Source organism: Cibotium barometz, chromosome 39, assembly GCF_041138505.1.
Source record: "Cibotium barometz isolate CiBa-2024 chromosome 39, ASM4113850v1, whole genome shotgun sequence".
NCBI lineage: Eukaryota > Viridiplantae > Streptophyta > Polypodiopsida > Cyatheales > Cibotiaceae > Cibotium > Cibotium barometz.
Genome location: NC_141084.1, coordinates 15807947 through 15880035, shown reverse-complemented (window position 1 = coordinate 15880035; position 72089 = coordinate 15807947). Strand labels below are relative to the sequence as shown.

Below are 72089 nucleotides of genomic sequence, written 5' to 3'. Positions count from 1 at the left end.
TGGCAATGCCACTGCAACCTTAACAATGCAATTTTGCATCGTGATCACCTTCACATGTGATTGCGAGGAACTTGTTTCCAGACACTTGACCTAGTTAGTGATTGACAGAGTCGAGTTCCTATTCGTGATGATCGTCCTCCATCTATCACGCAGCAGAGAGGATGTATCACATCTTGGTGGAGTGCTTACATATTTAATATCAAGACACCAGTTGATTGCCTATGATGATACCGAGCATATTGTAGCCATTTATTGGACGTAGGCTAGGGCAATTTTTCTCTCTTTAGGAGATTTTTTCCCCTGAGCATATGCACGCACTCTTACGAGTGTATGTAAGTGACCTTATCATGTCACTTCACTTGTACTTCACTCATTCTCATCCATCTACTTTGAGTGTTGTGCTTCCATCTCTCCCCTTGCTTGATGCATCTATGTGTGCGTTGCTACATTGATCTCCACTCCAACCATTGTTATCAAAGCAGGTTCTCTTAGCTCTCACCCCCTTTGTCATCTTCTCCTTGAGTTGCTCATTTGATTGTATCCTCTTAGATGGAGAAGGTATACAGGTGCAGCATGTACAGGTCAGGCATCACATGCAGACCAAGCAGATTGCACCTTGGCAACTGGCGCACAACTATAAGCAGAGGGCAACGCATAGGAAGACCTAGGGCAACAACACATGGGTTGTTTGGGGCAGAATTGCCTACAAGGCCGCAAGAAGGTTAGGCAATAGGGCTAGACTGTGCGCAAGATCTGTGCGATCGGCTGGGCATAGCAGTAACTAAACGGCCACAGGGCGGCAAGTGTGGCCGCACAAGGTAGACAGTGTAGACTGTGTGCAAGGCTGAGCAGTAGTGGTGGCCTGGGCAGATAATGCTGTGGGATAGATTAATCAGGGTTATGTTGCAAGAAAGCAAGGAAGTTGTGTGTGTGTGTGTGTGTGTGTGTGTGGAGAGAGAGAGAGAGAGAGAGGGAACTCCTTGTGCTACTTAGGGGGGCCGGGGGTAGTGGGGTGTGTGTGTGTGAGAGAGAGAGGGAGAGAGAGAGAGAGAGAGAGAGAAAGAAAGTTGTATTAACGTCTTCAAAAGGCCAAAATGACCTATGAGACCAAAAGGTTACATCATATCCATGAGGTACATAATCCTGGGTACAAAATATTAATAAAGAAAGATAACAAAAATCTAGAACTTTAAAATCTGATCTAGGTACATGAGCAGAGAGCTCTCAAGTCTTCAAAAGACCCAAAGGGTATATGAGACCAAAATGACGTGTACATAGTGTCCATGAAATCTCATCATGGATGAAATAAGAAAAAACAACATTAAACTAAAACTGAAAACTGAAAGCTAAGATCTCTGACTCTGAGATTATACAAGATGAAAAATCTAGATCCTACTATGCCAGGTATAGGGTACAATAAGTGATGCATGGAGTGGGGTGTGTGTGTGTGTGTGTGTGTGTGTGTGTGAGAGAGAGAGAGAGAGAGAGCGAGAGAGAGAGAGAGGGAGAGAGAGGAAGTTCTCTGACAAAGATAGATGGAAATCCTTGTGCTACTCTGGGGGGAGAAGACAGGGGGATGTCGCATGGAGTCTAGACAAGTGTGCTTGTAACTATACATGATAGATTTGCAAGGACTGCATATACGCTTATCAATAGGGGGAAGCTCTACAACTGAAGTCTCTTCAGTCTCCCAAATTTAAGGGTAACAATGAGGAAAGAACCCAGGCACAATAACTACAAGACAGACTTATTTCCCATTTTTCACTTATAAAATAAAAGTCCCCTTATACTCTGTCCTATCTATTATCTCAACCCTATCCTTAACTAGAGGCCCTTTTCTAGCACCTTTACCATTTGCAGCACTTCTCCTTGCATAAACTGCTGCAGAATTTTCTTGTTCCATATTGCATCCTACCACTGCTATCACAATTGTGACTTAATCTCTCTTGATTACCCTTAATTACTCTTAAACATTGAAAGGACACCAATGAAGGTTCATGGGTCATCACCAAAGGACACGTCTATTCAAAGAGACACATCTATTAGTTAAAGAACACATCTCTACGTCCAAAGGACATAACTATTCATTCAAGAGTCGCACCCTTTCATCAGGGATGTGCCTCTTCATTTGTACCTCTTCAAGACCTATTTAACAAGGCCTTGTGTCTCAATGCAACAACACACAGCTTTCCACTCTAAGTATCTTACTTTTCACTGTTAAGTCTTTTAATTAAATACTGAGAAGTCCTCACAGTGGTATCAAAGCAAACAAGGTCCAACCTGTAGGATGCTTACATCCAAAAACCCTAACCCTAAAAATCAAAAAATAAACCCTAAATCAACCATAGCAAGGTTTGTATGGAAGAGAGGGAGAGAATGCTCCATTCAATTTTGCCCAATTCTGCTAATTTTGTCCAATTCTAGCTTTTCCCAAAATTCTTTTTTTTTTTAATAAAAACGATGGCTAGTTGTGAGCCTCACTGGGTGTTCTTGCCTTGCCCAACAAGTGCCAAACCCCTTCTGTACTCCCAAGTGTGAGCCTTTGGGCTCTTCTAGGCTGAAACGATCGCTTGAATAGTCACTACTCTTCCTTGATGAGATACGTTGTTTGACGTTTTAATTAAAAGAAAAAATTTAAAACGTTTTTACACTACAGCATAAAGGCTTTAAGGCCTTATAACTTAAGGCTTTCAAAAAGCCTTCCCAGCCAACCGACGGCGGCCAGGACACGACCAGTAAAACAAAAAAAAGAAAGGAAAAACGAAAGCATAAATGGGAGCCCACGCTAGTGGCCAGCATTAAAAATAAAAATAAAAACGAAAACAGCCAGCCGACTAGCCCAACCAGCAATCCCCACAAACAAACAAAAAAACAACCTCGGCCAGCTTTTGCCTACAACCTGTGCACACACAACACAGCAAGAGAGAAAAAATGAATCAAATGTTGTCGCGTCCTCGACACCAGCCAGCCCCAGGGATGATCAGGTGTTTCTCTACAACACCAAATTGAAGAAAAATTATTCCCTTCCTCTGCAGCACATTTGCCGGGCATGTGAATAGTGGTTTTTCTCATTCTACACAACAACAAAAAAACAAAAAAGACCATACATCAGGTGTGCTCCTTCCAATTTCTCATTTTGCGCCTGTAAAAATACACACAAAAAAAAAGTGGTATTTCCGTATTCAAGAAACCTGGCATTTTATCCTTCTCCAGGCACAACACTCTTTCAGAGCCAACATTACCTTCTACAGGTTGAAGACACCTACTCACATTTACTGGATGCATCTTATCATTTTCTAGTGAATCCCATTTAAATGCAGTAGCTTATGGACGAAGGGAGTTACGACTCACGAGTTTAGTTACATTCAAGACTCTCCTCCTTGGGCACAATCTCAAGCAACACCTCCAGTGCCTTCTCTTGTACCTGACCCTCCACCTCGCGAGTAGAGGTAGCCACACCTACCTCGAACCTCACCAGTACGACGTATGGATCTTTGCAGTCACAACTTCCGAGGAATATCTGCACCATTATACCTTTCTTCTACGGCCGTTTCGATACGTGGGCCTCTCCATTCCAGTGTGCCAGATTCTCTTCCACGAGCTTGGTCTCTATCTAGAGGGACCACCTTCCTTGTTTACTGTACGCGCTGTCTCACTTGACTATTCTCCTCGGACACCCACACCAATACTCCAGAGTCCTAGCCCGACCACGGTACTTGCTGGACTCCCCACCTCCCCCACCTCCCTCCCCCCGTGGGCGCGCTACACCAGGTGGTCTATTCCGATTCCCCCCTTGACAACCTTCCTCCATGGCGTCGACTCGCCCTCGAGGCGATGGTTCTCACTAGGACACAATAGTGCCAACAGGAGCTGCAACAGTGCAATCTAGTTCCATTTCCTACCATGGCGGATGAACCTATCATTGAGGACGAACCTGTTCTCACTTGATGACAGTAGGAGATGCAGACCCAGATGGTAGCTATGTAAGTCAATTCAAAAAGACTTTGGAAACTCTCACGTCGCAGATATAGCGGATGCAATCCTGACATTCTCAACCTGCAAGTTCAACGGCTTCAATCGGCATACCAGTTCCATACACCAACGTGATATCGACGTGGTTCCCCCAGAGGTAGAAGCTGATGACTTAAAAGTTCTTTATCACTTGTTACAAGCATCAAAAACTAAAAAATTGGACATTAAACCTCACAAATCCTTTTCCAGCCAATGCAATAAGCGTACACTTGATCAATGGCTGTACAATTCCATGGACCTCACCGATGCAAGAAAGATTACCTTTGTCGTGCCTTCGCTAAAAGATAATGCATTCTTATGGTGGCAACGACAACTGTCTAATAGGAAAACTGTCAATACGTGGGAAAAATTTGAGTATGTCATTCGTAAGCAGTTCATAACTGCCAATGCGGATTTTCAAGCACGATTTCAACATTGTCTCCAAAAGACAAGCTACATGCTTTTATTGAGGGACTTATCCCCACATTGCTCACAGATCTTCACAAATATGACCCAGTCGACTTTGTAGTTGTTATTCCCAGTCACACAATGAGGATCTTTGTCACAAGGTCGCCCAAGCTCTTCTACTTTCAGCAACGGTAATAAATTCGTTCGTGATGGTTCCAAATATTTTGAAGGTTCTCAATCTCGACCCAATTCTCAGAAGCAGTCATTCCAGCAACCTTGCCACCAGTACAGGTTGTCTTTTAATCATTCTAAGCATTAGCAATTCCTTCAACCACATGCATTTAATCATGAACGAGACTCTGGACGTAACCAATCTCGCACTCCTCATCTTGTTGTAGCTTCACCTTCAACAAAAGACAGGATTATGCACAATTTGTAATGGCAACCATAGATGGTTTGAATGCCCTAAACGACCCAATGCTCCTCAAAACCGTAATGTGGAATCTTGAACTTTAGAAGACGGCTTCGATAAAGGAAAACATGCAGTAGCTCATGCACGTCATATTAATCTTAACCTTGACACATCCGTGGCAAACTTTATTGAGTCAATTGATGACAACATCGAGAATTCTTCCAGCATGACTTCAGAAGAACAACAAGATGATATTGAAAAGTCCTTGGATTCTTTATCTCAAGATGATGAGTCACCAACGATGGACTTCTTTGAAGATACAGAGATTACAAAAGCGCATATCACACTTGTTTCAACCTTACCCACATGGGATGACACAATTGACATCAAGCAAGAGGATAAAGTTTTCAACATTGCAAAGAATTTCACACATTCTTCTAACAACTTGGATGAGTACTTCACTACTATGAAGCGAAACACTTCAACAGTAGATACAATTTAAGTATCATCGAGAGAATTCATGGTTGAACCTTTAGATTCTTCTACACCACAACATAGCCAAGTCAACTTCAAGCCTAACATTTGGAAGCAGACAAAGAAGAAGATATTAAAGAATGATGCTACAACTTGGGATATAGCATTTAAAGCACGATAGCAAGACAATAGAGGAAACTTGCTCAATATTTCTCAGTGCAAGCTTCACTACAAGCATAAATGGCCTGATGACAAAGATCTTCAACATCAAAAGTCACTTATATAACCCTGGATCTTATTTTAAGTGGGAGAGAATGTCACGATTGTAACTTAATCTCTCTTAATTACCCTTAATTACTCTTAATCATTGAAACGACACTAGTGAAGGGTCACACCCTGTCACATGGGTCATCACCAAAGTACTCGTCTATTCAAAGGGACACATCTATTGGCTAAAGGATACATCTCTACGTCCAAAGGACATAACTATTTATTACAAATACGGAAGCGTGTACATAGAAAACCTTATCCCATGGCATCATACATAGCATCTAATAGCATCATCATCATCATACTTTGGTACCACTAAAACAAAAATATAAAAACCTGCACAAAGACACAGCACTAGGGGCTGAAGTTCACTCCACCCCCCCGAGGAATCTTTATTACCAACAGAGTGTTCCAGTACAAGAGAACGGGTGCCAAAGAGTAAACACTCTTCAAACTGACACCAGATACACTCTAGAACGTGATCAATCACTAGCAGTGATGCTGTCCCGAATAACCATGAAAACCTTGGCTCTGGCCACCCGAAGGTTCCACCCTTAGAGCCACGGGCCTCATGCAGGTTCAGAGACTGTTTACCTTCAATTTCGAAGAACCTTGCTGAATTGGATTGCACAGCCTTGTTTTCAGCCCACAAACATGCTGTAAAGTCACCCCAAGAGATGAAATGAGTGCTCTGTGGTTTGCCTTGGATCCCGAGCCTTTAGAGCGTCAATAACCAGCCAAAAGAGCTGTTGTACACCAGTTGACCAGCCCTGTAAAGAGGCCAGCCATGGTCGCTTGCTTCAAGAGAGACAGAGAGAGAGAGAGAAGAATCGCTTTTTGCTATCCCAACTATGGAGACAGTCCCCCAACTATAAAACAGCCATGCTCATGGTCGACCAACTCTCTCTCTAGTTCCCTTGCATGTCTTCTTCACAACTGGCCAAGCCCTGCATGCTCTACAGCCAAAAACAGTTGGAAAAGGAGGCACCTAGCTGATTTTGGCCCTCCTCCCCCAAAATAGTAACTCGTGAAGCTTTTCTTGGCTTGAGAGCTGCCCACTTTGAGTATTGGCCAAGCTTTGTTAAAAGTTGGTCCCTTTTGATGTGAACACCTTAAAAATTGTCCACCCGAACATAAGTGTGAGTGAACACTTTATAATTTGTCCACCCAAATTTAAGTGTATGTGAACACTGCAAAACACATAAGACCACTGCCTTAGTCCCAAACAGGTGTGCACACACGCGTCAACAGAGTTTCCAGGTGTCCCCGGAGCCCATGGACAATCACAGGCAGAAATATCAGGCATTGTCCAAGGAGTCAAGACAAGTCATTCATGCATGTCAGCACACACACAAATGCTTTATGCATAAATTCTGGATTCCATCTCCCAACTTATTTCATCTTGTACCGAACCCTTCTCGAGCACCGCCCATACAGGTATAAAGAATGCTCACCAGGATGTCCACCCTTCCATGAGACTTAATCAACATGCCAAGAACTCTCACCAGGGTATCCACCCTTCCATGAAGCCCTTCCACATGTACTGAGTCATGCCAAGAACTCACACCAGGATATCAATCCTTCCATGGAGCCCTTCCACATGTAACCAATTCATGCCAGGAGCTCACACCAGGATCTCAATCCAGAGTTGTATAGCTATTGCTCGCAAACCGGGCTTCCATGCCCGGACCAAGCATATAGAGATACAGTATCACTTTGTACGTGAGAAGATCTTGGCTGGTGACATCTTGCTCCTTTATTGTTGGACGGAGGACAATGCGGCGGACCTCTTCACGAAGTCTCTACCCTCAGGCTACGCTTAGGGCGGCACTCCAGCTTCCCTTGGGTTGATTTCATAGCCAGGAGCTGAGGGGGGGTGTTAGAAGTCATCTCCTGTCTTAATCAGACACCAGGGCCTTTGTTGTGGGTGTGCCCGCCATGTATAGGTGTTTTATCATTTTTCCTCACTCCTCGTATTTTTCCCCATTTTTCCTTGGTGTGGGTGGATGCCACATGCTGGCAGGAGCCTCTAATGCTGGCCGACTGCACTCATGTGTTCCTGAAGACTGGCCGACTTGATCAGAGGAGGTCGTGGTATTTTTCTGCTTGCCGATTGGCTTTGCCCAATCGTGGGTGGACTGGTGGCACTTCATGCGCTGGCCGACTGCATCCATTGGCCATATAAATAGGCCCCATGATCCCCACTTTGTATTCATTCAGTTTTTCTCGGGATCTTGTGTATAGAGAAGAGTTTACACGCCCATCTCTCTGTCTTTCTTGTGCTGTCTATTTTCTGCACTCTAGTTGCTCTTGTGGTCTCAAGTTTAGTTATCATTTCCGTTGCGTATTTTGACAGGAGCAACATGAGGGAGGTCCCGTAGATGCTGCCTATCACTGTAGAAGCTGAAAAGATGGATAATAATGAGGCTAAGCCTAGCCACCTTTATATAGGTGGGAGAGGAGCTAGTCGGCCAGTAGAAAATCAAAGGACTAGCCGACAATGCAAAAAATGCTGAAATGATGCCTAAAAATAGGCAAAAAATAGCAAAAAATATGCAGTGCCTAGATGCATATGTAGGGCTTCAAATGGAGCCAGATACAAGCATGAATGTGCATGGGAAAGTTCATCTAGGGATGAAATAATTGCCTCCTCTTCAACGCCAGTTGGGTGGACCAACTCCAGCATGCTGCAAAAAATCCTCCAAAGAGTCTCAACCTCCTCATAAAAGGCACAAAGCTCGCGAAGATATGGTACAGCTGAATACTGAGAAGGTCTCCGGAAGAAGCCACGAGAAGATCGAGAAGATATTGAAGACGAAACACCAGGATCAATCTGGAGAGAGAAGCCGTCAGGAGATGGAACCATAGATGGCTCCAAAAAATGTGGTACCTCCTCTACATATACAACAAGTATTGGGACCGAAGTAGAATCCTCCTCTGAAGAAGAAGAAAATGAAACAACCACTAGAACAAACAAATCATTAGTGATAGCTAAATTTGCCAGGGTCGAAGTAGGAACAGGCTCCAAGATAGTGGAAGATGCCTCCTGAATATGTGAGGATATCTCATCCACCTGCTTTGTAGAAGAACCACTATCCTCCTCTAAAAGAGATGAGAGAAAATCTGCAATAATAGCATCAGCATGTAACAACACAAGAGAAGGAAGATACTCATCCAAAGGGATGAGAGGAACTGATAAGGTCTATGTCAGAAACTCCTGTAAATAATTTTTTGCAGATAGGGTATTGACTTCTGAATCAGAAGCCTCCTGTGTGACAACCAAGATGAACTCATCCTGCTCCTGTGAAGACGAAAGAACAGGGGAATCATAGACAGCAAGAAAAGCCATCTTAGCATGAGACTTTGTACTTTCCTCTGTCGCTAGTGAAGTATCTGAGCCATCTGTTGTGGGTGTCATTGAAAGAGACTATTCTTCACCGACATACGCTCAAGGGAAGTTTTTAAACGACTTTGCATCAGAGATCATTTCTACTATTTATGTCCCTCCAAACGATGACATCAGGACAAACTACACGCACTGCTTTGATATTGAAGTACATCATCTAGTTGCACTACTTAAGATTACCTGGTATGTTGAGGCTCAAGGTGGCCCAGAAACCAATGTTGGCAGTAAGAGCCGGAAAGAAAACCTGCAATAACTGCCCCTCTTTGGATCCTCCTGCTCCGAATTGGGACGAGGCCGCCAACATGGCCCCAAACCCACCAGCTGTCACGTAAGCCCAAATCAAAAGAGCAACAGACAGGACAAATAATATAGGGGCACAGTACTTCTCAAGTTGTCTGATGCTGTCAACACCATTCCAGATGATGCCAACTTGAAGAAGCCAAAAGGAAAAGAAGCAAGCCCATTCAGGAAGGGGGGTGCCCATCCACTGGATAGATGAACTGGCTAGCTTTCCCTGCAGGAGAGCATTCAAGAGCACATAGATGCCCTGGCCACCAATCCATGTCTCAATGCCGAACCAGCCACATGCCACAAGGCCACGGAGGATAGTAGGGATATGAGCGCCGTGGATGCCGAATGATGCCCTAGCCATGACAGGGAATGGGATGCCGTACTTGACGCCAGCATGGCCTGTCAAAACGAGAGGAAAGAAGAGGAGGAAGTTGCCGGCCATGACTGTGAGGATGCCCTGCCACCATGCCATACCTAGCTCCACCAAGCTTCCTGCCAGGTAGTAAGATGGCACGCCAACCACGAGGCCCACCCACAGGCTGATGATATCCCAGGCTGAGAAAATCCTTTGGTCAAGAGTGGTGGGAATGAGGTCCTCGTTGGCCAAGCTAGGGTCCGGATGGCTCACCACCACTGGCGGAGAAGCCGGTTGAAACAGGGCGCCAAGAAATGATCGTGGCCCATTGTTTCTACTTGCGCTGGCGGCGCCTCCTCCCTCCGCTCGGAAGGTTTGAGAAAATTTTCTGAAGGTCTGCAATCTGCCGGGCAGACGAGGCCACAGTTTGCCATTGAAGCTGTTGTTTTTGTGTAGCGGAGGGGCGGAAGTTATTGAGAGGCAATTCACTGCGCTGATAACAATGGCCATCCTCCGTCGTGCTGCTGCATGAAGAAAGCCCTGGCAGAGACCGAGTGTGGAAGCCCCGGCCTCTCTCAGAATTTGTGGAATCTGCTGAATTCAATAATGCAAAGTATTTTTAAAAAATTGGTAGTAGTAGATACAATAATAATACAGTGAATTCAATAATGCAAAGTATTTTTTAAAAATTGGTAGTAGTATATTCACATGGATACAATAATAATACAGTGTATTATTTTTTTCGTGGGTGCATATTCCCTCTTTGATATTAATTAAATTTTTTTCGTGGGTGCATCTTTTAATTTTAAAAAAAATTTAAAGATGAACTAAAGTTGGCAACTTTTTTAAAAAAAGGTATAACCCTAATGTCAAACAAATTTAAAAAAAACCTAATGCTAAGGACCAAAAAAATTCAAAATCAACTTTTAAAAAAAAAGGTATAACCCTAATGTAAAACAAATTTTTAAAAAAACTAATGCTAACTACTAAAAAAATGAAAATTTTTGGTGTTTTGAAACTGCTATGTATTTATTTATTGCGATTAAAAAATCAAATCACATGTTTTAAAAATCGATTTATCCATTGTAAAATCGAGATGTATTATTTATTATGAAAGGTTACATACACGGGTGGAGTAATTACATTTGCAGAGAAGCAAAACTTGATACTTAACAAAACACGCTTCTTCTTCTGTAAGACCAACAAACTTGCAGATTTCAAGGGAGAGCGGGACAAATTCATCACTGGCTTTCTCCCATACAGATAGATAAGATGCTCTCTCCCATACAGATAGACCAACAAACTTGCCGATTTCAAGGGAGAGCAGGACAAATTCATCACCATCCACAATGGCTTTCTCCCATACAGATAGATAAGATGAACTGTAATCATGCGATGATTATTGATCATCATCAATTACTATTGGATTTGATCGACTTCCTAGTGCAGTATTGTTGTTGTTGGAGTCCATCAGCATCGTCATTCTCCACTTCTTCATAATCTCTGCTTCCTCTTGCATTGAAGGGGTCAAAGCACCTGGTAGGAGGAGTATCTGCTGCAAAGAAAATATCTCCTATATCTATGCATTGAGTGAGATGCAGGAGTTTCATTACTTTCCACACTGCCGTTGACCTTTTTTTCCTTATATCGGAGCCAGTTTTTGGAATAATCCATGAGGCTACTGGGGTAGTACTTTCCAGTACGAATCATTTTCAAAATAGTGTTTTGTAAAGATGCGCCAAGTTTATTGGCTATATAATTATCCATATAGACGTATGCTCTTTCAAAGAGATTTATAAGAGACAAACACACTTTATTCTTTAAGTCACCCTGGCCATATAAGGCATATTTGACGACCTCTAGTAATTTCCTTCACATATATGTTATGCGAGAAAAATTTAAAGTGTGGTTTGTGCAAATCTTTCATGCAATAACCCACCATGCCTTCTAGGGTATGCATCTTAACCTATCCAAGACCTCTACACATAACCAATGCACCCTCAGGCTTAAACAAATCCCATCCCAAATATCTCTTTATGGTTTTTTCTATGCTTATTAGGGATGGTGCCATCAAACTAGCAACCATTTGAAAGTGCAAGTGATTTAAGGTTCCTCCTTTCTCAAGTGCAAAGAGACCTTTTAAACACTCCATCCTCACAAATTCCTCTAAGTGTTCCCAACATGATAAGTGAATATCTCTATTCTCGATTGTAATTGTTATAGATACTTCAAAAAGCCTAGTTTTCTTTTCGGGTGGAAAAGAAGGGATTATGTGTACAGAAGGTTCAGAATCTGCTTTTTTTTCGCTTTGCATTGGTTTTTTTCCTTTTGTGTCCGGTTTGCTTGAACCTTTAAGAAAACATGGAAAATGAAAGCACATTAAAAACTTTAAAATTTAAAGGCACATGCACCCTCAAAACACTAATTAACTTTTAAAATTTGTAGAAAGTAGCTTGAACATTAATTTTACTTTAAAAAACACTAAAAATATAAATTCAACATTTTTTATCAAATTAATAAATGTAAAAACACATGCACCCATATGCCATTTAGAATTTTATTAATTATTTTAGAATTATATTGCACTTGTAAAATTTGTAGAAAAGGAGCAATCAATCAACCATAAAAGATAGTGAAAATACAAATTCAACGTTTATTATCAAATAATTAGAAAATAAATGTATCCATATGCCATGTATAATTTTTAAAATTATTTTAAAATTTTAAAAATTATATTTCCTTCTACAGTGTATATTATATTCATATTATTACAAAATTTTCCTTCTTATTTACTTGAATTTTGAAAAATTAAGAAGTAAAAAGTTTAAAAATTAAACCACTAACAAACTAGAAAAATAGGACATACACACGAGGGGGATGATTGCACCCAATCTTGGAGCCGAATCTTTGTGAGCTAAGTATTTTTAATTGTTTTTGAATATTTTGATCATGGTTATGTTTGATGAATTGTTTGAATTTAAATCAATTCTTGCAATTTATTTGATTTCTATCTCCCTAGAAATTTAGATCCGTGACAGTAGGGGAGAAGAAGAAGAAGCTAATGTTGGAGGGAAACCTACAAATAAACCTATACAGCATGCATTCATCAAGCAAGAATGATTCCATAGCATACATACAAGCAAGAATAGTGAAGAGAAGAGCTCACAAGTATTATATTATAAGAGGATGAATGTGTATTGCTTAGTGTCAAAAATGACTTATGTACAAGTGACTAGTTTTCACATTGGGTCAACCAAACTTAAAAAGGGTGTGGCCTCTATTCACTCTTAAGCAATTAGACTTTCCCTATTTGACATTGAGCTCAAGGTAAGACCGCTTTATTAGTTCAAACTTCATTTTACAAAAGATAAGTATCCATTCAAGAGAGAGAGAGAGAGAGAGCCCGCTCCAAAGTCCGCTCCAACCCCCATTCAACCAACTCCTCCCCTCCAACCCACCGCAACTGACTCCTCTCTCTTTCCCTCTCTCTCATGCCCTCTCTCTCTCTCTCTATCATCTCTCTCTCTCTCTCTCTCTCTCTCTCTCTCTCGTGCCCCCTCCACACCTCTCTCTTTCTCTCCAACCCCCATTCAACCAACTCCTCCCCTCCAACCCACCGCAACTGACTCCTCTCTCTTTCCCTCTCTCTCATGCCCTCTCTCTCTCTCTCTCTCTCTCTCTATCATCTCTCTCTCTCTCTCTCTCTCTCTCTCTCTCTCTCTCGTGCCCCCTCCACACCTCTCTCTCTCTCTCTCTCTCTCTCTCTCTCTCTCTCTCGTTGCCCCTTCACTTTGTCAAAATCTTTTCCTCTCCCTCCCTCCCTCTCTATGTATATAAATGTCTCTCTCTCTCTCTCTCTCTCTCTCTCTCTCTCTCTCTCTCTCTCTCGTCCCCCCTTCACTTTGTCAAAATCTTTTCCTCTCCCTCCCTCTCTATGTATATAAATGTCTCTTTCTCCCTCTCCCTCCCTCCCTCCCTCTCTCCATCCCTCTCTCTCTCTCTCTCTCTCTCTCTCTCTCTCTTATGTTCTCTCTCTCTCTATCTTTCTCTTTCTACATCTCTCCCTCTCACCTTCTCTCACTCTCTAACCATGCATTTTCTTCTTCTTCTTCTTCTTCTCTCTCTCTCTCTCTCTCTCTCTCTCTCTCTCTCTCTCTCTCTCTCTCTCTCTCTCTCTTAAACACCTATTTATTTTGCACGCAAATGCTCAACATCTTAACTTTAAGGAGAGGAGAACTATTGAGGGAAAAAATAAACAATACCGTACTTACAGAAATAGCTTCATGTACACAAAATTAAGTATCCTATGATGGCAAAAGTCTAAGTTTATTTAAAAAAACCCACATTTATTAGAAACGAAAAGTCCATACAAACGATATATCTCCAACCAAAATGCAAGAATATTTACATCTAGCTACCATGATTATCCTCTTTTATTCAATTCATGGCAACACTATATGGTCTATTACCACTTCTAAACTAGGTGTCTTTTTCTTTCTTTCCAAGCTCTTCTTGAAGAACAGATTCTTCATTGTGTCGCTTATGTAGCCTCATGCAAGCCAACTCCCTATTTTGTAGTACTCAATTTCATATTCCATTAATATACGTTTCCATCTTCAAATAGGCCATCTTTATTGAGTTTGTTTCATAGCTTTTATACTTTTAAACTTGCGCTCCAACACTTCACGTTCATTCTAGCTCTTATTTCATATTCCATTAATATACGTTTCCATCTTCAAATAGGCCATCTTTATTGAGTTTGTTTCATAGCTTTTATACTTCTAAACTTTGCTACATGTGCTCCAACACTTCACGTTCATTCTAGCTCTTTTGTCTTTCATCTGCACCCTTTGCTTAGAAAAGACTATGGAGATGGCTTCTTTGATGTTTGGCACAATGCTGCCTGAGCTAGACATGTTGGAAGGATGAGAGGGTGAGAGATAGAGGGTATGTAGTTCATGTGTGTGTGTGTGTGTGTGTGTGTGTGAGAGAGAGAGAGAGAGAGAGAGAGAGAGAGAGAGAGGAACAACTTGTTGAGGCACTATGTGTTCAAAGAGAGGAATCATGGTAGATCTAATGAGCTCCAAGTCATACTTTTATATAGTTTTAAGTTGGCCTAATTATAGCCTCCACATGTCACTTTCAATAGAGACCTCTCCTTTTTTTGTCTCTTTCAATAGGGACCTTTTCTTTTTTTGTTGTATGCAAAAGTAGTGATTAAAGGTACACCTCTCTTTTTTTTTTGTGCATGCGAAAAAAAAGAGTGATTAAAGGAACACCTCTTCTTTTTGGTGCTGTCAAATTGGGGGAGAGAGAGAGAGAGAGAGAGAGAGAGAGAGAGAGAGAGAGAGAGAGAGAGAGAGAGAGAGAGAGAGAGAGAGGGAGAGAGAGAGAGAGAGAGCATGATCCCACTCTATTTATGATGTAAACATTCGTTATTTTAATAAAAAAGTGAATTCTGTTTTTATGGTTAATTTAATAAAAGTTAATTATCAGTACACTATTTACAAGGTCATTTGAAAGATACACATCCCCCAATTGTTAGCTATAGGGTAAAATCTTTCAAAACAATTATAAAAAACAAACAAACATAGGTGTGTAAAGAGAGGAGGAGGAGGGAATGCAAAGAGCAGGGGAATAGATATTCATCATACAATGTGGGCAATTCGTTGTATGAAAATAAACAACATAGTCACTTGTCAAAAGCATGGCTAGGTGGCCAAGCAGGGAAATGTAGAAAACAAATCAAACAGTCAGGAAAAGGAGTCCCGGCATCGAGCTTTTACGAAATGCATAAGTGGACAGGTCAGCAGTGTAGATAGTTCATGTGGTTACAAAACATGGACCACACATGGTCCATATGCTCAACAATCACAAACGCACTTGTGTAACCTTCAAGTGTTTGGCCAGTTTAGAAGGGCACAAACCTTATGAGTGACAAGGTGCAAGCTCTAGAAGGGGCTCAATTTGTTCTACAAAAGGAGAGTTTACAAGAAGAGAACATAACAAAGAGCATAATCTCGAGGTACAGGACACAAGTGTCGCAGATAGCAGCCAAGAGGATAGACAATGCTCTCACTTTGTCAGCTTCAATAATTGCATAAAGAGTCGTGGTGACAAAATTGGAGCTTGAGGTGTTTATAGTAGAGACTGGTTCTTCAAGGATGCAAGGTGAAGAGGTATGATGTCACAATTACAAAGCTACCGTGCTCCACATGTCTAGATTTTGAGATGAGAGCAGGTGGCAGAAGTCCATTTGTTGCACGTAAGCACATGTAATTTTTATACTTGGGCTTGATGCAAACAATAACATGTTTATAGACCAACCACATGTAATTTTTATACTTGGGCTTGATGCAAACAATAACATGTTTATAGACCAACCACATGTAATTTTTATACTTGGGCTTGATGCAAACAATAACATGTTTATAGACCAACCACATCTCAAAAAGGAAGACTTGGCCAGGATTTTGAGTGCAAAAAGTTCTATGCTAATGTAAGCATGGTGTGCCAAGGAAGTACATGTAAAATCTTAGTAGAGCATGGACATTATATAAGTTCTATCGCAAAGTATACCTGGGGTCATAAACATGTGCTGCCATTATGTTCTGTCATGCAACCCTACGTACATGGTGAAAGCATACCATGGCCTACCTCAAATCTACATTCCCATAACGATTCACCCAACTCATAAGGTCGACACTTGATGATGGTCTAGTTGACATCTTAAATACATAGCACTGCTCGTGGTCTTTTGTCCCTTGTCTTCAGAATCTACTCTCATGAAAGAATTCTTATACACATTGTTTTTTCAGCCCTAGTATGCTTGACTCTGCACCACTCGAGCGACCACCATGCCTTGAAGCCTTACCCATTCTCTTGAACCTAAGTTGGATGAAAGAACTAATAACATCAAATGGGAAAAAGTTCACTTCAAAGAGTTGGAAGTATATAGATTCTGGAAGTATATAGATTCTGGAAGCCTTTACCTATGTGCTTGCATGAATGGTTGCATTTCTTCTAAAAGACTTCCAAACTCTATTTATCTGATTTGATTTTCCATTGTACTTGGTGTTCTCACCACTACATCCATGATAAGGCGCTTTGCGATATTCATATGAATTTTGCATGGTTCAGAGGATATTAAATCAGCTATTACCTCATTAACTAGCTACTTAGTCCTATTAATGGTACCTCTTGAAGTTCCTTTTTGGACTGCATGTTGATGCACACCTTGGTGTATCATCAGTCTCGTTGAATGTGCATGGGCAGGCATGCAATAGTATACTGAAGCCCCAGGTTTTGCAATGAAAATAGGCATGCTTCTGTAGAAAAAACATTGCAAGGATCCAAAGCCATGGATAGAAATCCCCACTCGGGGTACATTCTTTGTTAATTTACCTGCAATTCAAGACATTAGTTGCATCCTATAACGTGGGAAATATCTGCAAACATTCACCACTCCATGACAATTTGTTTGCCTTGCCATTGATTCTAAAGCTCACATAGCCTATTTGTGCATTCAAAAACCCCTCCATATAATAGCTCTTCCTCACAATGCTCATGAACTTTATGTGTGTCGGCGGATGAATGATGTTGGACCCACTGTATATAAAAATATACAACCATTGGTTTTATTTCATAGGGAAGAAGAATGAGAAGCCCTTAGGAAAAGCAAACTGGTACACATGACAATGAGGATTCCTTGCTCCGTTTCAACGAATCATGCGGGCCTCCTTCTTCTCAACCTAGAGCTAACACACATGACCCTGGTTCGGTGAGTGTTTAAGCAAACCTCCAACATATGAGTAGCGGTAAGTAAAAGTAATGGAGTGTTATGTGTGGTTTAAAAGACTGCACGTGTGCGCACATGGATGAAGAACGACAACATGCAATATGCAATAAAAAACCTATGGTACGCTTTGTTGATGAAATTTGATTCACAATTCTAGAACAATGTGATATAATGTGAAACATTATGATAAGCTGAGTGTGCCTACTCCAGTAGTAGAGGAGCATAGTGAGAACGATGACGAGCCTACTCCAATAGTAGAGGAGCATAGTGAAAGCGATGACGATGACGAGCTTCCTTTTCCCAAGGAAAGGAGGCTTGTCATCGTGAGGGTGATGACAAGCTTCCTTTTCCCAAGGAAAGGAGGCTTGTCATCGTGAGGGTGATGACAAGCTTAGTGAGAGCGATGACGATGATGAGCCTCCTTTTCCCAAGGAAAAAGTAAGTGCAAATGTAACATTGATCGTTTACGAGTTTATGTTCGACAGAGTAGGAGAGCAGTCGTTGCTGGTCCTAGTGGTTGGGTAACTCAAATTGATAGTGAAACTAAAATCAAAGGTATTGTATAATGGTAATTTTGCCTTCTACAACATATGAGGTACACGAGAAACATGTTGTATGAATCATGAAATAATTAATGGAACCATGATGTGAATAGAGTTGACAGCCATCTTGCTTGTGGGGTGGTGGGTGATTCGATAGACATAGCCACAAAATTAATGGACGATAATGGAACCGTGAAGTTTCAGTGTATTATAGGAGCATTGGGGTCACTCCACCAATCAGAAACAGGGTATCTCGCGGGAGGAGAAAGGCAGCATGATATTGTGTGACTTGATTATGGCAAGACTCTCCACTCGAGGTGATGTGTATGGAATGAGGGCTGGGATCAAAGATCGGAATAAATATACATACTCCAAGGGATGAGGAGTACTTGTTTGACATTGTTAGCAAAATCTTGTGTGACATTGGGACACTAGTTAGTATAGGCACTATGTATAGTGAAATTCATTAGTTCAACATTGCTATGGAAAGGGATTGGCAGCTGTAATTCATGCAGACCATAAGGTGCAAGATCGAGGTTGGAATGGTATGTGATGCACATATAAGTTTAATTGTCTTTGTGGTTTGGCGGCATCTAACAATACGTGCAATGTATGGTCAGCATGTGTAGTGATTTTCATTTGTTTTGAGGTTGTTTATAGACATAGAGCAAGCACTGCACCGCAGTATGACGCTCCATAAGTTGACCATATTTTCAATGACTGTGAAGAAAGTGAATGTATACAAGACAACAACAGGAAGCCATGGAGAGGTAAGAGAATGGACCCCATTCATAAGTCCCAACATACAAATGTTTGAGGCATATTTTTAATTGTTTATTTGTGTAGGAGGCTTGCAACGTGCTTAACAGAGATGGGAACATATATTGGATTCCATGACAAGACCAGGGGATGTTATCCTTGACTTGTTTGTTGGAGGAGGCGCCAGGGCATGTAGACATGTTGGGAGAAATGTTGTTTGTGTTGAGCCCGATGTTAAAGTGGCCGCACATTACTTGTTGCCACTTGCTCAGTTGTGTAAAAATCGATGGAGAAATATACAACATTTTTGTGAACTATTTTATAGTTAATTGAGTGTTTGTGAGAGAGGTAGAGAGAGTGAGCCATCTAATTGTATGAATTTTCAGCACGATGTAGGTTTGCTCACTTGCTCACTTGCTCAGTTGTGTAAAAATCTTATTCGATGGAGAAATATACAACATTTTTGTGAACTATTTTATAGTTAATTGAGTGTTTGTGAGAGAGGTAGAGAGAGTGAGCCATCTAATTGTATGAATTTTTAGCACGATGTAGGTTTGTGAAAGGTTGTAAAGCAAGGAACAAGAATGTAATATCTATGTAACAAGAGATATAGAGAGAGATGAAGTACGTAGGGGTGGAAAGGAATGGTGAGTGGTGAGATAACATTGGGGATAGAGAGAGGGAGAGAGGAAGGGAGAAGGAGAGATTGAGAGAGAGGAAAGGAGAAGGAGAGATTGGTCTTGCTTCAGGATTATACATTAATATGAAGAAATCTTCTTTGATAAGCTATATCGAGAGCGATTTGCTTGGTTTCGAATGGAATAAAATAGGTCATACAAAGGGGATGCATCACATGCCACTTGGGTTATCCGATTGGGGTTAATGTTGATTCATAGGCTTTGTTGGCATGGATTTCTACAAGGATAAATGATAAGTTTGTGTATTGGAAATCTTAGGGTTGGCCTATGCATGTTCGGCTCAAAGTGGCACAATCCATTATGATTAGCATGATATCTTTTTTCTTGTCTTTATTGCCATGAACGGGCAAAGCTCTGCATCAGATACAACGACCAATTAGATTTGTGCTATGGAAAAGAGTAAGAAATAAGCCAGGGCATATGTGGATTTCTTGGGAACATGTTACGACTCCGAAGAGGAGTGGAGGGGGAGCCCTATTAGATGTTAGATTACATATGGTCACTAGGAGATTGCTTATATTGGAAGATATGTGTGTATCTCAAAGAGCCATGGGTGGTAATGGCTAAGGCCCTCATAGAGGAGGTCACACTTGTGCATGGTAATACCAGAATTGATGGTACATGGTGGGATGTAGTGAATGGAGGTTCAAGTGGTGACTTCATCTCTCCTTTCTCATTTGATGATATCATGGAAAGAGGTGTTAGCCTCATCACACCAAAGGTCATCATCATCATTATAGCTGACAAAGGTAAATCCATCCACCAAAAGTGACCTCACCATGAACAAATTCTTTGATGAAAATCCCAGCCTCATCATCAATGCTGCCCAAACCAAAAGATGGCATGATTGTACATTATAAGCTAATGTTAAGAAATATACAAAACCTTCAAGTAAACATAAGAAGGTATATCCACCACACAAGTCAATGTGAAGGAATCTTCATAGTATCAGAAGGTGGGTAGAAAGGCTTCTATGAGGGTAAAAATCCAATTTGGCTACCTCACCAACCCAGGTAACACTCATAGCAACACTCATAATGTAAATCTCAAGCCAAAAAAGTTTATTACTGGTTAACCTCTTTTGCATCAAAAACCCCAAAGATCATGATGACAAGATCTTCTTCAAACTTATCAATCATGGGCTCTCAAGAAATCATTACAAGCACAAGGATTCTATGAAGCTAATAAAAATGTGTGGATTCCAAAGAAATCCACACGATCCCTTCAGCTTGCATAAAGCCACCACCCCCCACGTTGCAAAGTCCATATAAAAAAGGGTGTCTACATGCTAAATGGAAGCCTTTAGATTAGCAACAGTTGCAGTTGAATTCTCTGGCAGGTGAGGTGTTGGCTACTTCACGACTTCTGGAGTGGCCTAATAAACTTGTTGATCGACCAAAATTAAATAGAATGGCTTGATTGGGACTAGTGAGAATTATGTATGGGAGAAGGTGAGGGTAGGACTTATACCATTTGGGGATATTCCTCAGTTGGAGAATCAACAATCTTGGTTAGATTGGGCATTTCGAAAGCCTCAGGACATTGTCTAACATACAACAAATCAAGTGTACTATATGATGGTGGAAGATAAGCATAGATGACTGCGAAGGCTAATAGGGTATAGAACAGCAGGAAAAGTAGGGCCGGGTGGAAGGAAGTAATCTTACAGAGCCTAGTGGTCTAATTCCATATCAAGAGAAGGTGTTCCTATGGCCCATGCTACTTGGAGACCTACCATTGGGGGGACCAGTTTGAAAGCGGCGGATTGCTTCTGGTAATTATGTTTTGTACTACATGCTTGGAAACATGCCCGCATCTTTTCATTTCATATCCGGTGGCAAAGAAGGTGTGGGATTTCCTTTCTCGCGTATGGATTCTGTTGACAGATAGGCTTGCAAAGGTTAAAGACTGGATTTTTGGCAAGATTTTGAATGGGCCGGATAACCAAGAACATTCAGTTTTCTTTTATTTTTTCAGGTGGACATGTTTGTGGCATATCTCGTTAACTAAGAATGCCTTCATATTTGATGTAAAAGTTGGTATTACAACTCACATAAGTCGTATAAAAGGGCTACTATTGTGGCAAGTCTCTTCGTTACGATTAGCTCATTTGGTGGAGAATGACACGGCTATATATTGGATGAGGGTACTTCAAGCTACACATGTGGTTCGGAGTAATTAGTGAGGGAAAGCTAGTACATCACCTGGAAGCCATATGCGACCATTTATAAGGTAAATTTTGGTAATATATCTCTATTATTATGAAAAAGAAAAAGAGATTGAGAGAGAGCAATAGAGAGAGAGAGAGAGAGAGAGAGAGAGAGAGAGAGAGAATGGAGTTGTGGAAAGGAATGCTGAGTGGTGAGCGAAAATGTGAGAGTCTTTGTTGTTCTAAACCCCCTTAACCTAGTTGGATGACTCGTCGGGCTTAGGACTAGACTGTACTTGCTTGGGCTTATGATATTGGCATGTTAAGGGGTCTATGTGAAGTTGAGACCAATGCTGCCACCAAGTAACAGCTTTCCCAGTGAGTTGAGGTGCTAGCACATGGACTTTGTCTTGTGGAACTAAAATTTAATCTAAAAGAAATGTGCTTCAACCTAGTAAATAAATAAAGTAACATGTGAGATTGAAAAATTAACAAGACGAGAAATTACAACCTATGTAGTATATACTAGCATGCAAAGGGGGTAGCAATCAGGGTTCTAGAAAAGAAAGGTCGGTTTACTTTTGAAAAATCTGAGAGGAGGAGGAGAAACGCGACCTCCAACAAATAGCAATAATTGGATGACTTATAACGAAAATGCTTGTCCTTTTCTTCTTCAACCCGTGGACCATGCCAGGTCACTAAAAAATGGCAATAAGAAAGCTATTTTTGACTTGGGTTTGCCGACAACAAAATGCTGCTCCCACAGTATCACTTTATTTGGGGCCATTCTAGCCTTAGCGTTCTTCAGCCAACCTAGCTAATAAGATCTACCGATGTCCATTAAAGCTTCACCGAATTCGATCCCTTGCCCTCTCGCCCTCTCTCTCTCTCTCTCTCTCTCACACACACACAACACACACAGTCCTCTCTCTGTCTCTCTCTCTCACACACAGTGCTTACACATACACACTCCCACACCCATTGTGCTTACACATACACAACCCCACCCATGCGCACAGTGGCGCACAGAAATCTCGCCATGATATTGAGCAAAAACACTGAGCTCCCCCTGCTCGCCTTGGTTTTCCTCCTTCAGCTTATGATTTTTGCCGTCCGTGTGGATTGTAAGTCGTGCCCTTGCCTGCTTCGCCATGATTGTAGCTTTTTTTCGAGGGCTTCTTGACTGACTTTGCTCGCACTTTTGCAACACATGGCAGGTCGGGATGTAATGTTGGTGGAGAGGCCTTCGCATCCTGTAAGAGCTTTCTTATGCAATTTGAGTTTGGTTTAGAGGTTTTTAACCAGGGACTCACAACATGGGAACTGGTGGAATGCCATGTCCAAACATCACGGTTGTGAGCCCTCAGAATGATAACACCCATCGTATATTCTGCAAGGCAATCACCCATCTCCTGGATCGACCCCAAAATTTGGCCCAGAAAACTAGTAACATTCTGCAGAATTTTGAGCTGGCATGCACACCTTGATCCTTGTGTCACTGTCATTTCCAAAATCCAAGCTGGCTCCTTGTTTTCTTTGTCTTGTCAAAGGTCCTTCGTTTGTGTATTGTGCACTAGCTTGTATAACATGCATTGGATATGTTGTCCAAATATGGTATAGTTGGTTGTAAGCCCATTTTTATGCATTGGATATCTTGTCCAAATATGGTATAGTTGGTTGTAAGCCCATTTTTGTACTGTTACATTAGAATGATTTCCCTTTGTACGGTTGGATTAGAATTGTTTCCCTTATCGACCATTCCCATTAGAAAATGGGTCATCTCTAACGGGACCTCTAGGGGAATGGTCTCCCTACTTCCATTCCCTTCCTCTTTAACTTGACAAGAAAGACCAATCGATGAAGTCAACGGATGATATGGTGCAGCACAATCAAGCTCAAAATGCAATCATCATTTGCCTCTAGGCAAAAATCACTTTCCCTAAGTAAAAGGGCAAGTTGGGACCATGAGGTGAATATGAGGTTGTCACTTGCTTCTTAACAGGACATCGTATGGAGTGTGAGAAGGTGGTCCTTGCTCCTTGCTTCACTTCCCACATCAAGCTTCCATTAGACGTCTAGAGTGGCTTCGAATGCGCATCAATGTTTTCAACATCATCATTAAGTACAATAATGAAGTGTTTTATAGGCAATTGCTTTCCATTTTCCAATGCCCACAACATGTGAATGACTACCATTGGGAACTTAGACAAGTTACGATGTGTTGATTTGCGTAAAGCTCTTCTTGCAAAGTCACTTTGTTAGGGCTACAGCTTTGTAAATGAGATGTGGATTCTTGCATGGTTTGGATGATGTTTTTTGTGAGTTAGGTAGTGTCCATCTCCCATCACTCTTTGGGAGGCATTTGAATAAGCTCAGCATTTCAAGCTGCAAATTATCTGGGTAAGTTTTGTTAGCTATCACACCATCACAAAAATTCTAGTTCAAAACGGCAAGGAGATGGCATCAAAGCTACAATAAAACAAAGATCAAGTTCGATTTGTGTAAACTCTATAAAGTCACTTAATTAGAGTTGTAGCTTGGTTAATTAAAGAGAAGATTAGATGGTTTTATTCTTGCATGGTTTGGATGGCCTTGTGCAAGATCATTGAAGAGCAATGTGTTGGCAAGTGTGTCCTAGTTTAAGGCTAGGTTGAGGAACTAGTATCATCGGGTAGGGATTATTGAGAGGGATATCTAGAGATTTCATTTGTAGAATAAGAGAGAGCTTTAATGCATCTACTTGGGTTGAACGTTGAGCTGCGGGCTCCTTCCTTCTCAAAGAGTCCACCAGACTCCTTTCATACTGGGAAATGTCCAAGCTGGTGACATCTATCGAGAGGACTCTCCTGGAGTCACTCAAGAGAAGCAAGACCCCGCTGAATGCTCCTCTCCTACTCACGAAATCCCGCCAATTTGCTCTGTGCTGCCTCCTGTAAAAAGCTGTTGATCTTGTTAAGGCCTACATCCAGGGTGTGTGCAGCAGAACTCGAGATAAAATCCAATCCCTCCCATATCTGCTCTATCCTACTAGAGATCTTAGAGTACTGTATGAGGCTGTCTAGAATCCTAGGGCTCAAGTGCCTGTCTTGCCTCCAGGGGTGTCTTCCAAGGACAAAATGACCGGAGCATGATCAGATAAAGTAGTGTCCACCAAGATACCAATCATGCTCCGGCGACCACAAGCTCACTCATCCACATAAACTCTATCAAGTCGAGAGAGATTGGGACTGGTGCTCCTCCTGTTAGACCGCGAAAAGCACAAACTCCTGAGGCTGTTCCCAAACTCTGGCAAGTGCCAAGAGTCATGTCCCTTAAATGTCAAAATCAACTCCTCCCAAGCAGAGCACTCTAAGCCTGAGACTATAGCCGTGCCTCCTCCAAGCTTGTCCTCTGCTGACTCGATCATGTTAAAGTCTCCACCCATGCACCAGAAGTTAGCCTAAGGGAGGGCCTGACAAACTGTATTCCAAAAGGTGGCTCGATCTGCTGCGACATTTGGGGCATAAACATTGAGAAAACCCACACAATCCTCTCCAATCCTAATGGTAACCCACAAAGCTCGCCTAGGGACTATGACACTTGAACAAGCAGCCACTACCGGCAAGAGTTGCTCATTGACAGAAATACAAACTCCCCCCTGCGTCCTAGAGGGACCAAAAGAGGGAGACCAAAAAGTGACTCTTGCTTGATAAAATCTTTCCGCAGCGACGTGTACGCTCCTCAGAAAGATGGTGCTCCTCGAGATAAAGAATGTCAATGGTTCGACAGGAAGACTCCAGAAGAAACTGTAATTCATTGGTAGCCCCAAGATTGGCGCGGGGGGGGGGGGGGGACTCTAGCGGGAGAGCCCTCGTTGGGGAGGCGGCGATGGTCATCTCTACTCGCTCCAAGAAGGGATGAATCACTCGACGGACGGAAATCGTCGGTGTCTCCGCTCCAAATCAAGTGTTGCGTGGGGAGGGGGGGGGGGGGGAGCTCTGGATAGGCGAAGGGAGGAGGGAGTGCATGCCTAGAAGAAGAGGACGAGACCGGGGGAGCTATTGCGGGGAGAGACGGAGGCGAGGGGTAACGGTGAGAAGAGGGGGGGGGGAGGAGGCGGAGGGAGTACAAGCTTTGGGAATGGGGGATTATCCTAGAATACAAAGGACCATACTCCTAAAATTTAGGAGAGTTGCTATTTTTGGCCCGACTCCGATGGAAATTCTGTTCGCGTCATTACATCTGGAATTGAGCAGATACCAAGAGTTGGCAAAGTGCCTATGACAGAACGTCTACCAGTTGGGATATTTTTAGAGATAAAGTTTATGGAAGGACCCATCTCTTAGATTGGGACATGTGGCAAGAAAGTGGACCAAAGTGAGACAAGTGGCCTACTCAGAGGTGTCCCATTATCCTCACATCTAAAGGATGCGTGAGAGAGGGTTTGGCGGCACACGAGGTGTGGTTTCCCCCGCTCTCCGGACCTTCTTATTGACTCCCTTCACAACAGAGGAGGTGGCGGAGGCCTTGGCGGCTTTTCCTAGGAACAAATGCCCAAGAGCGGACGGGCTTCCAGTTTCCTTCTTTCTTCGCCACTGGGATCTCATGGAAGGCGGTCTTCGAGCAACCTTCAATGAGATTATGGCTATAGGCGCCAAGCCAAAGAGACTCTCAGAGGGTCTGATACACTTGATTCCTAAGGAGCATGGTGATAGATTGGAGATTTGGTAGTGGAGACCCATCACCCTCCTTGGGACCGCTTATAAGATTTTGGCCAAGGCCATTAACTGGAGGCTTCAGCCTTTCCTCCCTGACTTGATCCATGACACTCATATTGGATTTGTGCAGGATCGGAGTATTTTGGACATCTTCACTTTTTTGGAGGCGACAACTTTGGCCAGGTTGCGGTAGCAGAACCTCATTGTGCTCCTTTTGGATTGTGAGAAAGCTCATGATAGAGTTGATTGGGGCTTTCTTGAAGGCACAATGTACTAGATGGGGTTCTCAGCTGAGTGGATCCGCGGTGTTTCAGGTCTCTACTTTGTCTCTCACAGTCAGGTTCTCATTCAAGAAGTCCAAGGGGATAGATTTCCTCTTTCTCTCTCGGTTCGATAGGGCTATCCATAGGCACCATACCTCTTCCTTTTTGTTGCTGAGGCCATGAGCAGTTTTCTCTTAGCTCAGGAGACGGGTTCTTGGGATTGCGTCTCCTCGTCCGTACTTGGGAGGAGCTGTTGGACTCAGAGTTTGCAAATGACACAGCAGCATACTTATCCGAAGATGTGGGGAATCTCTAGAGGTTCGTAGAGGCGATAGAGATTTTTTGTCGCGCGTCAGGAGCACAGATCAACTGACACAAGTCGTGTGGTTTTTGGGTAGGCTCTACACCCACCCCGACTTGGCATCCTTATGAGGCTTTCCAGTGGATCCCTAGGGGCACTCTAGTGCGCTACCTTGGATGCCAGGTGGGCATTAATATCTCCCTAGAGCAGCAGCTAGCCCCTCTTCTTTTGAGCATTCGGAAGAAGCTTTTGTACTACTGGAGTTCTGTGCAGCTACCCTTAGCCGGCCGAGTGGTGGTAACGAACCAGGTCCTCCTTGCCACCATGTGGTAGATTACTTCGTGTTGCGCCTTTTTCCGAGCTTGCATTGGTGAAGTACAACGGTTGATCCGTAACTTTTTGTGGGCCGGTCGTGATGGGAGGCTTGCTCGAGCCAAGGTGACATGGAGAGTGATCATTTAGCCACGACACAGACGGGGCCTAGGCATCATTGACCCCGCTATTCAGAGTCGTGCCTTGTTGGGCAAGCTGATTGTTTGAGGACTTCTCCCAGGTGGTGAGCCTTGGAAGGACTTCTTTTGGCTAGGATTTCAATCCGTACTCCGAGCCTGGGGGGCCCTTGGCCACAGAGCACTAGATGGATCTTCACAGAGATGCGAGCACGCACCTTTAGCCCAGCTTTTGAGGACAAATTTGCTGCCAGCTTACTTTGTGCTTGGGATACCTCCTCAGGCCAGCCCTCTAGCATTTAGTTCCAATTGCCTCGGAGGAGCTTCTTCGACAACCCTTGATCTGGAACCCCTTGAACCATTTACTTGGTGATCACATGCTGGCGGCCAGTCTCATGTATCCTGGGGAGCGTTGAGCATAGGACCTACTAGATCCCTTGGAGATTGGCTTACATTCAGACAGTTTCCACCTAAGGCTCATGAGAGAGGTCTGGTTGGGATCCAAAAGAGACAGACTTAGTTTGACATCGACTTTGCTATTCCTTAGGAGAGGCTTGCAGTGGCTAGGCGTGTTTACTCAGCATTATATTCTCTTGCCAGTTTATGGTGCGGATGAGAGATGTGCTTTGCTCACTTTTTCGATTGGACCCCATGGCAGATTAGAGAGATTAGAGACCCCTTTGGATGACTTCAGTGGATGCACCTTACAAAGGTGAGAGTGATTAGATTTAGGCACACGAATGGCACATTGACCTCCTCCGGCCAAGGTGGCCAGGGAGAGACTCTGGTGTCTATGGATTTGGGAGAGCCAACCCCTCACATGTCTCCAGTTGGATTCGAGGGATTGGACTTGGCGCGATCCAATTGACGGGGAGGAGATGATGGGCACCCCATTCTTCGCATACATTGCAGCTAGGCCGTAGGATCCAGATGCCAAGGTCGAGGGCACCCCGGTAGTAGCAGCACACTGGCAATCACAGGGCTCTCTTAGAGCATTTTCTCTCTGATCTCTGGAAGAGGCTCTGAGACAGTTTTCAGCCTTGAAAGATCATCCTCTTTCTTTGGCTGCTGGCTCACAGGAGTTTGGTGGTTGGCACATGGTTGGCCATAGGCAGTTGACCAACAGCTTTCCAAGGTGCGACCACCCTCAGCAGTCCTAGAGACATTGTCTTTGAGATTGCTCAAAGGCCCAACAGGTTTGGCAGCGGATTCTCCGCGTTTTCACGATGGATAGGACCTCGACCCGTATCATTTCATGGGGCACTGTCACTTGGGCCACTGAGGCTTAGTTTGTCATGGCTTATGAGGAGAAAGGTGAGGGGCTAGCCCTTTAGGTCTCTCACCTTCGCATTTTAGCAGTACCTGTGCCAACCCCATCTACTGATCATTGGACTCTGGGTTTGTGCCAGAGATGGGAGATTTGTAGTAGTATTGCTGCCTAGCACATTTGGAGAGCTAGATGCAACGCAGCCATCCTTCAGCCACCATCGAAGGCATCCACACTCCGCTTGCGGAGTCCATCAGAAGCATTTGGCTTGACATCATTCATGCCCTCCGCAGCCAATGGGGGAAGTTGCAAGGTGGCTCTGACTGCATATGGAAGCGACGGGAAGCATTCTTGAGGCTCTAGCGGCCCGACCCTTTTCTCACAGATAGAGGTGGTGAGCCCACTTGGCACTACAGACTACCTGTGTGGTTATTCCCTCCCCCTCCACTTGTATGAGATAGCCTTCTCCTCGTAGAGCGGCCAGTGGGAGGAGAAGCTTTCTCCACCCCTTGATTCTTGGATCCTCGCCCCATACATGGAGGCGAGTTGTATCTAGCCCTTTGCGGTTGTACTTAGCTCTTCGTGGCGGGTTTTTTGTTATAACTGATAGAAGGATCTTTTTCTTGGGAAAAAAAAAAGAGAGGGCTCACATGTTTTTAGCTATCCTAACTAATTTATCAATTTTTAAGAAGAGTGTCAAATAGTTGGAGACACCAGCTTTCCATGACCGGTGTAGTGTAGCATGCATTTTAAGGTCAAAGCAAGCCTACTCGTAGTAATAGTTCTCACGCTATCCTTTTGTTGTGTTGCAAAGTGCAATACACCTTTTAATGCCAAAGAGCTCTTGGGGGTCATCCAATGCTTTAAAACAGTTCAAGGTCAAAGTTTCCATGATCGGTGTAGCTTAGCTGAGCATACGTTTCATGGTCAAAGCACACCTAGCCCTTTGTGGTTGTACTTAGCACTTCGTGGCTGGTTTTTTGTTAACTAATAGAAGGATCTTTTTCCGGGGAAAAAAAAGACAATAAGAGAGGGCTCACATGTTTTTAGCTATCCTAACTAATTTATTGGTTTTTTAGAAGTGTCAAATAGTTGGAGACACCAGCTTTCCATGACTGGTGTAGCTTAGCATGCATTTTAAGTTCAAAGCAAGCCTACCCGTAGGAATAGTTCTTAAGCTAGCCTTTCATTGTGTTGCAAAGTGCAATACACCTTTTAATGCCAAAGAGCTCTTTGGGAGGTCATCCAATGCTTTAAAACAGTTCAAGGTCAAAGTTTCCATGATCGGTGTAGCTTAGTTGAGCATGCATTTCATGGTCAAAGCACGCTTAGCCTTAGCAATTGTTCTTAAGATCCTTCTCAAATGATTCATTCCTTGTCACTTCATGTAACATGCAGAAGAACGGCCTGTCTTAAGAGTTGTGCAAAATGCTAAGATGAACAGAGAGAAGAGAGAGATATGTTGTTGAAACAATATTTTCTGTATATATGTATCAAGATGTACATAGTTCCTAGCCAATCATAGCCTCCAAAAGGAAACACCTAAGCCTATGACCTGTCCCAACTATGAGGGATCAGATGACTATACAATGAACTGCTCTTGCTTATTTATAGGCCCATGGAATTGCTTATTTATAGGCTCTTGCTTATTTATAGGCCCATGGAATTGCTCCCACCTGTACCTTGACTACTTTTGGCCAAGTCCTTGGACATCAAAATACCCAAAACACCATAAATAGACTGGTTAATGCCTAAAAAAGGCTCCTATTTTATAGCCAAAATAGAGGGTAAAGTATGTCCACATCTGTGCATGTGACATCCCCTCTTGCTAAGCTTGATGATGGGGAATCCAACTGATCTCGGAGGACTGACATCATCGCTTTACTCCATGTGGACTCCATCCTTGGCATCTTGCTTCCGAAACTCTTGATCACTTGGATCTTGTCTTGAAATCCTTATGTTGCAACCTTGGATTTCTCTAATGCTTTGTTCTGTGTTGAGAACTTTGCACCTGTTCTTCTTGTCCCCTCCTTGGGCTGAACACTTGTACCTTTCTTGGGTTGAGAGCTAGATCCCTTCTTGGAAAAGCTTGCAACCCCTTGTTCCTTCCTTCAGCCTTGTACCATGGCTGTCGGGCTGACCATCCGGGCAAACCCACATACCCACTTGGGGGCTTTATACCCCATGGCTTCCCTCATTCTCGCACCACCAAAATACCTGATGTTAAAGAACCACCCGGCTGCGTTTTCTTGTTTGGACCAAAAACAACCACCTTTTATTGTGCATTTTCCATATTTGTACCAATTCAGCAACTCTAGGGCTTCCACTAGGCTCTGATACCAATGTAACATGCAGTAGACCTGCATGTCTTAAGAACTGTGCAAAACGCAAAGATGATCAGAGAGATGTGTTGCTGAAACAATGTATTTCGTAAGTGTGTATTGAGATGTACATAGATCCTAGCCAATCATTGTTGGAATAGTCGGAGTCTCAGTGGTGTGAAAGGTTATTTAGGTCTTTTGGTGTGAACACATTAGGTTTGAACCACCTCTTCTTAAGGGACGAAAGATAGGGCCCTAGTGCCTAGAAAAGCATTGTACATGGTGGGAGTATTATCATCATAATACAATCATTCTTGTGTGGTGCAAACTTGCTCTCTTGGCTTGAGTTTCTCTCTCTCTCTCTCCTAGCTTCATCTCTCTACACCCTCCACTATGATGATGATATTTCATTTTCCATAGCTCCATGTGTGATCTGTTTCTCTAAGCCTAGCTGTGTCGCGTGCCACCCCGACCAACAACATCATCATACCCTATGAGCACAAACAAGTCGTCGGGCTGATGTAGAAGGAAGACCACGAGAGGAGGCAGGTGTGGCTAAAGGTTGACTGAATGCTGCTAGCAAAGTGTACTCCTGTTGGTCGGGCTGACATAATGTTGTTTTGTGTCTCTAAGCCTAGCTGCGTTGTGTGGAATTGGTCTTACCTGCACCGATTGCTGTGTCGGCTAGGTCCTTGGACATCTAAATACCCAAAATTCCATAAATAGACTGGTTAATGCCTAAAAAAGGCTCCTAATTCACAGCCAAAATAGAGGGTAAAGTATGTCCACCTCTGTGCATGTGACACTTTTGATGCAAAGAACCATGCCATACATGCTGTGTTGCAAAGTGCAGTACTCCTTTTAATGCCAAAAAGCTCTTGGTAGTTATCCAATGCTTTAAAATCTTGAAACATGGAGCAGATCTTGTGGTTTGGAAACAAATATTTGATAATCCAGGGGTATGATCGAGTATATTTCAGGCTAAGAAAATGCAATTGTAGTAGGAAGGGTATACCACTTGCAACCATTTTGGCTCTTTCTTGGGTAGAGATTGAGGAACAAGCTACAGAGCACATGTTAGGGGGATGCGACATCCATCTCTTCCTAGCATGGATGCAGGTGTGATACCTACCAAACACATGAATGATAAGGTGGGTGTCGACGGTCTGTGAGCAATAGTTGCATATAGCACTTGCACTTAACCTCCTTGTTCCGTATAGTTTGTACTGCATTACTATTTTCGTACTTACTGTTCCATCCCATTGCAAAATTTTTCGACTTTGAGATCATTGAATTGGGATTTCAAGCTTCATTATCATAGTCAATGGTCATATAAGATAGAATGTGTCTCCATGAACTTAAGGTATACTTTCCATTTTTACTCATGGGAGCCCAAAATCTATAAATTGGAGCCCTCTTGCTTCAGTTGAGCAAAGCTCTCTTGCTTGCAAATTAGCCTCTACCATGTTGGTTGCCCATAATCTCGTCAACTACTACTTGTGGAGAGTTCCTACACTCCTGCACTCCCCTCTATAGAAGGTTTCTCTACTACTTTAGCCTCTTGATGGCTGTACCAGATTTTGTACTAGCTATACAGCTAATGTACTTGCTGTTTTGATGGCTGTGCCTACTGTACCAGATTCTGTACTTGCTACACAGCCACTGTACTTGCTGTTTTGAGAGCTGTACTTGCTGTACCGTAACAGTACCAGCAACTGTACATACTGTTCTAGCCACTGTACATGCCGTTCCAACCATTGGACTTGCTGGTTATGTTTCTGTATCACCTATACCTGTTGGTTATGCTACTGTACTGTCTTTACTAAGACTTCTGTACCTATTGTACCACCTAGAAGTGAAGATGTACTGGCTAATTTGAAGGTTACTCGTTGTTTTCTTGCATATGTACTGATTGGGAGTATGCATGGATTTGCGGGTATTCAGGTATCTATATATGTATATTGGATTTTTCATGGATTACTTGAGCTTCTATATTGATGGCCCTATTGTAATTATGACGTGTATTTGTTGGAGGTGGCAATTCTCGTAGCTCTCAGGTTATCGCATGACTAGAAGTTGTGGTGGATTATCCCATATGCAAGAGCATGGGAAGTTAAAGAGACATATATAGGGTGTGGTGCCACCATAGTTACCAGGAGTTTCAGAAACACCTGATTTGAAACGGGTTTCAAAAAGGTTGCAGAAGTTTCATATTTTTTTGAAATGTCCAAAAAAAGTTTCATACAAAAAATGCAAAAATATATAAAAAGGAAATGTCAAAAAAAGGTTTCATACAAAAAATGCAAAAAATATAAGTTTAGAATATACATGAAAATATGTATTTAGGCCATGGCCAAAGCTGAAGGGTTCTTCTCAAGATGGTCGACCAGTCATTGGCAGGCAGGAAAGGACGTGCGCGTGCAAGTCGAGTAGCAAGCAACAAGAAAAAATGCGCTTCAGAAATGCGTATGTATGAAACTGGCATGTAAGGTTTTTGGGAATTAAAAATTTTAGGTGAATAAAAAACGAGTTTCATATTTTGAAATGTTTCGTAAAAGTTTCAATCGGTTTCATATGATTTGAAACGGGTTTCGTTGCTACTATGGGTGCCACCTTGTCATAGATATCTCCTCCGGCCGGTTTTTTGGGGGGGAGCAACGGCTAGGAGATGGGAGCCCAGCCACCGATGTTGCTCAGTGCCCTAGGGTGGTGTGCGTGCTACTGCTACGTGACTTTGACATGGTATCAGAGCTTAGCCTGTGTGGTCTTGGGCGGTCCTAACCTCTATTTGATCGAGGTGCTCGAATTGAAGAAGGGTGTTGGAGGTGGCAATTCTCGTAGCTACTCTCGGGTTATCGCACGACTAGAAGTTGTGGTGGATTATTCCATATGCAAGAGCATGGGAAGTCAAAGAGCCATATAAAGGGTGTGGTGGCACCTTGTCATAGATATCTCCTCCGGCTGGGTTTTGGGGGGGGAGCAATAGCTAGGAGATGGGAGCCCAACCACTGACGTTGCTCAGTGCCCTAGGGTGGTGTGCGTGCTACTGCTGCGTGACTCTAACAGTATTGTGATAATCTGGCAAGAGTCCCAATGATTGGGTGAGTCCCCAAAGCCCCCATTCTAGCCCCCGTGTCATGCCTATTGTGCAAAGTTTATATTTTTCAGCATCAACTGAATAAGGATGAATGGCTATGGCCATGTTTAAATGTTATGTAAGCATTTTATGATATCCAAAAGTGTGTCAAAGTCCTTAGTCCCCTAGGCAAGCGAGTTACAACTTGTATGGTTTGCATACTGTAGGTAGTGTACTAACATTTTCAAGCCCTATGTTACATAGTCACTTGAGCACTGGCGATTACTACCCAGGAGGTTACAAGAACTTGTGTATGAACTTGGAAGTCTCCTATTTGCCATTAAAGATGTTAACCTACTTCCACGTTTGAACGTGGTACGGATCATCAATCTCATCAATTCGTAGTTCAATATGCATATTACCCCCTCCCCTCCCCTTTTAAAAAAAAAGAAAAAAACTAGATAGGAAAATTTGTACACAATACTCAAAATTATCACCATACAAATATCCTAAAAATTGTTCCTCTTATAAAATTACACAAAATTGCTAGTTACTATAAATCTTTTTTCACTCTTCCAAATCATCGAGATAATTACCAACCCCACGGGCCACCATTCATCGATTCTGAGACCTTTGAGTTTGAACAAATTGGGGGTAGATGCTTTTGGTGTCATTGTGATTGTCAGAACGTGCAGGTTATAGGATTAGCAGCAATAGGATACAGTAGAGCTCAAAGAGTATTAGAGAGTGAGAAGCACAAAACTCAATGGTGATTACCAAGTAGAATGAGTGGTACGAGGTACTTGTAAGTAGAAGCAATGAGAGCATGATCCACAAAATGCCCAAATGTATGGCGAGAACTAGCATGTGTTTGCCCTACCAAAGGAGCCACTACATTGTTGTCTGGCAAGGTTTGCAACAGTCGGCGAGGCACCGATTTAGCTTGCTGATTTTTTGTCCTCTCTTCTTCTACTGCATCATGGATGTCTACCTGATCAATGGGTGCAACATGTGGCATAGCTGGTTGCTGATTTACAATCTTTGAGGGCTGAATGTCCATATGCCCAACACTTAGTATGTGTGTCCCGTACAAGGGGAGAAGAGTATCAAAGAGATCCTGTGAGCCAACAAATGGTTGTTTTCTACTTTCAAGCAAGGGCTGATATGAATTTTCCACAAAGACCATGCCTTGACTAACCATAATCCGCTGGGAAGCAGGATGGTAGAGACGGTACCCTTTACTCTCTGCACTATAGCTTACAAAAATACATTTCAATGCCTTATCATCAAGCTTGGTATAGTGTTTCTCAGGCACAAGAGCATAAGCCAATGAACCAAAGACACGCATATGAACCACATATGGCTTTCTATCATACCAAGCTTCGTAAGGAGTAATAGTCTTTAAGGATTTTGTTGGACACTTGTTAAGTGCATATGTTGCACACACAACAACTTCTATCCAGAATGTCACATGCACTCTGCACTCAGTGCATGGTGACAAACTGGCTCATCATCAGCAGTGCAACAGTTGTACAATATTAGAACCCAGCAGGATGATATTTGTCGTACGCCGTGACCCCGTTGTACATCCTCAGTCCAGGATAAGTCAGGCACGAGCTACGTAGGTCATTCCTCAGCCTTAGCGGGTCAGTCAGTCAGTCAAGTCCCTTAACCCACTTGGAGAGAATCATTCATGCATGTAGAGTCAGTAGAAGCCTTACTCTGCATTCTGCATAATATGCATTCATATGCCTGTGCATCATTTAGAACATCCCAGAAGCCTTAGGGAATTTACTAGGATTTATCTGGTATTTTTTCCATATTTTATAGTATTTATTTAGCATTTATTGTCATTTATAAATATAAACTTTATTAAATGACCAGCCAACTTATAAATATAAACTTTATTAAATGACCAGCCAACTTGGCCAACCTCTAGTTAGTATAAATAGGCTTGCATAGGGCTTAGTTTCTCATTCAGTCTTCAGTGTGCTAAGAGCTTTCCTCCTCAGCCCTAGGAGTTCCCTTGCCTTCAGCACTAGACTAGTCTCATCCAGCCCTTGGAGTGCTTGAGTTTGCTTCAGCCAACCTTGGTTCTCCAACGCATGCAATTCAGCAGTCCCTACAGCCATAAGCGCATCAGATCAGCCCCCAAGTCAGCATAAACACCTGCGTTTTCTGCATGTGAATCAGCCGCCTACAGTCCAGTCCCTGGCAGCCTGCGTTTACAGATCTGCAGCACCTCCAGTTCAGCGTTTCTGTCCGCGTTTCAGTCCAGCCTCAGTTCTACGCCAGAAAACAGCCATTCAGCCTTGCGTTTGCAGATTTCCAGCAGCCCCTTTCATGCGTTTTCAGTCCCACAGCAGTTTACATCAGTATTCAGCATCATCCAGTCATACATCAGCCCTCTGGTGAAGGTAACACAGCATTCATAAGCATTTACAGCATTCTAACATAGCTTAGAACAGTCCACGATCTCCTTTTCTCAGCCTCAGGTGTGCAGCCCTTCCTCATGCCCTTGGGAAGAGTGCATAGGCTCAAGTAGCCGACGAGCAGCATATGAACATATAAATATAGGCATTGCTGTCCCCATCAGATATTCAGGTATTCAGCAAAGTGGAGAGGTAGTCAGTCATCCAAATTAATTCCAGGTTATTCAGGAAGATCCTCTTCAACATTCAGCCGGCATATGTGCAATCCTACAGCTATCTAGACTTGCATCAATGGCCCGAAGAGTCTTCAGCAGAGCCTTAGATTGGTGGATACTCAGCCAATGTACGGTCTTCCTCGTCCTTGCATTGGGCATTCATATCGCTTGTTTACTCAAGCATGGTACATCATTCTTCAAAGAATAATATAAGAAAATACTCCTGCTTGTAGGGGGGGGCCCTTTAGTGGGTATCTGGGACCCAATAATACCATGTCTTCTTCTTCATTCTCATTCTTTCTCTCTCTCTACTCTCTGAATTGGATGCTAAAGATTCTCACCACATAAAGGTGTAAAGAAGGCCCTGTTGTGCGTTATCATGATCAAGCTCAGTGCATGTAATATTGCGAGAAGAGGTGGCTGATCCATCTTTTGGCTTATAGCCATTGGCTTCGGATGCTTTGCCTTTGTCTTTGCCATAGGCAACAAAAGCGTGATCCCTAGTCTTCATGCCAGACGTGTTTACTCTAGATTGCTCCTTTTGCAGGAGTAAGTACACCAACTCATCAAAAGAGAACGTGTTGGGATTGCCCTCATAAGCAACCTGAGTGTCGTAGAAAAACTCTGATATGATTCAGGTAATGCATTGAGGATAGAAATGACAAGAGAAGGATTTGGTATGATCTCATCAATGTTTGTAAGCTTCTCTCGAAGGTCTTTCACCTTCATTAGGTACTCATCCATAGAGTCATTCTCATTCATATATAACATGTCTAATTGCTTCTTCAAATAGGTAGCATGTGCCCTTAATAAAGTAGTTCTTTAAAGGAGGTGCATATTTCACATGCACTATAGCTTTAATTTCCCGATTTTGTTCAAAAATCGAAAAAGCCCCAATTTGTGTTGAAACCCTAATCTTTGTGCTACAGAAACGCTTCAGCAAGTACAAGTGGATATTTGCAAGTACAAGCAAGTACACATGTGTATGAGCAAGAATAGTTGGGTGCATGTACGGTTGTAAGTACAAATAGTATGGGCGACAAGTACGGCGATTGTACGGGCGTCACACATGGATGTACGAGCATGTATGGACATCACGCATGTGTATGAAGAGGCACGAGCGTTGCACATGTACGGACTGTACGGTGGCAGAGTATGTAAAGACGGGAAAAAAATCGATCTAGTCTCGGAAAAAATTCAGGCAGAATCAACCTAGAGCTTTGATACCAAATGTTGAAACCTGCAGGTTAGGGTTAGTAGCAACAAGACATTCACAGTGAGTGAGAGAGTGGGAGGTACACAACTCGATGAGATTACCAAGTAGAATGAGTAATACAAGGTATAAAGGATAAGTACACCCCAAATGGTAAGTGCTAAGAGGGTGTTCACAAGCACGAGGAAAAAAACAAGAGGGAAAAAGTGGCCCGACTAGTCCTAGAGTGTCCACACACCATTGCCCATGACATAGATGTCTACAGTGACTGTTGCGGCAGACAAATTGGCCTTCTCCTTACTCTTCTCTTTGCACTTATCATTTTTCTTCTTTGTATTCTTTGGATAGTCCTTCCCAATAAGTCACAATAAAAGCATTGTGTGGTGCCATCCTAGCATGATGCTCTTTAGGGGTGGGGTGATGCATTGAGGCTTGCCAACTTACCTTGTCCTTACCATTCTTGGCCTTGGACTAGATACCCTTGTCTTGGCCTTGGACTAGATACCCTTGTCTTTGCCTTTCTATCGCCCTTTTTGTTGATGCCCAGACTTGGAACTCTCTCGTGTCCTAAGGGTTGTAACAAGACTAACTGCATCCAAAAGATCACAGGGCCAATGTGCACGAATTTCTACGTGCAAGGATGGTTTCAAACCATCCTTTAAATGCTTAACCTTGAAACCATCCTTAAAATGCTTAACCTGCTCCGACCACTAGTCCTTGGGAGCGTGAGCAAAAGCTTCTAGAAACGGGTGAGGTAGTCCGTTGTTGATTCACCATGTTTATGCATAAAATGCTTCCGTTGTTTCTTCAAATCACATCGATAATACATGGGAACAAATTTCTTCAAGGCTGCCTTGCAGCAGTCTTCTCAACAAGTGACAGAGTGGTGTGTGAGGTGGCCCTTCCTACCACAATAGAGTGACCCTTGTTAAAGCCATGCACACCAAATGGAGCTGAAATATTGGAACCACCTACCTGCCACCGCCAACGTGCTAGCCATCTCATGGGCCAGTTGGTGAAGACTTCTCCGTCCATCTTCCCATTGAACTTGGGAGGCTTTCATAATCTTTGCAGAAAATGGAGCTGCTCTAACAGTCCCCTCTCCCACCCCCACAAGCCTCTCTGGTTGGAAGCACATGGGGGAAACCATCTGTATAACTAGAGAAGAACACCATCTTGGTCGCCCTGGGAGTCCTAGATGAGTCACTAGAAGTATCTGTATCACTGTTCGGTGTCGTTTCTTTGCCCTTCTTCTGAGATGAAGACTTGCCCTGGTTCTTGTCTTTCTTCTTGAACAAGCTGTCCTTAGACAAATGTCCTCTCTTTCACGAGAAGCAACGACTCCAACCTTTTTTCTATACTGAAGCAAGTGCTTGATTTGGACTATTAAGAGACACCTTGATCTTACCCTGAGAAATGAGGACGGACTCTTCTTCCAAGAGAAGAGGTCATCAAAATCAAGTTGGTTGGTTGTGACCTGGCACCTCAAAGCCTTAGAAACCACATCATACCCCGGGAGAAGCTTAGTGAGGATAAGTGCAGCTAATTGAGCAGAGGACAAGGCAGCACCCATTGCCAATAACTGGCCGTGAATAACCTTGGCCTTCATTAGGAACGACTGCATAGAACTACCAGTAGGAAATACCAGACTGTAGAGTTGCCCTTGCAAAGTAACTCCCCGCATCGATGAATCTCAAGCCTCCAACTTGGACCAAACTTGATGTGCACTGGCAAGAGTTTGCACGGCCGGTGAGACCTCCTTCGTAATGGACCGCACAAATATGGAGTGCACCTTCAAATCACGATCCTCCTAGTCTTGTACTTCTGCAAGGAATTCATCCTCCTGAACCTGGGTCCAACGCCTAGAGTTCTAAGGACGCTCGGGCTTCTTCTCACTGCCTTGAACAATCTCCCACAAACCCTTATGGATGAACTAGATCCGCATATTCAGCTTCCAATGAGCATAGTTGGTTCCATCCAACTTGTCCTCCTTGTTCGTAAGGGGGGAGCCATATCCACAGCAACAAAGTACGCCGCAAAAACACAAATCTCAGCACTCCAAGACTTCTCTCGAGCACTTTTCAATGGAGCGAAACACCAATCAGCCCCGCTCTCAAATGTGAGAGAGGAGGAGGCTGGTGTGACTTGGTTGAACACAATGCTAATCAATACACTTAAATACACTAAGATTTGAAGGACACTTGCTCATATACAAGAAGTAAAAAGAGACACAATGAGCCGGAACGGCCGATCCCTCCCTTGAGTAAATTGTATTACTATTGGAGAAATTCAATACATAGCTTCACAGGCATCCATTGCCAAATCCTCCATGCCAATGCATATGAAATTCAGCATTTAGAAAACAATGGTATGTCGATGTAGATCACCAAGGAGCTGCCTTGATGCCCGGCCCGACTTCAGTGCCCATATTCTCTACCATTGGCTCTATGTTCTACCAAGCAAGGTAGCAACATCTTCAAGAGCACATAGGACAAGAGAAATACTACACAGGGCGGCTAAACAAGGAGTCCTGCCCTTCTACTGAGTAAGTAATGACAACACATTGTCCAATTAGCTTACCAGTCTTCATAGAAGTTGTAGCAAGCGGAAGCCTTCGCGTTGGAAGCTTTAGAAGTGTTGATATCTTCGATTTGCCGCAATCCTTCGCGACAAAAGTCTTCAAGAGGATGAAGGGAACCCTGGGAAAGCTTCCCCTATGGTTCAACTTGAGAAAGGAAGGCTGAAATTAGGGTTTTCAGCAAAAAGACCAGAAATTACAGCAAAAATGAGAGCTGTTTTGGTGAATTTCAGTCATTGGGAGTGAGTAGGAGAGTGATTAGCACTTGGAAACACTCTTGGAAGCTTGGAAAACACCCTAGCAAGTTGGGTATGGCTATGGAGAGCTTGGAAATGGAGAGAAATGGTGGAAAAACAGAGTTTTCAGCCTCCAAAAATCCTCATGAAGAGAAAACACGAATTTCTCTTAATAAGTAAGTGAATTGGGGTCCAATCAGGTGAAGGGACATGGAGAGATGCCAATTTATGAGTAAAAGGGGAGGATCAGGTCCTGGACATTGAGTCTTGTCCGCCTCGGGACTTCAGTGAGTGTGAACTTGGAAGCGGTCATAATTTATAAGTGACTTTTGGGCGCCCAAACTTTAATGAAATGGGAACGTACTCACTTATAAATATTGGCTAAGTCCTAAGGGCTATTTGAGCCTAGATTGGGAAATACTTACCACCTGTTCACATGCCACACAACCATGTCGGCAGACAGTTTCACACGCACGGTTCACGGGCGGGCGTCCCCTTACCCGGAACTACACATAGGTCATGCACGCATGAAAACAGCATGCAATTTCATTTGCAGGCAGGCACATAAAGATGCTATGCAATGCAGCATTGGCATGAGCAATTTCCGTTCATGAAACCATATAAGGCCAGGCGTTTCCAGGCAAGTATATGCGATACCAGACCCAATGGAAAGCCAATCCTCCAGGTGTTTCCGGGCATGTACACAAAGGCACAAGTCCCAGCGGAAAGCCAAGTCCTCCAGGCGTTTCCGGGCATGTACACAAAGGCACAAGTCCCAGCGGAAAGCCAAGTCCTCCAGATATTTCGGGCATGATAACATCAAGTCCCAGCGGAATATCATATCCAACTATACAGCATGACACGTGTCAATCACATGCATAGGCACCTTCCATAAGCTATGGACACCAATCCAATATGTACATAGTGTGAAAGCAAGAGTGAACCATTCGGGTGGCCAAATGGTGACATTCCCCCCCGCTTCTAAACAGTTGTCCGCAACTGAAATGCATCCAAATATGTCTAAATCACATGCGGGCAATCTTTGAAGAACTCTTCATCTACCCATTTAACATCAATGGGAAGATAGTTCTTAAACTTCACAAGATAACGCCTCACAACTTTGCCTGCAGAGCAGCAAGCTTGCGTTCCTTGTGATACACAATCTGCTCTGGCTGCAAGATCTCCTCAAGCTCATCCACTTCTGGTGGATCCTCAATGACCATTTCACTGGGCTCCGGCCCTACATACTTTCGAAGGAGACTCACATGAAAAGCATTGTGTATGTGCCAATGACTAGGTAATGTCAATCTGAAAGCCACTTCATTGATCTTCTCGATCACTCGAAAAGGCCCATAGTACCTGGTTGCAAGCTTAGGATATACACCCTCTTTGCGAGGCCTCTTTGCAAGTCTTGCTTTCTCAAATTTCAGCAATACCCAATCATTCTCTTTAACATCCAATTGCCTTCTATGCTTGTCGGCAGCCTTTTTATGCTTGTCTTGTGACCTTGCAATGGCTGTCCGCACCTGAGCAAAAGCAATATCCAAGTCTCTTACATACTCATCAGCTGCAAATATCTCATCCTTTGTGCGAAGGATGGGTGGCAAAACCACCTTACCATAAACAATCTCAAACGGGGCCTTTCCCGTAGATGCATGCACCGTGTTGTTGTATGCAAATTCCACAAGCGGTAAGTACTTCTCCCAAGAAGACTTCTGATTCGCCACATAACATTTCAAGAGATCCAACACAGCTGAATTTGCAGCTTCACTTTGCCCATCCGTTTGAGGGTGACAAGCTGATGAGAAGTCCAATTTGGTGCCCATATTATCAAATAAGGCCCGCCAAAAGAGACTTGTAGTCCTGGGATCTCTATCCCCCACAATGGACTTCGGCATTCCATGATGTTTGAACACTTGTGGAAGATATATTTTAACCATATGCTCAGCTTTGATGGTCTTTTTGACCGGCAAGAAATGAGCTTGCTTGCTAAACCTGTCCACAATTGTCCAAATTGCATCATTACCCTGTTGGGTACGTGGCAAGTCCATAATGAAATCTATTGTAATACTTTCCCATGGCTGCGTGGGAATAGGCAATGGCTGAAGCAAACCTGGTGCCTTTTGCCTATCAAATTTGACCTTTTGACAGGTGATACATGCACGTATATGTGCCTCTATGTCCTTCCGCATACCTGGCCAAAAGAAATACCGCTCAATCATGTGCGTAGTAGGCATTATGCCTCTATGACCAGCATATGGAGGAGCATGGCACTCATCCAAAACCTTTTGCCTCATGTCAGACACCACACATAGGCAATTATCTTTCATGAGATAACCCTTTTTGATCACATATGAGGCATGTGCATGACCAGCCATCAAATCAGTCCAAATAGTGGCAAAATCAGCATCCGTATGATACAAATCACGCATGGTAGACAAGTCCCCATGAGAGGCAACCGAGATAGCTGCTACATACGGCTTTCGTGACAATGCATCGGCCACTACATTCTTCTTTCCCGGGGTGTGCAAGATCTGAAAATGAAACATAGAGAGGAAATTGGCCATCCTCATATGCTTCTCTGACAACTTAGTTTGAGTAAGAAAATACCTCAAACTCTGGTGATCTGTCTTCACAGTGAAATCAGCCCCAAGAAGGTAATGTTTCCATATAGTAAGTGCATGAATTACAGCCAAGAGCTCTTTCTCATAAATGCCAAGAGATAGCTTTGCATCATGCAATCTACGACTCTCATAAGCCACGGCATTTCTCTCTTGATTAAGGACAGCTCCTATGCAATTTCCAGATGCATCACATTCCACACAAAAAGGCTTTTGTAAATCCGGAACGATCAACACTGGACCATGAGTAGTTGCATCTTTCAATTTGAGGAATGCATCTCTCTCCACATTAGTCCATTTGAACACGGCCTTCTTCTTTGTCAAATCATGCAAAGGAGAAGCAATCCATGCAAAGTGCCGAATGAACCTGCGGTAGGAAGAGCATAATCCAAGAAAACTACGGATCTCATGCACCGAACTCAATTTGGGCCAATTCCGAATTGCATCAATCTTTGCAGGATCCATCCGCACTCCATCTTTGGACACAATATGCCCAAGATAATGTATCTCTGACAAGAAGAACTCACTCTTCTTTGCATTTATGAAAAGTTTATGCTTATGGAGCTCTTCAAAAACAATAGCCAAATGAGCTTTATGCTCTTCTTCGGTCTTCGAGAAGACTAGGATGTCATCAAAGAAGACACCTGTAAATTTCCTGTACCCACGGAATATGCGATCCATCATTCTATTGAATGTAGCCGGGGCATTTGTAAGACCAAAAGGCATAACAAGATACTCATAAAGCCCAAATGCTGTCTTGAAAGCAGTTTTGTGTACATCCTGAGGCACTACACGGACTTGATGATATCCACTCTTGAGATCATTTCGGCTAAAGCATGCCGATCCATCCAACTTGTCAAGGATGTCGTCTATGCGTGGAATCGGAAACCGATGCTTGATGGTAAGCTTATTCAAAGCTCTATAATCCACACACATACGAAAGGATCCATCCTTCTTTTGAACCAAGAGGACGGGTGAACAATATGGAGAAGAGCTTGGCTGAACCAAACCCTTCTCAAGAAGCTCATTCACTTGCTTCATGATCTCCTCTTTTTGGGATGCACTTACACGATAGGCTGGCCTATTAGGTGGTGAGCTACCCGGCACAAGATCAATGCGATGATCTTCCGGTCGTATAGGTGGTAACTCATTTGGTAACTCATCAGCAAAACAATGATTGTGCTCTTGCAAAAATTTCAGCCTATCATTACAAAGAGTGTTTACATGTACATTATTTTTCTCACAAAAATCAAGTACGCAAAAATACTCTTTTTCATTACTTTCTTAATTTGTACATGAGATACAAGGGGAATGGTATCACCCTCTTCACCAGCATCAATTACATGTTCTCGGCCTTTATGCATGAAGGTGATCCTGTTAGTTTTGTAAGCCTTGCACGGATCAATACGTGTATGCCAAGGCTTTCCAAGCAATACATCACAGCCATTCAAAGGCGCCACAAGAAAATCCTCATGATCCACATAGCCTTGAATGTGTATGCGTAACTTGCCAAAAATAGGCATGACCTGCATTTCTCTACCAACAAAGGCAGCCCCTGCTTCAATTTGAGGACCCATGTCCTCCACTTCAATACCCAAAGCAGCTGCCATTTGAGTGGATATGAAATTTTCAGATGCACAATCATCAAACATGAACAAAGCGGGCTGATCCTTGAGTTGTCCCCAAGCTTTGCATACAACTCTATCTTTGCTATCATGTGAAGTGTTGCCCTGCACATCCGGAACCATATGCACATTAGGCTTCGGTACATTGGCATTTTCAGCTTTGTTCTTCTTATTTGGGCATGCTCTTGCCATGTGCTCAGTGCTGCCACAAGTAAAGCATTTGCCTTCACGCATATATTGCTCCTTCTTCTTAGCACTAAGACCAAAGTTTGCCGGCTTATAAGGGCGCTTTTTAGCAAACTTATTTTCAGCTTTTGGACCTGATTTGGCTTGGTTTTGGTCCCTTTTAGGTGGCTGTCCATCATTTTGCAGGTTTTGGACAGCCCTCTCTTTGCCTTGAAATGAGGGTTTAGCCTTATTGGATCGACTCAATTTGAGTTCCAATTGCTCGGTGGCGGTAGCGGCTGCGATTAATTGGTGTAAGTTATGACCAGGATACATTTGTAATCCCGCTTTGTACACGGGTTGCAATCCCGATTGAAACCTTCTCTTCCTTTCCGCCTCGGTGACATGCATAAATGGAGACACCTCCAAGAGCACTTTCCAAAACTTTTGTACATATGCATTTACCGATTCCCCCTCATTTTGCTTTACCCAATCCCACTTCATTGTTATCTCTCAATGCATTGGGAGGCAAGAATTGAGCATAGAACCTCTCCTTGAACTCTTCCCATGATCTAACGGGATTCGGTGAGAGTTTCTCCGTGAGCCACCAATGGGCAGCAGTGCCTTTCATGAACATGCTTACATGCTGGATCATGGATTTCTGAGTGAAATCCTCATCACTGAAAACAATATCAAACTGGGCAATAAAAGCAAGTGCCTTTGATGCATCATATTCTCCATGATAAGTGTCAAACTTCACAGATTTGTCTCCGGCTTTGAAGTCACGAGACTTTGATGCATGTGTGTGCATCTCAACATGTTTTCCCCCATGTTTGTCCATTGGGACAGCCCCTGTAAAACTGGCATCATTTTTGGACCAAAAGGTGATGCATAAGGCATAGATACATGTGCCCTGTAAGCATGAGGCATGGCTGGCCCCTCAACATGCATTGATACATTTTCAGCCATAACTTCTCCCTCACGAGCACACTCAAAGGCATGAGTGGCATGAGAGATACGTGGAATACCTGCACCAACAGAAAATTGCAGCCCATGTTGCATGTGTTGTGCATGTACATTTTCAGCCGGCAATGGCATTTGACATACATTTTGACCACTGCCATAAACATTGTATCCTTCACGGGCTACATGAGGTATTCCTGCATGGCGTGAAGTCACTGATTGTTCCTCTCCCATCGCATGGAGATTCATCCTCTTAGACATAAGTTCTTGTTCGGGCACTTGTTGGGATTCCAAGACATGTGGGATGGTTGCCTTTTCTGCATAGGCATCCTCGGTACGAGCCAAGTATGCACGTGCTGCATCCCTCGGTTGCATGTGCAACTCTTGAGCAATCATTGCCATTGCATGATCCATATAAGATTCAGCTTTCTTGGCCTTCAAACGATCATGTACCAATGGATCCTCGCGGCGATAGAGATTCAATTCTTCTTGTTGTGCATGGAGAAGAGCCTGCGTACGAGTAAGTTCAGCCCTCAAGACTATGGACTCTTCTTCTTGCATCTTCTCTTTGCCACGGGACGGTTGTCCCACATATTCATGTTCCCTATTGTGCACCACATGAGTTTGCTCATCCTATAAAGCATTGGAGGCATGCATTTCATTGTCCCTGCCTCTTGTATTAGCATCTCCAACATTCATTGTATGGCTGTCCATAATGTTCTAAGTGTAGAGATAGCTAGTGTTCACGGTGATCGTCTCTCACGATAGAAGTGAAAGAGAACCGTATGCTCTGATACCAATGTGACTTGGTTGAACACAATGCTAATCAATACACTTAAATACACTAAGATTTGAAGGACACTTGCTCATATACAAGAAGTAAATTGCTGAATTGACAAGAGACACACAATGAGCCGGAACGGCCGACCCCTCCCTTGAGTAAATTGTATTACTATTGGAGAAATTCAATACATAGCTTCACGGGCATCCATTGCCAAATCCTCCATGCCAATGCATATGAAATTCAGCATTTAGAAAACAATGGTATGTCGATGTAGATCACCAAGGAGCTGCCTTGATGCCCGGCCCGACTTCAGTGCCCATATTCTCTACCATTGGCTCTATGTTCTACCAAGCAGGGTAGCAACATCTTCAAGAGCACATAGGACAAGAGAAATACTACACAGGGTGGCTAAACAAGGAGTCCTGCCCTTCTACTGAGTAAGTAATGACAACACATTGTCCAATTAGCTTACCAGTCTTCATAGAAGTTGTAGCAAGCGGAAGCCTTCGCGTTGGAAGCTTTAGAAGTGTTGATATCTTCGATTTGCCGCAATCCTTCGCGACAAAAGTCTTCAAGAGGATGAAGGGAACCCTGGGAAAGCTTCCCCTATGGTTCAACTTGAGAAAGGAAGGCTGAAATTAGGGTTTTCAGCAAAAAGACCAGAAATTACAGCAAAAATGAGAGCTGTTTTGGTGAATTTCAGTCATTGGGAGTGAGTAGGAGAGTGATTAGCACTTGGAAACACTCTTGGAAGCTTGGAAAACACCCTAGCAAGTTGGGTATGGCTATGGAGAGCTTGGAAATGGAGAGAAATGGTGGAAAAACAGAGTTTTCAGCCTCCAAAAATCCTCATGAAGAGAAAACACAAATTTCTCTTAATAAGTAAGTGAATTGGGGTCCAATCAGGTGAAGGGACATGGGGAGATGCCAATTTATGAGTAAAAGGGGAGGATCAGGTCCTGGACATTGAGTCTTGTCCGCCTCGGGACTTCAGTGAGTGTGAACTTGGAAGCGGTCATAATTTATAAGTGACTTTTGGGCGCCCAAACTTTAATGAAATGGGAACGTACTCACTTATAAATATTGGCTAAGTCCTAAGGGCTATTTGAGCCTAGATTAGGAAATACTTACCACCTGTTCACATGCCACACAACCATGTCGGCAGACAGTTTCACACGCACGGTTCACGGGCGGGCGTCCCCTTACCCGGAACTACACATAGGTCATGCACGCATGAAAACAACATGCAATTTCATTTGCAGGCAGGCACATAAAGATGCTATGCAATGCAGCATTGGCATGAGCAATTTCCGTTCATGAAACCATATAAGACCAGGTGTTTCCAGGCAAGTATATGCGATATCAGACCCAATGGAAAGCCAATCCTCCAGGCGTTTCCGGGCATGTACACAAAGGCACAAGTCCCAGCGGAAAGCCAAGTCCTCCAGGCGTTTCCGGGCATGTACACAAAGGCACAAGTCCTAGCGGAAAGCCAAGTCCTCCAGATATTCCGGGCATGATAACATCAAGTCCCAACAGAATATCATATCCAACTATACAGCATGACACGTGTCAATCACATGCATAGGCACCTTCCATAAGCTATGGACACCAATCCAATATGTACATAGTGTGACAGCAAGAGTGAACCATTCGGGTGGCCAAATGGTGACAGCTGGACAGCAACAAAACAGTCCACCAAAACGCACCGGAACACCCAACCGGAGCGAGGGGAAGCCGGGGAAGAAGCAGGGTTGTTGGGGCCACTTGTCGGGTTGCACCACACACGAATAAACCACCTCCAAAAGCTGTCCAGACTGTAGCCACTTGGACTTACACCTTGTTTGTTGCACGGGGTAGGAGCACCTCCAGAGGAAAAATGCTGATGTGAAGATGCTGATGTGAAGAAGCAGAAAACACAGGTTCAGCAAAAAAATGCAGCCAGTAGATGAGAAAACGCAGCCGCCTATGGAATCCAGAAATGCAGGACAGAGAAGGGGATCAAAACGCAGATGGGCAGCCGAGACCTAATCGTCTGATACCATGTTAAAGTATGCATAGGTGGAAGCATAGACAAGGAAAGAGAGAAAGAGCAATTGTTGACAAGATCACCTTTATTAAGCAAGAGGCTTTTACAATGGTAATAGCCAACAAATAGGCAATACAATGTGCAGGGGTTGGATACTAGGAGTGTGATGAGGGAGGCCCTTTATATAGGGATGCAAGGAAGCTGGCCAACTGTGCCTATGAAGCTGGCGTACTGCACACAACTTGCATAAATGTGAGAATACATAAAACCCAATAAAAGGCATAGATCCCAATACACTGAGATGCACAAATTCTAACACTCCAAACGAGCCCCTTGTGCATCAATGTTCCCTTCATGCTAGGGAGCAGATCTGTAAGTTATGACTCCATGATGAGTAGCTAGGAATCAATGAGAAGAGAACCCAAATAGATACTTGTTACGTGCACACTCTCCCAAGTGTGACCTGGACACTTGTTGGCCAGCTGTGAGGTCGAGTACATGGCCGGATTCATGTGTTTGTATAGGCTATTGTGTGAGATCATTGTAATATTGTCCAGGCGCCCAATGAGCAGCCAAGTGTGGACAAAGTTATTGGGGTATTGTGTGAACACACTTAGTTGGACATTATTATTAGGTATGTTAGAGTTGGTAGCCAACTCACTAACATAACACTATAAATAGGAGTCTACACCTTAGCCAGATTCATTCATTGATCAGTGTATCATCATTGAGTCATTGAGAACCCAAGAGTAGTGCTACCAATGAGTATCTCAATTCAGCATTGTACATACTGAGAGAATATGCAGCGGAGATGAAGACAAGATCTGAAAACACTAGAGCAAGTGCACAGCAGAAAAACGCAGAGAAAAGAGAGAGAGAGAGAGAGAGAGAGAGAAGCGTGTAACTCTGCTATATACACAAGAAATCCCAGCACAAAGAATGAGATGTGTGGGGGGCAAGGGGCCATTATATATGACCCCATGCTGCTGGTCGGCCAGCATATAAACAGCCGACAGCCAGCAAAAGCCCATGACCTTCTCCCTCCTCTAGTCGGCCAGCAACTCTTAGTCGGCCAGCAGCGCAGAGGAAAGTCGGGAGCAGCAAAGTCTAGTCGGCCATCATCAGGAGCAGCCGACAGGCACAGGACGGCCTCCCACACTAGACAAAATAGGGAAAAATATGGAGAGTGGGGAAAAATCAGAAAACACCTAAATCGGGCGGGCACACCCACAACAAAGGCCCTGGTGTAAATATACAGACAGGAGATGACTGCTAACACCCCCTCTCAGCTCCTGGATGTGGAACCAACCCCAGTGAGCTGGAGTGCCGCCGGAGCATAGCCTGAGGTAGAGACTTCGTGAAGAGGTCCGCCGCACTGTCCTCCGTTGAACAGAACTCTAGCAAGATGTCATCGCAATAATGTTTTCACGAACAAAATGCCTCTTGATGACTGCGGGTTCCACCAGTGGAAACCCAATCCTACCAAGTAACCTGTGCAGCCTCACCACCTCGCAAGTAGCACTACAAGCAGCCCGGTGCCTCTGGCGATGACAAGGCAATAGTTGGCTGCCTCTTACTGCTCCATGAAACTGCTCCTGAGCCAAGGGAAAAACTGTAGCCTGATGTCAAGGTCCTCGTGTCTGGCTCTCCTCCCCAATCTGAGTCACTCCATCCTTGGAGTCTGACTCCATTCATCAATCCCTCTCCTGTGTAAAAGAGTCCAAGATCCTTCGCATGTTGCAGAAACCACAAGATATGCAATCCTGCCTCCCAAAGAGTCCTCTACAAACAGGAGCTCAACAGCCTCATCAATAAATATGGTATGCATCAACCACGACAATGAACCATTCCGCTTCCGAGTCAAGGAGGCATCATGCTGCTCACAAGGATCAACTACTGTTACGGTAGGATGCCAAGTCTTGGAAACCTGCTGAAGACCACTCAAGGCCTTCAAAAACCTGTAAACCACCCCCTCTGACTCCGGAACCACAAAGCTTGGAGAATGTGCAACATCCACCTCCTCCTGCAAGTAATCAACTGCCACCTGCCTGGCCTTCCAACAGGTCCCCGTGGAAAGAGCTTCCTCAACTACAGGAGTTTCTTTGTCCCAAATGCTACGAGATATCAGAGCATAGGTTACCTGTAAAGTTTCCTCTGACTGACGAACACAAGAACTACAAACATCTGTACTCGAAAGTTCCTACCAACTGCTGCCATCATCTGGCACGCCATCCACCATCTAGTCCGGGAAAGCCTACACCTGTAGCGTATCCACACTTAAGCGGCCATTACGAGATTGCCACTCTTCACAAAACTGAGAACCTGGGAGAGAGAGTGCTAAAAGTTTGTAAAGTCCATTCTCCACTTTGCCTTCCCAAACTACTTGGCCTGTTGCTTTGTCCCGGAGAGCAACAAAATGCTCATCAAACTCCACCCGTATGCCAGCCTTGCAAACCTGATGCATTGACAACAAATGAAAACCAAGTGATAGAACATACAACACTTGGGAGGAATGCTTTTCCCCTTTGCCATCGGGAACTATCTCCAACGTGTCCTCACTATGAATTGGGATAGTGGATGTATCCCCAGTAAGGATGTGACCAGAATACCTACAAAGGTCCTGTAAAGCCGTGCGGGAAGGAGTCATGTGCCTGGAAGCACCACTGTCTAGAATCCACTCCCGAGTATCCATAGCGGAGAGTCCTCCAACCTCCTCCTGAAGAAGAAGAAACACCGGTGTCCATAACCTCCATGTGCACAAAAGCTAGAGTCTTCACAGTTGCTGCTGAGGATTCTGCACCCTTCTTGGTGCTCCGCTTAGGACATTGCCTCCAATAGTGGTCTTTCTCGCCACAATCATTACATGTCCTCTCTGGCTTCAGTTTCTCTCGGTCTGAGTCGGGCTTCTTCTCAGAAGACTTCTCCGATGAAGCCTTCCTTTTGCTCTTGTGGTTGTTATTCTGGCCTTTCGACCGTTGGCTAGTTAAGGCCTCAGAACCTCCGCCTTGTGGAGGGTTCGTGAATCTTTCCTCTTGGTCCAAGACCATGGGTACAAGCTCCTCCCATGTGATGGTACTGACCCTGCCACCACTGGTAATCAACGAAGAGTAAAAGGCTGAGTACTGAGAGGGCAAATGTGATAGCAATGTTATGGCCATATCCTCCGATGATCTCTCTTTGCTAGCCTGGAGAACTTCTTGCTAAGAGCCTGCAGCTTGTTAATGTGCTCCCGCATCATCGACGACTTTGCAGGATTCATCACCCGCATCTGAACTTCCAAGGAGATCCTCTTCATGGGCGATACCCTGTTGTAGAGAGAAGCCAAATGCTGCCAAATACCTCTGGCCAACATCATATGCTTTATATGATTGATTACCTCTGGTGTGCAATTGAGGAAAATGAAAGAACAAACTCTGGCATTGGCACGATCCCATAACTGTGCCTGTGCCTCACGTTTTCCTTCCGAATAGAGGGTAACTCCCCTTCCTCTAACTCCGGCTGTGGAACCCCAACAACAATGAAATCAGCAAGGTCATAAGACTCCAAAACAGATTCCATCATTACCTTCCATATGTCGTAGTTGTTCTCGTCCAACTGACGGTCCACTGGGAACGTGGGGAGTGTCGGGATCTTCACGTGCTTCTCAGCCATCTCAAGTAAATCTGCCATTGCGGGGGTGTAACTGAAAAGGGAGGGTGCGTGGGAAAAAATGAAGAACTAAGCTTGCAAGTGGCTGTCTAGCAAATCAGCCCGCCTTCCGCTTGCTTCTCCTCTTCTCGTACGGCCCAAAACAGTCCTCCAATCAGCAACACAAACAGCCCCCCTCTTGCTCACACAGCTCCCAAGATCTTCCAAGAGCCTAGAGCTCTGATACCATGTCAGAATATGCAGCGGAGATGAAGACAAGATCTGAAAACACTAGAGCAAGTGCACAGCAGAAAAACGTAGAGAAGAGAGAGAGAGAGAGAGAGAAGTGTATAACTGTGCTATATACACGAAATCCCGGATACAAAGAATGAGAGAGGAAGAAGGTGCATGAGGGGGGTCCAGTGGTGGGCATTCAAAGGCCAAAATTGGGAGATCATAAGGGCGGAGAGATTCAATAGAAATGCTGACCTATTCAGGTTGTAGGACATCACATGGTAGGCGGCCATCCACAGCAGGAAAACGCATCAGAAGGGTGCCTCCAAGGGGGTGCTACAGGCTGGCCAATTGGTGGATGGAAGGGGTAGATAGGGGAGCGTTTACCTATTTGATCTTGGTATATGTGGCTTCCCTACCCGAGCCAATTGGCTACATCCACCCTTCCTCCATCGCGCAAGGATGAAACCTTCACCTAGTCCTTGACCAAAAGGTGTGTATGTTTTTCTTCACTTACATCTGCGGCACGTACACGTGTATAATATGGAGTTTCGGCTGATGTTAACCCCGATGGTGGAGAGCTTTGAAGACATGAAGGAAAGGCATGGACGAGAGGAGGAGGTTTGCAAGGAGGGGTCTCAACGCAGGCAAGAAGAGATTGAACAACTCCGAGAGGAGATTCATTAGTTGGAAGAGAGTATAGCCCTAATCAAACATATACGAGTAAGAAGCATGTTAAGCATAGCTTCGAGAATTTGCCGAGCCTCTCATCAACAAACTGATCGCATAATGGAGAAAGATTATGGTAGCATCGGCAAAGGCCAAGGTGGAATCATCTAGGGTTGTGAAGTAGCCCAAGACTAAGAGCATTGGCCCAAGAAAGGGAGAGCTTCCAAGATAGGAGGAGCTCTTGAAAAATGCGATCACAAAAGAGGTGTTCCCGAGGAGGCGGTGTTACCCAAGATGTATATATGAAAACCAGAACCTATCCCAGAGTCCATTCTAGTTTCCAAGGACAGGGAGGAGTCATTAAGTGAGTTTCAGGCTTACCTCTCCAAATCCATTGAAGAGCAGGATGAGATGAGCGATTTAGCCATGGTCTCTACCATGGTAGCTGAGCATCTAGAGGCTGAGGGGCTAGTTCTAGTGCCCGCAGTTCCCGAGGAGGTAGTGGCAGAGACATCATTGGAGAGAGCAGGTCCAGTAGCCATGCTATTGGAGTTCAGACCGGTGTGTGGAGTAGAGAGCGAGTTCGCTAGAAGATCCGTACCGGGTTGGAGCATTGGAACATCATTTGCACTCATGCCCGAAGTTAATGAGGAGGGGATGTCATGTGCATACTCTCTTGAGTGTGATGTGGACATGCTTCTACCCATGCTAGATTCATTTGTTTGTAAGGGCTATTGTGCTAGATCATTGTAATTTTGTCTAGGCACCCAATGAGCAGCCAAGTGTGGACAGAGTTATTGGGTTATTGCGTGAACACACTCAGTTGGACATTATTATTAGGGTTAGTAGAGTTGGTAGCCAACTCACCAACATCACCAACATTACACTATAAATAGGATTCTAGACCTTAGCCATATTCATTTATTGATCAATCAGTCATCATGGAGTCGTTGAGAACTAAGGAGCAGTGCTACCATTGAGTATCTCTATTTAGCATTGTACATACTTCATCTTAGTGTTGCATGGTAGATTAGGTCATCTCCCTCTACTGTGTATTGAACATGACAAAAAAGCAATTTTTTGTGAATGGGTTTAAGTCTTTGATTAGGTGCTAATCGCAATCAATCAATTCATAAACATGCTTCCGCAAGCATCCATGTTCACTTGTAGCATGCGGAAGCTCTGGGAGTCTTTTGTCAGCCCTACGCAACTGAATAGGAACCATAGTCACATGAAAACGCGTTTTTGGAGTGAGAAACTCCGAAACCCCGAAACGTTTCGAAATGTTTCAGAAACTTGTAATTTTTTTGGTTTCTCCAAAAAAAAAAAAGTTTCTCAAAATGTTAAAAGTTCCTATTGTTTGGAACTTTAGCAATGCAAAATTATATAGAAAAAAAACTGAAACCTTGGCGTTTCTTAGCCGAAGGCCGAAACGTTTTGCTCCGAAACCCCAAAAACCCCGAAAGGTCAAAAACCCCGAAACGTTTCTGGTGACTATGATAGGAACCTTGACGCAAGTCACCAACAAAGAGAGAGAGAGAGAGAGAGAGAGAGCTGTGTTTTTAGTGTATTATACAGTACAAAAAGATGTAGTCTCATACAAAAGTCTGTGGCCTTCCAAAAGGAGACTATAGACCTACTCTAGACCTCAAGGGTCCTATCCATGACCTGACCCCCAAGTGGGAGTGAGATCCCCAGAATGAATCATGGCCTAGCCTTTTATGGCCCGAAATATGCCCAAGAAGATGGACGACCAGCAGTCGGCCAGAGGACAAATCCCATATGTGTATACATGCTGCCAATCTGCTCCATAAACCTTCAGGGCCGACTGGATCATCTTCAATGGGATATCTAAACCAGTTATCCTGCTTGAAATTTGCAGTAGCAAGGTTCACTTTGAAAGGTTTGCAGATAATCTTCAATGGGATATCTAATCTAATGTGAGAGCAGTGGCTGGTGCACTCCATCAACAACTGACATTTGATATGTGGGAATGCATAAAGGAGGGAGGACATGAAGCTTCACAACAGTTCCCAGTGTTGATGAGACAGGTTTTGGATTTCGAGAAGCTCAAGAATTGTAGCCAAGGTTGAGGATTTTTTTTGGGGGGGAGGGTGGGGGGAGATGAGTCATGTTTTTCAGATACAGAAGCAGAGTCCTCAGTCCATTACGAGTATGAGGATTCTTTTTCCTTCTGCTTTCAGTCACAAAGAGGAGTTTCGGAGTATGTCTGCAGGATAGTGTGTAGAAGGATTACCAGATCTTTGAGCTCAAGGTAGCTAGTCAGGTCACTAGCACACATGCGATTCATAGTAAACGTTTTGAGTAGTTTGGAGATCTCGTGGACGTTGTTTACAATCACCTTCTCGTGGGACAGTTCTTGTGACATGGCTTGTATGAAAAGCCTTTTTGAAATCTACTTCCTATTTTACAAATAAAAGAACTGATCTCGTATGATTAGATTCAATAGATTGTTTTATTCAATTAAAATGTCCTTGATGGATGTGAATTTCAAATCCTTTTGAATCGACTAGTGGTTCCAGGTCTTTTATACATACTATCTTTTCAGGGAATGGTTTTTGGGTATTTTTATAAAGTGCACGTTTTACTTGCAGCAACTTAGCCTTGATGCAAAGGAACTACAGTCAGTAGAACTGGCTGAAAATGAAGTGATTCAAGAACCTCAATATATCTTGAACCAGGGGACTATCAAAGATTCTCTTGTACGTAGTATGTGGGAACAGATAGAGTCAGCCAAGAAGTTTGCAAGTCTTGCGAGGATCAAGAAGCGCCCCAGGCTACTCAGAGAGTTGAAGTTACAAATTAAGGAAAATGAGCAGGCACTTGGGAAGTCAGTTGTTGATGCAGATCTTCCGAAGAGGTGAAGGCATGTTGGCAATATGATGTGATTGAAATGATGCTTTCAGGTTTTTTTTAAAATGCTCAAGTACGGTAGAGTGTGTTATTAAGGGATTCTTAGTTATGATTTCCAATGCTTACAGTGCTTTAGACAAGATGAAAAATTTGGAGCGAGTTTTGGCCAGGGCTATGGAGCAACACGGTAAGTGTGAGGCTATGGTGAAGAGGTTAAAGTCGTCAGTGTTGGCGAATGAGGAAGAGGTGCTTGCACTGAAAGAAGAGGGTATGTTTCTGGGCAAACTTGCAGCAAGAACAATGCCAAGAGGCCTCCATTGCCTAGCACTGCAATTGACAATCCAGTATTTTAACCAGATGGGAAAAAGCTCAGTCTCTGCAGATGAAATCAAGCTAGAAAATAGTCAACTGTACCACTATGCAATTTATACAGAGAATATTCTTGCTGCCACTGCTATCGTGAATTCCACAATCTTCTATGCAAAGGTGAAGATGATAATTGACACCTTAGTCTGAGAAGCTCTTATGGGTTTGCATTCTAACCTCTTGGTTGCTGTGCTCCAGGAACCTCACAAGCATGTCTTCCACATACTCACTGATGGTCTCAATTATGCAGCCATGCAAATGTGGTTTTGGACCAACACACCTGATAAGGCTGTGGTAGAAGTGAAGAGTTTAGATGATTTGAGTTCTCTACATATATCTCGGAGTGTACATGAGCAAGCTGGGAAGTACCTGAAGCCTGATTTATCAAAACCGTCCTTCAAACCAGAGAAAAACTTGTTGGAAAGCATGAGTGAATTTGGACTGTATTACTACTTGCCAGAGATTTTCCCCAAACTGGATAAACTTGTCATGTTAGATGATGATGTTGTTGTACGGAAGGATTTGACTGGTCTTTGGAAGGAGAACCTCAACAAGAAGTTGATTGGTGCTGTGAAATCAAGCAACCATGATGATATGCTTTGGTGGTCCTGCATAAATTTATTTGACTTGAAGGAATGGAGAAGGCAAAGCCTCACCGAGATGTACAAGTGGTCAATCTTAGTAAGGAGATGCAAAGACCCGTGTGTAGCATCTTTAGTTTTGTTTATTGGTTTTGACATTAGTGTTTTTTTGGAAGGTATGAGCGAGAGAGTAACATATTGTATGGCCTTTCTCTGCTCTGGTTGGTTGCAGAACCGTACTACTGCGGGGAATGTGTCAGTTGAGTTGATCAGTCTTTACAACAATATCCACGTGCTGGATGATTTGATCTATGTAGTTGATCTGGATGACACCCCTGAGGTTAAAAATGATCTCCAAAATGCTGCAGCAATACATTACAGAGGTTATGCAAAACCATGGTTAGGGATTGGTTTGAGCAGATACCGATCTTTCTGGACTAGGTTTGTGAACTACGATAATCCATTTTTACAAGAATGCAACATCAACAAGTGAGATGGACAAATGCAAGAAAGCTTCACTTAATCACTCAACCACCAGAATATTGTCAGCAAAAATTGTGCCTACTGTTCCAATGCACGAATGGTATTAGCTTATGGATTCCTGCTCAGCATTGTTACTCTATTATTCTGTATCAGCCATCCTTTGCACACCTGTTAATGATGTTCATATAAACCTTCAAAGCTCTAAGGATAATCACTAAACCAAACTGCATTATAAAGGTTAGCCATTTGTTTTAAAGTCTACCATTAGGTCTCTTACCTTCAAGCTTACATCCCTGCTGGATGTTTGCAATCAAGAGCTGCACACCCCACTTTTGTTTAATGGATGACACTTGTATGGGGACTCTACATGTAGTTTGATTTGAATGTGATTTCTATAAGGCACATTATGCTTTCGATTTTTGTTCCTTGGTTTTTTTACGCCCTGTAGGTCTGGTTACAGAAGCATCCCGCTTCTGCCGTGGTGGTCAGGCATTCATTTCATGCAGGCAGCCTGGGTGGCCCTTGTTGATGGTTCTATAGCAAGCCTTATTAGCACCTTAGAATGTGCACAATTTGTTGGACTTCAGCTATCCAAATCTTGTTCGAAATGCGGATGGAGTTGGCATTCACAAACGCTTGATATGGCAAATTCATGTGAGATGAAACTGAATGCATCGTTCAGAAGCTCCTTTTTACACTGGTCAAGGTGAAGCATTGGGTCACATTCTAGGAAAGATAAAAAAGGCTCGTGGCACCAACTGGAGCTCCCCCCTCGGCTAGCTTGTTGCCTCTCCCCTTAATCCTCCTGTGTACCCTATGTGCCCCCGTGCGCCCTTTCCGATCGACTGCACAGGTCTTGGAATCCCCCCAAACTACCATTTCTATGTTGGCCGAGGTAGCTGGGATTCCCTCCATCAGAGTATCCATTTTCTCTGTTCTCCCTCAAGTAATTGTGCTGCCCAACGTCCAATTCTACAGTGGGTGGAGTATTCAGGTCTCCCTAGGCAGTGCTTTATTTGTAGACAGATGGGAAACCTGGCCAAAGCTTGCCCTCGATGTCAAGCCCGTTGAGGACACCCCTCAATCCTGCACAGCCTTCCCAGCGATGACAAGCCCAGGATACAGGCCGGCTTGGTGAAACTGTTTCCCCCTCTTGCTTGGACGGTGGCAGGAAGAGGGCCGAATTGGCAGGACTCCCAAGGCAATGATGCCAACTAGTTGTAACGGTTTTGAGCATTTACTTGAAGACAAGGCGGTCCCATTTGAGCATTTGAACTCCCGGTCTTGACGGCAAGGCGGTCCCACCCACCCTCCAGGAGGTTCAGGATTTATCTTTGAGACGCTCCACGAGGAAGTTAATGATTCCCATCGCCCTCCCAGTGATAGCAGGAGCCTAGCCTCTCTTCAGAGATTAGAGCAGTAGACCCCAGATCGCCCCGCATCAGGAGACAACGATTGAGGAGAGGAGGGTGGAGTTTAGGTTTCATGCTCGTGCATCTCCAAATTGAGGAAGCAAGCAAAATGAGATACAGCTAGGCATGGAAAACTAGCCTTCTCAGGGCTCTGCAGAATCACTCCAGAGGTCTGATTTAGAGCTTGGGTAGGGGATACCTTATCTCAATCTAGTGCTTTGAGTAGGAGATATAAGCAGGAAACTGACGCGCTTAGGCCTGGATTCCAAAATTTCAACACCAAAACACTCGTTTTTTGAGCCCAACAATAACTTTTTGATCCGTGGGTCTGATTGTTGAGAGTCTGTTTGGAGAGAGCTAATTCATATGCAGAGGAATTCCAATCTATGAAGCCTTACCATGGAAAACTGGCAAATCCATGGCCACCACCGGACAGTTTGGAACCAAAGCAGTCACCTCAAACCTAGCAGGAGTATTCCTCAAAACACTATATCCAAGTATGTATATCGCAGAGCTAGGACAGAGATAATCCCAAGCATGAAAATTAATCCTCACTTGGCCTGGTTTAACCCCTTTTTCTGAGCTTGGACTCTTCAAGCAAAAATTTGATATGATATGATAGATGCAAAGCTCAAATGGACAGTTTGCAGATATTGAATATTACTTGGAAAATTTGTTGTCTGTTTGGGCTCCATATGTCTGCTCCAACAGTGTATGCAAATGATAATAAACTTGACTACATGGGTGCACAACTCATTGAAGGACTTGTAATAGGGACCCCAAAGAGTATGTTGCTAAATGATGCAAATGCTTGGATTGGTGATGAGTTTTAAAGTTTAGATGCTTATACCAGTACTAACCAAAGCCCAAGGCACATTTGTTGATAAAGGATAAGTACTATAGTAGGCCTTAGTTTCCCAAAGAGCACCCTTTGATACTCCATTGCCATAGGTAGATTGTCTCTCACACACAAGAATTTGGGATTTGAGACTAACACCAAGAATTTCAAGGCCAAGAGACTTAAAATTAGAATAGAATTGCTATACATGGTTATAATAGAATTGAAGCTTTTAATTATGGACTAGGAGTGTAATTAGGACCATTAATCCAAGCATGGAAAACCTCTTTAGAAACTTTAAATTTCACTCGCCCACTCCAATTCACTCACCTACCACCCAAAAATCAAGGCAACATTGTAGAAAAATCAATTAGAGCACCAAGGATTTTTGTGAGGTCAAGAACTACTCCAACAATTTGTAAAAATACAAAAATTCTGTGTCAAGAAATCATTGTTGTGTAGCCAATCTTGATGCCTCGATCACATTTTTGGATTTTAAATATGGAGTTTCGGTTTGTGACATATAAGCAAAAATAGCTATTTTTTTACAAAATAGTAGAAAAAATATAAATTTTCTCAAAAAAATTAATTTTGATAATTTATTGCTTCTACCTACTCCTAGCTATGATGATAACTAGGCTTGATTTTTTACAAGCACCCTTGCCCTTCAAAATTGATGGGTTTGGTGAAATATAGCAAGTTTTTTTGTAGTTTAGTGTAATTTTTTATGGGTATTTTAAAAATTTGCAATTATTTTACAACCAAAATGCTCAAAAATGGGTGTGATGTCCATCAAGAAGCAATTATGATGATAACTATAGCAGATCTACACTCTAATTAAGGTAATTAAGTATATTAATGTAATTAATTTACTTAAGTTAGCTTCTTTTATAGGTCTACGTGAAGAATAGAGGAAGCTATTTAATATCTAAATAATTATAAAAATATTATAATTAATTGACTAATTAATGCAATTAGCAATGTTATTAATCAACTAAAAAACACTCTTTTACACTTTAACATTAAAACACTCAAAAATAAAAACACACAAATCCATGCTACTATGTACAAAGAAAATCACTAAACATGCCTTAATATATTCTAACTCCTATTGCCAGATCTAGTTATCCCCACCAAATCTACAATGGGAAGATAACCCACACACAAAAAAATCAAAATAATAAATGATAAAAAAACCCTTCAATCCTTCACCCAAAATCTCTTCCTCATGCACCTTGTCCAAATCCCACTTTGCACAATGTTGTAGAGAATGAGAAAAAATGGTGGAAAAAGGCTAGTATGCTAAATAAAGGTCTCATACCTGAGATCTTAGGAAGGAATCATGCTCCCCGGTAATGGCACCAATGTTAACCTCTTTATTCTACAATCCCAGTACACACTCAAGATTGCAAATCCTACACAAATAGCCTATGAAACTAAAAAGAAGAACAAAGTAGTTATTGCAACCCAGAGAAGAAACAATCAAGAAGCTCCTCCAACTAATATAGCAACAAGCAACAAGATGGAGCTCTAATGGTGCCACACCCAATATTCTAGTAGTACATTAGGGCAAACCCCTCACAACCAAGAGATGGCTATGGTGGAGAGAAGGAGGCACCTAGCTCACACTCTCACTCACCCCTCTCTACACAAGCAAGCAAGGAGAACGTGCACAGGCAGCAAGGAAGCAAGAGCTCTCTATCTTCTCTCAAGGGAATGGCATCACATGTGCTCATTAGAATTATTGAGCTTTATGCAAATCTATTTTGCATAAAGGAAGCAAGTTCTCTATCTTTTCTCAAGGAAGCAAGAGGTCTATCTTCTCTCAAGGGAATGGCATGTTCTCATGAGCTTTATGCAAATCCGTTTTACCTAGGCACCCTAGTTTTAGATGCCTATTATTGTCTAAAAGCCTATACTGTGTGTCTATATATGCTAGTGTATAATAGATTTAGATGACAGCATTACAATTAGCTTGGGAATCCCCTATTACATAGTTATGAGCATATTTGAGCAAAGAATCTGCAAGATGCTTGGGTGGGAAAAATTACGTAGTGACACAAATAGGAGATTTGTTGGTGTCACTACTCCAACTCCATAATTATCAACTCAAAGAGGGGCGCCACAAAAGCTTCATGAACTTGATTTCCCAAAATAGAGATAAAAGCAAAAATAAGAGTCAAAGAAAGTAGAGATAACTCCAACTGCATAATTATCAACTCAAAGAGGGGTGCCACAAAAGCTTCATGACCTTGATTTCCCAAAATAGAGATAAAAGCAAAAATAAGTGTCAAAGAAAGCAAAGAGTTGGAGTTATCATATGCACACCTTCAACCCTCATAACCCGTGCTTGATACTTGCATTACTCACATGGATTTGCACTTCACAACAAGCACATCTTGTATACATAGGCCCTCGTAGTAACTAGCACTTGAACTAAGCCTCGTCATCGCCAACTATCCAGGTACATCTTTAGATGGGGGCCAATGGTATGAGCCATCACCATCCTCTTTAAGCATGCAAGAACCTCCAAAGACCTTCAAAGAAAACTTCTTCTTCCAATCTGCTTATAAGATGAGCTTCAATGTCGGCATAGATGTGTGCAAGGGTTTATATCCCACCACTTGCTCAAGCACATGGTAGTTTAGCTTGGAACTCTTTGACCAACCTTGTGCCTTCTCAAGGTGAGATTTTTCGAATAGGGGGTTGGGGTAGTCCTATGAGCCTTTTGGGGCGTTTTCTTTATACCTAGATTTAGGCTTGGGTAACATAGGATCATCTGTAAATAATCAAGATGTTTCTTTATCCACTCCACTTGGGTTCCACAGGATCATCTGTGAATAATCAAGATGTTTCTTTAACCACTCCGTTTTGGATGGTGACCAGATTGTCACCCTTGCCTATATGCTCAAAATGATATTTCTTATTACCCTTCTCAGTAGGGTCATGCCAATAGTTTGCACTAGGCATTTCCCTTGTTGATAAGTGCAACCTTAAAATTTTTGTTGATATGTGCAGCCTCAAGAGTTTTACACTATTTTTTCCCTTGTTTTGCAGCCTCAAGATTTTAGTCCTTAATTTCCTTTGATTTACAACGGTTGTGGGATTAGATTAAGTTTAACTGTAGCCGCATACTCCTCCACCCATTAAGAAGTTGCATCTTGGGATGGCCTTTATTTGCTCCTCCTCTCGCTTTCTTGTGAGCATGTGAGCATATTTAAGGGAATTGTGACAAGTCTACTACTTCATACATTAAGCTATGGATCTTGTGTGGATCATAACTTTGTCTGGATTTAGTAGTGACCCTCAATGAACTCTATATGTAAATTATCGGATCCACACTTACCATATAAGGGATATGTAATATTAACAAAGCTAGAGGCTTTAGAGCACTCCACTTTGGGCACTTTGCAATCTTTTGTGGTCCAAAACCATGAGGGTGAGATACATAGATCTCATGCAAATCTCCATTCAAGAAAGCAGTTTTGATATCCAACTAAACTACATTCCAACCTTTATGTGCTACAAATACAACGATACTCCGCATGTACAATGGTAGTCATACGACATGTGGGTGCAAAGTTTTCTCCATAGTCAATGCCTTTCTCTTGTGCATAACCCTTTACAACAAGCCTAGCTTTGTATCGCTCAACACTACCATCCGCTCTGCGTTTGAGCTTGTAAACCCATTTTATACCAATGGCCTTCTTGCAAAGAGGCAAGTCTGCCGGATCCTATGTATCATTTTTAGTATCGAATCATACTTAGATTTCAAAGCACTCATCCAATTTTCAGATTCCTTTGCTTCACCAAAGGAGACATGTTTCTCTTCATCACATAAAAACTAGAAATAAGAGCATAATGTGCATCCAATAAGAGATGCATAATGAGGGCCTGCACGTGTTCTTCTAGGCAAAGGAGTGGCCAATTTGCTGTCACGTAGTGTTTGCACCAGCCAATTTAGCATACTTTTAGACTCCTCAATTTCCCTTCTTTCCTCATCAACTGCATCATCCACATTTTCCTCATCAATAGACTGATTTGTGGGCTGAAAAATATGTTGATAATGTAACATGTGTGGGCTAACTTTCAACATTTCTTTGATTACCCAAATGCTCTACATCAATGTGTACTGCATTGAATAATGGAAGGAGAGTGTCAAATATGTCCTGCAAACATACATTTTGCTGGTTTTTTACATGAAAGCAAGGGCTGAATTGCATCTTCCACAAATACATCTCTACTCACAAGAATCCGCTTGGTAGCAGTATGATAGAGACAATAACCCTTACTTTTCGAGCTGTACTCCACAAAAATACATTTAACAACCTTATCATCAAGCTTACTGTGAATTTGCTCAAGCGCACAAGTGCATAAGCAAGACAATCAAAAATGTGTAAGTGAGCCATAGAGAGCTTTCTCCCATTCCAAGCTTCAAAAGGTGTAATTGTATGCAAAGCCTTTGTAGGACACCTGTTCAAAACACATGTTACACACATGACTGCTTCTAGCCAAAAACCTTGAGGCAACTCCTGACTTTTGACCATACAACGTGCTATCTCCATCATGAGAGACCTATTTTTACATTTAGCTACACCATTTTGCTGAGGTGTATAAGGCACAGTACAATGGTGTTTTATCCTAAGATCAACCATGTTTGCATGAAACTCCTTAGACATATACTCCTCCCCTTGATCAGTATGCATGGTACCAATCTTACATATATAAGCATTTTGAACCATAGTGGCAAAGTGCCTAAAGCACATAAAAACATCTTATTTCTGTTTCAATAGATATACCCAACTATGTCTGGAATAATCATCAATGAATGTCACAAAATAGAGGTAGCCCCCAATAGATGGTGTCCTCATAGGACCACATACATCATCAATGAATGTCACAAAATAGAGGTAGCCCCCAATAGATGGTGTCCTCATAAGACCACATACATCACTATGTATAAGCTACAACTCTAACTAAACTATCTTTGGGAAATGATGCCCACCGCTATATTTTTCTAAGAATACAACCCTCACAACAAACATTGTTTATAGGGACGTCAAGATGTAGCAGCTTAGACATCATCTCATGTTTATGCAAGTGCAACAAACTGCCAAAGTTCAAATTAGTATCACCCATTACCTTTATGGCAGAAACTGTACATTTATCATGCCTTTGTCTTTCATATGCATCTAGTTTGTAAAGGCCATGAGACAAAGTACCAAAAGCAACAATTCTCTTGCATTCACACTACGATCATGAACAATACATCTGTCATCCTCAAACTGAACCTCTAAGCCAACCTTAGTAATGGCAAAGATAGACAATAAGTTCTTCTTGATCTCTACTGAAAGCGTAATTGTTCCACCATTTGCAGCAATGAAAACAATTTTATCAACTCCTTTTACAAGATATGAAGAGTTTTTTGCACATGTTACATTGTTTTCCTGTGGAGCAGATTCAAGTAATGAGAACAAACTGCAATGAGAAGTTATGTGCTTACTAGCACCACTATCAAGATACCAGACATGTACATTTGTAACAGCCATGCATACATCCTTAGGCAAAGGATGTCATTAACTGCATTGCACAATGAAAGCCCAATCATCATGTGCATAGTTTACATATTCTTTGGTTTCTACATTGGATGTTGATACATCAGCTACTATAGCCATACCTGAGCCTTTCATCATGAGTCTAATAGTCGAAGTAAAACCTTGATACGAGTCTGGCAACGTATTAGGCACCAATGAACTGTTAGGATATATTTTATCTACAATGGCCAACTGCTTCTTAAAATCCTTGATTTTTGTAAGGAAATTATCCATGGAATCTCCCTCATCCATATGCTCTAATTCTTATTGCTTGCATATATAGGCAACACATGCTTCATTATGTACCTGGTACAACGGTGCAAGTGCATCCCAAGCATGTTTAGCATTCCTACATGACCAAATGTGAGGAATGATACTCTTCTTAACTGACAAAGCAAGTAACACATGTGCTTGCACATCTCTTCCATCCCACTTTATTTGTTCTTACATGGAGGTATGCTATGTTATTCATGTGAAACTGAGTCTATGTCTACAGATGTCCCTTCTGCATTATGTTCATCAAAATAACTAGGACGTTTCTTAGTGCTGACCCCAGAACATTCCACAACCCTTTGGCTACCAATACATGCCACATCATATAGGACCATAACCGGTAGTTGGTCCCGTCAAGCTTATCCTCTGTGGATAACGTCCAAAATACATACTACCATTTCTGATAATACCCAAGCAAGTAAGTAATCACGCAACTTGCAAAGTGCTAAGTGCTCTTTAATGCAACCAAGGTGGCTACTAATAAGGTCGATGAAAATGGATACCTACAAAGTGTATGAAAGAAATGCAGAGTATAGTGAGTAGAAATTTTACTTGTAAGATGCAGAGATCGATGTCACTGAAGCCTATAGGTAAGATAAAAAATATTTGGATGTTTGTCAAGATTTTTGGGTTTTAATTTATTTAATTTTTTATTTCCACCCAATTTTAACATTCTATTTTTTTTTCCTAGCGGCGTTTATACCGACGCTTATAGTAGCACAATGCCACTCAACGGCGTAGCGGTGCTAATAAGCGACACGAACATTGTGCATTGGCAGTTGTGGTAGACAGATTTACTGATTACCTTTATAGAAATTTTGGGCGTTGAGATTTTTGGGTGCCCACCTGTAAGTAGTTGCGGTGTGAGGGGGGGTTATGTTGACGATGTTGTTGTAGTAGTGGCTTTCGCCAAATGTTCTCTTGGACCTTGTGGGTTTGTGGTTGCCTTGGAGGAGGATGACATGAGGTTTTGGTAGTATGTCGATGTGTCAAAACCTTTAGGGTTTGAGAGGAAAGATGGGATCTGTGAGGGATCCATAGGATGGTAGCACCCTCATTGTAAACTTGTGCTATACGCGGACCTTCTTGGGCACCAAACAGTAAGTATTAGTGATTCGGGTGGAACAGGGGCAAGGTGGTATACCTACTATTAGCAGTGTTAGCATGGTTAGCAAGCTCCGTTGAGGTTTGATGTGTTGCAAATCTTGTATCACTGATGAGGCTTTGTTGGAGATCTTTGTAACGGAGAGGCCTCTTTTTAGGTGGCACAGTTCTATCTTTGTCGATAAGCAGGGGAGTTGTGGTTGGTGTGAAGAGGATTGGTTACCTTGTGGTGGAGATAAGATTGGCGGCTTTGCCTCTTTGTCTGTCACATTAGTACAATAACTTGCCCTGAGGCCAGTTATTGTAGTGTTACCATTCTTGTGTCCCAATCAATATGACACCAGTTGTGTCTCATCCATCCTCTTCCCATAAGGATTTCTTCTTACATTGTCCCTGCATGCATGACATTAAACTTTCCTTCCAAGGGGTTATTTCCAATGTGATAAAATTTTAACAACACCTAAGCACCGAACGAAATGTGAAGCTATGGTAGTGACGATGGCCGGGGTGTGGAGTAAGGTTGGTCTACCGAGAGAGTCCCATGTGTCATAGGACATTAAATTATGGTTAGCACTTGTATCAACCAATGCTAATTTTGGGTGAAACGTATCGGAAGAGTAGTCATTCCTACCACAAACGGGCAGGTTTCATTACCAGTCCTCTTCCTCAAGGTCTACTACCTGAACCATGTATATGATGATTTGTTGGCCTAAGTTTTGCTTGTCGTTGCTTGGCTTCTTGTTGTGCCATTTTTTTCATCTCATTCTATTTTTGTTTCTCCTCCTTTTTGAGGCGAAGCCTTTAAGGTGTTCTGTGTGAGCGGTCCATAGCAGCTTCGTAATTTGCTCCCATTGAAATAATCAGCCATCTCGACATCATCAAGAGTTTAAATGCACACTACACCTTATGGGGATATTTTGATCACTAGGAAGGGTCCTAGTCCTATGTATTTGAGTTTTTTCTTGTGATTTTTTGTGCTATATAGAAAGGAACATATCCCCCTCATTCATCTCTTTGTCCTTGAGCTGATCATCAACCCATTGGTTACACCTTAGTTTTTTGACCATCATTCCATACACAGCCCTTAGACGTGTTTCATCGAGTTTCTCAAGCTCAAAGAGTCGGTCACTCAGAACATTGCCGGCGGTGAGTCTTTCCTATACATCTATCCTTAAGCTTGGCACCAAGAATTCTATACACATAACTGCTTCAATTCCATACGTTAAGCTAAAGGGAGTCATGTTAATGGCCACTTTATATGCAATGTGATAATCCCAGATTGTAGATGGCAACTTCGATTTCCAATTGTTGCTCTACAGTCTTGGTCAAAATGGTGCATAGGGTCTTGTTAGTGCTTTCTGCTTGGCCATTGTCTTGGGGGTAATAGGGTGAAGATTTACAGTGTGTGACCAAGAATTCTTTTAGTGAGAATTTCATTACCTCATTTATGAAGTGGGTGCCATTGTCACTGACAAGATCTAGGGGACGCTACACACTCATAAGGGAATCTAGCCATCGACCTTGCATCAACTTCTCTTGTGGTTTGAGCTTTAACCCATTTTATGCAGTAGTCTATGGTCGCTATGATGTACAAGGCTTGGGTGTGTCAGGGGGGGCAGCTAGGCTAATGGATCTCACAAAATCGATGCCCATTTCTCAAATGGTTTGTAAGGGCATGGCGGGGTAGAGAGACATCATGTCCTTATTGTGAAATCGTCGTCCATTGGTTTTCATCACACATTTTGACATATTTGGCCACATCTCCATATAAGGTTGGCCACCATAAGCTTGCCAAAAGAATATTTCAAGGAGTGGTGTCTTCTCTACGAAGTGTCCACTTGCAATCCTAGAGTGGGGCACTTGTTCCAAAATAGAGACGTATCTATCCTCATGGACATCGTGTCTCATTATTCCATCTTTTCTTTGTTTGTAAAGTTTCCATGCAATCAATTGATAGGGGAGGCTTTCTTGATGAGGCGTGTTGTTCGATCCTTGATGATCGGAACTTTGGCAGAAGATATTCCTTCAATTTATCCCAAGAATTGGGTACTTGCATTACCATAGCTTAGATCCATATGCTTGAATGAATCTTGTAGTGGTATTCTATTCACTTGAGAAGTACCAGGCTGAAATGAAGAAGGCATTAAATCTCCTAGCATCCATCGTAAACCCTAATGAAGGAGCCTTCATGGAACCCTCTTGCATAGCTTGTTTACCTCCCTTGTGAGACCACCATAATAAGCTTTATACATAGGTTTCTTGCCCTCATAAACCCCACCAATTCTACCCTCAATGGCTTCTTCATGGTATTGATTCATGGATTGACCCAATTGATGTTCAATAGCTCCCATGTTGGTAGTCATAGATTTAACCTTTGAATTAAAGGTATGGTTGATGATATATAATATATCCATGAGTGGCTTAAAATCAAGTTTATCCACAAGATATTGTAAGAGAGTGTCGTTTTTTGAAATGGCTTGCAAAATTTGAGAGGTGTGCTTATGGGCACTACCCACATAAGCATCCTCTTCAACTCCCTTTGAAGTTTGACCCATGGATTCATAGGCATTTTTTTTAATGCTTTCCCCAAGAATTTTCTCTTCAATCTCTTTCATTGTGTCCATAGTGCCATGTTCCATCAATTCCTCCCCTTCCATATCCTCCGTTGTTTGCCAATGATAGCTTTCTAGGTCTACCTTTTGGCTTATCGGGCCATAATAAGACGGTTTTGGTGGCAAATTTGCTATAGGATGATGTAGGGGTGTCGGATTTGGGTGTTTTAGGGCTCTATGGGAAGGTGTTAGGATAAGGGGTAAGGGCCTATGATGTCAAATTTGGTTTAATCAACCCTCTATATGCCTCTGTTTTGACTTTTTTCCACAAGTCAAATTGTGATAGTTTGGTCCACCACACTTGTACTCCAATGCGCCAAATTGTGATAGTTTGGTCCACCACACTTGCACTCCAATGCTCCAAATGAAATTAAACTTAGTGGTTAAGGTATTTGGAAAGTGGAGAACACAATGGTGAAGCCAAATTTATGATTCGAGACTTGGTTCAAATTCTATCTAAACATATGCAATAAAGAAGCAGGCATAGCTCCTTAACCCGAATACCAAACGGGGTGGTTGAGGGCTCTATGGATAATCCTGTAGTTGCATTTGAATCTTAAAATGTAGATTATGTCAAATTGCCAACAACCCACATGAAACCAACTTACAAACCAATGCATGTATGCATCCCGACATATCCAAAACATCATAGTTCATCCAAATAGCATCCATTCAAGGCGTTTTGACTAGATTTTGGCAAAATTTTGACATGACCTTGGTGAATTTATGAGCCAATCACAATCACTATATCCAATATTAATATATCAAATAATGCAAACTATACAACCTTGTATAATCCCATTGATTGTCAATTGCCACTTGTATGCATAGAACCATTGCCAATTTAATTTGATGTAGGAAGTTGAACAAGGAAGAGCTCTTCCTTGTTTCCAATCTCCTAGCCAAGACGTCTCACCCCCATACCAAATGGGCATCATTTATTCAAAGTTTTCATCCTCTCATTTAATATCACCTGGAAAGGAAAATGTTGCAGATGCATCAAATAGACTTCCTTCCATTGTAAATATTTGTATTCTTGATATGCATTCCTTGGATGCTATATGCGTAATACATATGAGAATGATAATGACTTACATGATGCCTGGTTAAAACTCCACTACTCTAATATTTATTTGCCTATTGGTCATTATTCATGGAAAATAGCATCGCTTACTCATGCCATTGCCTATTCCTAATGGTCCTTTTGGGAAGAAATATCTATGGATTCTATTACTAGTTTGCCTCTATGTGTGGGAGAACAACCATTAATTTGTAATCAAAGTTTGCAAGTAATAATATTGTTTACTGTCTGTTTCCTTTTGTAATTTATTATTTTGTATTGTTAAGATATTGCTTCTGCTATTGGTTTTCTTACACATTTAAGGTATGTATTATTAGTCATTTAGAATAGCCCAATAATATTAAAGTGCACCATGTTTTCCATGTGAGATTATTGAAAAAATATGTTGCTAATCCAGATCTTATGGTGTAGGATATGCATATGTTTGTAAGAGGATAGGACCATATCAATAAGACCTAAGGCCATCTTAAGTAGGAGAGAGAAACCACTTAGGATAGAGAATAGTTCAAGAGGCTCTAATAAATGTGAATTGTGCCCAATCCAATATGCCACTTGGGAAGACGAATAAAATAAGTTTAGAATATCCATATTTTTCCTCTTAAGGATAGTGCCCATTAAGTTTAGAATATCCATATTTTTCCTCTTAAGGATAGTGCCCTTTGAAGGAGCGTTACCCATGTAATAAAGACTACTAAACTTTAGGTACCATGAATAAAGAAGTGAGTTTATTTGATAAATTTTAAAGTATTTATAGTTCATAAATTATATTTAATAAATGTTAAATGGGATGTGTGCTAAAGAGTGTTTTGATCCTAGTCGGGCGGCTAGATAGATCCTAGAGCTCCTACATGAAAATGGTCGCTTAGTGAAGGTAGTAATTGTGTGAACCTCCTCGTGCATTGCATGGATAATGATCAAATTAGTTAATTGCATACTATCTAGGGGTGTGGATGCTTATAGATGATAGCCTCACAAAATTAATGGTGAGTTAACTCACATGTCAACAAGGGGAAGGATGAAGTTAACTAGAACTCCTATTAATTCATCACTTCTTTAAGAGGTGAAGCATCATTTGTGGGAGAAGAGGATTTTCTTTATTTTTGTGGGGAAACTTTCTTCAAATTGATTAGGGATTTTTTATTTATTGGGAAATGTTCTAAGGTAACTTAGAGAGGTAACTAAGAAGGTACAATCCCAATAATAAAGGGCTTCAAGTCAATCACTCAAGTCAAAAGGGAGCATGGCCATAAATGTAGTACATAGGCACATGACGTATATAAAGAGGAGGCAACAAAACTAGCTACTTCCTAGTACCGCAATCAAGCCCACAAGCCCATGTGGGAGAAGAAGGGGAAAATCTCTCTCTCTCTCTCTCTCTCTCTCTCTCTCTCTCTCTCTCTCTCTCTCTCTCTCTCTCTCTCACACACACACACACACACACACTCTCTCTCTCTCTCTCTCTCTCTCTCTCTCTCTCTCTCTCTCTCTCTCACACACACACACACACACACACACACCCACCCAATTGATCTT

At 42.7% G+C, this 72089-nt stretch overlaps 2 protein-coding genes across 4 annotated transcripts in view; one reads left to right on the top strand and one right to left on the bottom strand.

The window, feature by feature from the left end:
• NCS1 (permease, cytosine/purines, uracil, thiamine, allantoin family protein) overlaps window positions 1-10238 on the bottom strand; it is an 11845-nt gene extending 1607 nt beyond the window's left edge. For both annotated transcript variants that reach the window (XR_015262629.1, XM_086778379.1), the window contains exon 1: window positions 9162-10238. Coding sequence is in view for 1 of the 2 variants with exons in the window: in XM_086778379.1 (XP_086634505.1) it covers window positions 9162-10137 (976 nt within the window). In the remaining variant the exon portion in view is untranslated. The remainder of the gene's footprint in view (window positions 1-9161) is intronic.
• A 12186-nt stretch (window positions 10239-22424) lies between these two features.
• Window positions 22425-58058, top strand: LOC147615777 (polygalacturonate 4-alpha-galacturonosyltransferase-like). Of its 2 annotated transcripts, XM_086778377.1 has the most exons (7): window positions 22446-22697; window positions 22791-22828; window positions 55954-56219; window positions 56341-56399; window positions 56505-56698; window positions 56777-57259; window positions 57392-58058. In XM_086778377.1, exons 1-7 carry the CDS (start codon window positions 22583-22585, stop codon window positions 57650-57652), a joined length of 1416 nt encoding a protein of 471 aa, XP_086634503.1. In that variant the 5' UTR covers window positions 22446-22582; the 3' UTR covers window positions 57653-58058. The 2 variants fall into 2 exon arrangements, with proteins under 2 accessions (XP_086634504.1, XP_086634503.1); XM_086778378.1 differs by having other exon boundaries at window positions 22425-22697; window positions 56341-56698.
• The last annotated feature ends 14031 nt before the right edge of the window (window positions 58059-72089 follow it).

Excerpts from the sequence above, each read along its gene's own strand:
- LOC147615777 (XM_086778378.1), top strand. The coding sequence starts at position 22,583 with ATGCGCACAGTGGCGCACAGAAATCTCGCCATGATATTGAGCAAAAAC. Across the intron at positions 22,698-22,790 it reads TTTTGCCGTCCGTGTGGATT|GTCGGGATGTAATGTTGGTG; the intron begins GTAAGTCGTGCC and ends AACACATGGCAG. Across the intron at positions 56,220-56,340 it reads GATGCAGATCTTCCGAAGAG|TGCTTTAGACAAGATGAAAA; the intron begins GTGAAGGCATGT and ends CAATGCTTACAG.